Genomic DNA, 58256 nt, shown 5'->3' on the forward strand with positions numbered 1-58256 from the left:
CATTGTATGGTTGGAACACATTTTGTTTAGCCATTTATCCTTCAATAGACATTTAGGCTGCTTCCACCTTTGGCTATTGTGAATAATGCTGCTATAAGCACGAGTGTGCTAATATCTCTTCAAGACCTTGCTTCTAACTCTTGGGTGTATACCCAGAGGTGGGTCTTCTGGATTGTATGATAATAATGTGTTTAACTTTCTGAGGAACATGCATACCATTTTCCATAGTGGCTGGACCGTTTTCCACTCCCACCAACAGTGCACAAGGGTTCCATTTTCTCCACATCCTCACCAACACTTGTTAGTATTTGACTTTTTGATTCTAGCTCATCCTAAGGGGTGTAAGGTGGTTCTTCATCGTGGCTTTGACTTGCATTTTATTAAGAGTTAGTGATGCTGAGCATCTCTTCATGTGTTTATTGGCCATTTGTGTATCTTCTTTGGAGAAATGTCTAGTCAAGTCCTCTGTTCCTTTTCAAAACTGGGATGTTTGCTTTTTTGTTGTTTAAATAGAAGGTTTTAAAGCCAGGAATGAGACATGGTTGGATTTGTGCGAGGGACAGATCCTTTGGCTGAAACTAGAGTAGTGACAGTAAAGGTGTGAAGACAGAATTATTTCAGGAGCTAACAAGACCTGAGGCAAATTGGTGACAGCCAGAGGCATAGTAGGACTAATATTTGAGGGAGGACAGGGGGAATGTACCTCTCATTGTCTGGTGTCCAAGGTCCTCAGCCAGGACTACTGTTTCCTTTGGAATCTCCTCTTGGAATTCTGAAGCAGGCAGGAAAGCAGAGATGGCAAGAGAGAGAATTCCAGGGAGAATTCAACACCATTGCCAAACATTTGCTGTAACCAAGGAAAAAACTAAAAGCAGGCATAGGCTAGAAGATTAACACCATTTGTGTTCCAAGGGATGCAAAGCTGTGTATGTGCAGCCGTAAATTCATGCCTTTCCTCTGTGTGAATGAAATACCATGGAGACCAAGATGGCAGAGTTGGTTGACAGAGACCACTTGGCTTCTTACAAAGGACAGTGAGTTTTGCTTGGTTTATGTTTTCTAGCTTTTCTACTGGAACTTCTAGCATTTTTACCTGCTGCACATCAAACAGAAATGACCCTTATGTTTTATACTTGATACCTTAATTCATAGTTTTCAGTAAACTTCCTTCTTGACATAAAACATATCTACAAAGAAGTATGCAAATCATAAAGGTGCAGCTTGATAAATTGTCTCGAAGTGACATAATGTTACCAGTCCTAGGTCAAGAAACAGAACTTTGCAAGAATCCAGAAACCCCCTCATGCTCTTTCTAGTTGCCACCTGCCCCCTCAAGAGTAACAGCTAAGCTGATGTCTTTCACTATGCACTGGTTTGACCTGCTTTTTAACTTAATGAAGTCATGAAGCATGTAGTTTTTGGTGCCCAGCTTCTTTTGCTCCACATAATGTTTGTAAGATTCCTCCATATTATTGTTTTGTGATTGATTCCTTGTTTTTGTTGCTTTATGGTGTTCCATTGTGTGAATATATTGCATGTGGTATATCCATGCTACTGTTTCTTGGCACTTGGGTTGGTGAACTTTGTGGCTGAGACAAACAGTGCTGAAATAAACACTCTGACGCGTCTTTAGTGAATGCTTGTTCACATTTCTGTTTGGTATATATGTACAGTAGATTCTCTATTCGCAGTAATTATGTTCTATAAAGAATTAGTGAATACTGAATTAGTGAATACTGAATCATTGTGGGGTTAGATTCTTGCAAGCTTCTGGTCACGACATTTTTGTTGACCAAACAATATGCCACCTCCTTTTATGAATGTTCCTGTTTAAAAACACCTTATTTAATATACATTGTTGATTCATTGGCATCAAACTCACTGCCAAAGGCACTATAACTCATGCTTGAGTGAAGCTTATCGACAAGTTGTATTTTCTCTGGAAGACACGTTACAACCTTCTTGCGCCTAGAACACTAGACAGAACTTAGCGCTGTGCATGGGGCCACTTAAAATAGCGAGATCACCAATAAAAAGCACGAGAATGTGAAAATTTTGGCACTAAGTAGACTGTGAAAAAGACACTTGATTACAGTTATGAGAGCTAAAACAAGGCCAGAGCATGGCTGTGGTGGATCTCCATTGGGAAACTGTGTGTCAGTGACTCAATTTTTTGCTACCCTGTGAATGTCCATGAATCACCACAAAAGCCCCATGAGGATTGATTTGGGGGTTATAAATAAATTGTAGTGAGTAGGCGAGTTTGACAATATGGAACCCACAAATAGTGAGACTCAAGTGTATATACCTAGGAGTAGAATTGCTGAGTCATAGGGGAGGAATATATTGAACTTTAGGAGATAACCGCTGAACAGTCTTCGAAAGTTCCAAAGACTCATCAGAGTTTACCAATTTACTCTCCCACTAGTAGTGTCTGGGCATTCGAGTTACTCTACATCATCACCAACACTTGGTGTTGTCTTTCTGTTTCACTTTAGGCATTCTGATGGGTGTTTAGTGGTATCACATTTTGTATTTAATTTACATTTCCTGATGACTAATAATATTTAAATACCTTTTCACATGCTTATTGACCACTTGAGTATCCCCTTTTGTGAAATGCCTGCTCAAGTCTTTTGCCTATTTCTCTATTAGGTTGTCTGCCTTTTTCTTATTAATTTGTAAGAATATGTGTTTTTATACATCCAAATTTTATATCTGTGTTTCTCTCTCTTTTACATAAATTAAAAATTAGGATATCAGTTACTTGTTGGACATAGGATTGCAAATATCTTATCCTACTATGTAGCTTGTCTTTTCATTCTCTTAGTGATGTCTTTGATAGATAGAATTTCTTAATTTGAATGTAGTTTAAATAATAACTGTTTTTCCTTCAAGGTTAGTGCTTGTTAGTGTCCTGTTTTAGAAATCTTTGCCTACCCCAGAGTAATGAAGATATTCTTCTATATTTACTTCTAAAAGATTTATTATCTCTCACATTTAGATATAAAATTTACATGGAATTGACTTTTGTATGTGGCTTGAGGTAGGGATCAACATTTATTCTTTCCCCTTTGAATAGGGCCAAATGACCCAGGAACAGGCTCCAGACTCTGGAGCCTGACTGTCTGGGATAGATTTCTGGGGGCTGGGAAACGTTTCTTAGCATCTCTGTGCCACTGTTTCCTCATTTAAAAAAAATTGGAATTTAACCCTATCTACTTCATAGTGGTATTCTGAGGGTTAAATGAGTTATTACATGTACATTGTTGCAAATGGTGCCAAGCTCATGATAAGTACTCAATAAACCTTAGCAATTATTGTTATTGTTTCTGAGAGTTATGAACTTTTTTCCTCCTGATAATTTTCAGGTCAGGGAAAAAAGATTTCTTTTCATGGCACCTGGCCTTAGTGTGTTCAGGTTGCTATAATAGAATACCACAGACTAGGTGGCTTATAAACAACAGAAATCTATTTCTCACAGTTCTGGAGTTAGGGAAGTCCAGGATCAAAGTGAAAGTGCTGTCAGGTTTGGTGTCTGGTGAGGACCAGTTTCTTGGTGTCTTCTCACTGTGTTCTCATATGATGGAAGGGAGAGGGAGCTCTCTGGGGTCTCTGTATAAGGGCACTAATCCCATACATGAGGGCTCCACCCTCTTGAACTAATCACCTCCCAGAGACTTCATCTCCAAATACTATCACACTGGGGATTAGCTTTCAACATATGAATTTGGGGGGGGATACAGGCATTCAATCTGTAGCACTCCCCAACACGATGTTTAGAGTAATGATGGTGACAGTGAGAAAGGGATTCTTTCTGGAGACATTTCTACATCAATTTCAGCTGGCATTGGTGATAATTTGAATGGAGGAGTAGGGAAAGAGAAGGAAGGTGAGAGGGGCACTACCTGTAGTTTCTAACTGTGGGTACATTTGGGCCAGGACCAGGGTGAGGCAAGCAAGAAATCTAGGGTGCAAAATTTAAGGAAGGACTCATTCTCATGTCAGTGCAGGGCTCCTGGGGGGAGGGAACTTGTAGGGAAAGTTTAGGGATATTCCCCCTTTTAAACAGTTTTATTGAGATATAATTTATATACCATTAAATCCACCCGTTTAAATGTGCTACTCAATGACTTCTAGTAAATTTGCAGAGTTGTACAAACATCACCCCAATCCAGTTTTAGAACATTTCCATCACCCGCAAAAGATCCCTCATGCCGTCCCCACCCCATTCCCAGTTCCAGGCAATCACTGATCTAATTTCTGTCTCTATATATTTGCTTTCTCTGGACATTTTGTGTAAACTAATCATACAAAATGTGGCCTTTTGTGTCTGACTTCTTTCACTTAGCAAAATATTTTTGAGGTTCATCCATGCTGTAGCATGTATCAGTAGTTCGTTCCTTTTTATTGTTGAACGACATTCCATTGTATGCATGTACCACAGTTTTTTAATCCATTCACCAGTTGATGAGCATTTGAATTGTTTCATTCATTAGGAACAATGCTGTTATGAATATTCACATGCAAGTCTTTCCATGGACATATGCTTTCATTTCTCTTGGGTGGATGGAATTGTTGGGTCTTATGGTAAATTTCTGTTTAACATTTTAAGAAACTGCTAAATTGTTTCATAAAGTAGTTGCAGCATTTTATGTTCCCACTAGAAAGTGGTTTAGGTTTCTCCACTTCATCACTGATACTTGGTACTGCCTGTCTTTTCGATTGAGGTTGTTCTGGTGGGTGTCATGTGCTATCAGTCCTGTGAAACACGCAAGTGGAGATGTCCAAGAAGCAGATGGGCATAGGGGTTTGAGCTCTAGATGGAGATCTGGGCTGCAGAAATGCTTTTGGGAGCCTCAGCTGCAGATTCATTTAGTCAGTCAAAAAACAATTTCTTGAGCACCTACTATGTGCCAGTCACTGTGCTAAGCCCTAGGGATGAGGCTGTAAAAAACACAGACATGTAGGAGCCCTTGTGGAACTGAAAGTCTAGTGGAGGAGACAAACCATAAACAAATAAAAGTACAATATAATGTCACATGGTGATAAATGTTGTTCAAAAAAATAGAGCAGAGTAGGGGATGGGGGCGGAGGGGTTGCTATTGTAGATGAGGTGGCCAGGGGATGTCTTTCAGTATACAATAGCCAGATCACTCAGAGTCCAATCAGGGAAACAAACCAGTCTAGGTGTTTCAAAGAGAGGAAATTTAATATAGTGAATTGGTTAAGTGTGAGACAGAAGAGTTGAGAAGCCAAACTGATGGGATGATCAGGAATAAGCCACAGCACAAAGCTACTGGAGGGACATGACAGAAGGGTGGTGTGATGAAGAAAAGGTTCTTGTGTGGGAGCTGGGATCATGGGATCATGGAGTAGGTATAGCCACTGTCAGAATACACACCCCCACCCTAAGCAGAAAGAGAGAGAAGAAATACCCTGGCCTCTCCCTTCTTCCCCACCCTCCAGTCTCCCTCCAGTGCCTCTCATTGGGTGAGACTAACAGGAAGCCAGTGTGCCAGGGAACCTGGGAAATGTAGTTTTCTGGAGAAGGGTAGGGCATTGCTCTGACTTGCACAATAATAGCGCAGAAATATAAATGAAGTAAAGGAACAAATCACATGTGTATCTGTGGTAATAGTGCTCTGGGTAGAGCAGACAGCAAGTGCAAAGGTCCTGAGGTGGGAGTGTGCCAAATGGAACCAAAACCCTACATGTGAGTGTGATGGATGGTCCAGGCACAGTATACAGAATGACTGGGGCTAGGGACCTAGAACAAAGCCGTGGGAGACATTTAGGGAGAAGGCAGGAGACAGTGATAGTGCAGCCTTGAAGTCAAGGGACAAATGACTTTCAAGAAGGAGGGAATGATTCATGAAGACTTACCTGTGAGAGTGACTAAATGAGAGCTTGTGTGAGGCTGTGGGACCAGCAAATCGTAAGGTCACTGGTGCCGTTAGTGAGAGGAGTTTTGGAAGCATACAGGAGATGGGAGGTAAGGAAGCAGAGACAGCAAGTGCAGATGTGAGTGTAGACCACTCCTTGGAGGAGTTTGGCTGGGAGGAGGCAGGGCAGTTTCCTACATCACCAATGATGAGAGAGTGAGAGAGTATCATTGGGTTCCAGATTATCTAAACAGGGAGGGCTTGGAGCCCAGTGGCTTTGGGGTCTGAAATCAGACCCACCTAGGTCCAAATCCTGGGCTCCCATTTATGCGCTGGGTCACCTTGAGCTGGTCCCCTCTCCTCTCTGAGCCTAGTTCCCTCCCTTGTAAATAGGGAAGTTGCTGTACTGTTCATGGGAAGTTGCATCCAGTACTCAGCAAGTGTATTTACAAAGTGTTCAGCACTCATAAATGCAAGCTGTAGTACAAGTAGGCAAGGAGACATCTCATTTTTTAAAGCTCATTGTCAGTTGCAAATAATTACAATGTCAGCTACTATTTATGAAACACCATGTTCCAGACACCAGGCAAAGTGCTTTACAAGCATCATCTCTCCCCAGTCTGCCCCAGCTCACTCTGCTGCAACCACACTGGCCTCGTTCCTGTTCCTTGAACACTTATTCTCCTGCCCCAGGGCCTTTGCACTTGCTGTTCTTGGTGCCTGGAACTCTTCCTTCAGATATCCAAATGGCTCCCTCCCTCACCTTCTTCAGGTCTCTGATCAAATGTCACATTCCCCAACCACCTCGATTAAAGTTTTATTCCCCTACTTAGTCCATATGCCCCTTCCTCCCGATACCCTAGGTATTTTACTCCCCACCCCACCCCCATTTGTTGTCTGTCTTATCCCATAGAATGTTCATCTCCACATAGGCAGGCATTTTTTTAAAAATTTATTTATTTATTTATTTTTGGCTGCACTGGGTCTTTGTTGTGCGCAGGCTTTCTCTAGTTGTGGCGAGCAGGGGCTACTCTTCGTTGTGGTGCACCGACTTCTCATTGCGGTGGCCTCTCGTTGTGGAGCACGGGCTCTAGGCGCGTGGGCTTCAGTAGTTCCGGTGCAGGGGCTCAGCAGTTGTGGCTCGCTGGCTCCAGAGCACGGGCTCAGTAGCTGCCACGCTGGGGCTTAGTTGCTCCACGGCATGTGGGATCCTCGCGGACCAGGGCTCCAACCCGTGTCCCCTGCATTGGCAGGCAGATTCCCAACCACTGTGCCACCAGGGAAGTCCCAGGCAGGCATTTTTTTAATCTGTTGTTTACGGTGCTTGGGACATAGTAGATGTTCAATAAAGCTTTCACTTGATTCTCAGGACACAGGAGCCATTTACACGTATTAGGTCCATGGGTCCTTACAACCACCCACTTTGCAGATGAGGAAACTGAGGCAGAGAGAGGTCATTGCTGGAGGTCACATAGGGGCAGAACCTGCCTCTCCCAGCTGTTAAGCTGAAAAAAAAAAAAAAAAAAAAAGGATAGTTCAAGACCCCCACCATCCCTACCCCCATGTTCAGCGCTTCTCCCCGAGGCGAGCCCTCGGTGAGCTGCCACGGCCCAGGGAAAGGCCTGAGTCATCGCCGCCTCCATACGGCGGCGGCCGCGGCCGCGAACTGAGGGCGACTGCGGCGGCCGCGGCGGCAGGGCGAGGTGATGCGGGGACGCCACGAGGGGGCGTGAGTGCAGGGAAAACAGAGGAAATTAAAACCAGCCGGGCTCTCCTCCTGGCGGCCTCGCCGCCCCGCCTCCGGCTGGTGCGTGGGTGCAAAGCTGGGGGCACTGCACTCCCCCTTCCTTCGAAGGGGCGGGCCCCGGAGCTGGTCCCTGGGGTCTGGAGGAAGGTCCGAAGTATCAGTTCCCCGCCCCCACCCCAAGTCCAAGTTGTGAGTGGAGACCCAGCTGGGACTTGCCGGCAAAAGGCTAGCTCCCGTCTCGGCCATCCGGGGTTATGATGCCGCCCCTTGGAGTCATGGGGGTCCTCCTGCTGCAGATGCAGAAGTGACTCCACTCCGCATCCCCGTAGTCGCCTGTTGGTTTCGGACCCGCCACTCTGGGCTTCCCTCGTTCGGAAACAACCAAGTGGTCCCCAAAGTGGTCCTGGTACCAGGGAAGCCCCTTCCCCAAGGAAAAGGAAACCCTTGACCACCCGATTCAAGGGAGCGCACCGGAGGACCCCCGCCCCATACCTGCTCTCCCGGGTTTTAGGGAGCCGGGGTCGGTGTCCTAACAGTAGGTGGGTGGGGTCTTGCGACTCCAGCCCCCTGCCAGCTTTGGGTGCACGGGGTGGGGCGGCTGCCCATTTAAACTCAGGGCGAGCGCCCGGGGCTCTGAAAGGGGCTGTGAGCGGAGGGTGGCCCGGGAATACTTCGCTTCGGGGGGCGGGGCTGGGAATGCCGCGGCGTGGTGGGGGGGGGCCGCTGGGGAATGCCGCCGGAGGGGGCCCCTTGCGGGGTGGGGCGATCCCGGACCGAGGGGGTTGCAAGGCCGGGGGAGAGGGGTGGGGACAGCCGGGGCGCCGCCCGCCCCCCGCCGGGCTCCGGGCCGGAGCCGTGACGTCACACCGGCTGGAAGTGCCCGGCGCGGAGGCCGTGGGAGGCGCGGGAGGGGGTGGGGGGGGGGCCGAGGCGGCGCTTTATAAGCGGAGCCCGCCGGGCGCGCCGAGCCGCAGCCCGCGTCCCCGAGCCCCCCGGCCGGCCCCGGCCCCCCAGCTCGCGCTCGCGCCCCCTGGGCGGCTGGGTGGCAAGGGACCGAGCACCAGGCGGCGGGCCGGAGAAGGGACGCGCGGCGGGCGGCCGCGGGGCATGAGGCGGGGGCGCGATGTCGGTGCCGCTGCTCAAGATCGGGGCCGTGCTGAGCACCATGGCCATGGTCACCAACTGGATGTCGCAGACGCTGCCCTCGCTCGTGGGGCTCAACGGCACCGTGTCCCGCGCGGGCGCCTCCGAGAAAATCGTGAGTGGCCGCCGCGCAGGGGGCGCTCCCGGGGGGCGTGGTGCCCGCGCCGCCGCCGCAGCAGACCCCGGGGGCCCCCGCCCCCCAGCTTCCCGGCGCGCCCGGCCGGGGAGCGCCCTCCCGGGCCTGGGGGCTGGACGCGGAGGCGGAGGAGCCCTAGGACCCGCAGCCACCTCCGCGCCTTTTATTATTGTTATTATTATTATTTCTTATTATTAGTGTGCCGTGTCCGAGCGCCAGCAATGTACTAGGCTCGTTCTGGCTCCGGGGCGCAGGCGGAAGGGCTGCGGAATTCAGCCTGGTCCGGGCTGAGTGGGGCGGAGCTGGAGGGTAGATTCGGGCGGCTGGTTGGAACCCTGCCTCCGAATAGGGAAGTCTCGGGGTCTCCGAGGGTCTCCACCTTCAGCACCTCTCCCTGTTTGTGTCTCGGTGTCTCTGAGTAGCCCCTTGTCTGTCTGTCTGTCTCTCCCTCTCTTCTCTGCCTCTGTCTCTCCCCATCTCTGTCTCTATGTCTCTCTCTTTCTGTCTCTCTCTGTCTCACTCTATTCTTTTTCCTCTGGTTTGCTTCTCTATTTTCCTCTCTGTCTGTCTCTGTCGCGCTGTCTCCGACTTTGTATCTTTTTTTGTGTCTCTCCTTTTCTCTCCCCTGCACAACACCCCACCCCCTGCATCTCCCTCCTCATTACCTGCCTCACCACGTGCTGAATATTTATTCCCATAACTGACCCTCTGTAGGAGGCCCGGTCTCATACTGGGGTGGGAGCAGGGGCTGGGTCTCATGCTGCCCCCAGAAACTGCAGAATTGCCCCCTCCCCCGTCCCATCCTATCCTCTTCTATCACTTTCATCCTCCAGCTTCCCAAGCCACAGTTTGGCTGGGGGGTGAGGGGGGGCAGGATGTGTGTGTTGGGGGGCACTCCCTCGGGGTTAATAATGGTGGTCCTGGGGAGAGGGGAGGAGACATCCTCCACTGCAAACTTCCCTCAGCCTCCTCCAGATATGCCCCTTCCCTCCCATTCCTTACCCTCTTCAATCTGGTTTCGGTGCTCCTCCCAATACCTGGAACTGGGATTCATGGGGGCTCCCTCTCTTGCTTGATGTTCTGCCAACTTCATCAGCCCCCCTGTTTAGCCTCCAACTGCCACCACACTGAAAGATAAGAGGTCTTTGCTCCCAAGGGTTGTGGGCAAGTGGAGAGGGGGGTGCCCTGTGCTCAGGCTTTGTCCAGCTCCTGGAGGGAATTGTCACTGGGCTTGGCCCAGGTGAGGGCTTGCAGTTTAAATCCTCAGAATTGAAGCCAATGTGTGAAACAGTGTTTATCTGTGTGTCTGTCACATCAAGCAATATTTGAATATGTCCTGGTGTATCTATCTATGCATGGTGTGTGTATGGGTGTGTGTGTGAGTGGAGGGTGTGAGAAAGTTTATGTGCTTTGCTATCATGAGGGCACAAGTGTGTCTGCCTGTGTATGACGGTGCATCCCAGAACGAGTGTGGGTGTGTCCCTGAGTACTCGCTGTGTCTGGGTGTGGATGTGTTTGCAGTTGTATGTCCCTAACTATGGGTTTGCATGTATGTAATTGCATGTGTGCATATAAGTTTATATACATGAGTCTGAGACAGACTTCTTGCTATTGCCTTCTGAGGGGGGAGAGAGATGGTGTCTCATTGAAATCAGAAGCCAGATTTCCCTCCCCTACCATCTAAAAAGTTTGAGTCAGTGTAAATGTGTTCATGTATTATGTATAGCATATGGGTAAATGAGAGCATGTATGTCTGGGGAACGTGTACGTAGTGTATAAGAGCATGTCTCTGAGTTATGATTTTGTGTGTGTATATGTGTCTTTGCAAATATGTACAAGTACATGTTTTGTGCATATAAATGTGGACATGTATGTCTTTAGAAGTGTGTGCGTATATGTTCAAGTGTGTATCTATGGTCTATGAATGGTGTGTGTGCCTAGTTTGTATGCATGTGGGTGGATTCCTGTGTGTCTCATGATTTTTCTGTAAGTGTGAGTGTGTGTGTGTACCCAAACTGACCTGGTCTTCACTCTAGCCCATCTGTAGCTAACAGGACCTTGATTCAATGCTTCCATGAAATCACCTGCTGAAAGCTAATAGTTCTCCCATTCCTGATCCCCACCCCATCCCTCAGTCTCACTAAGCCTTGCCAGAAGAGCTCTATGGAGTGAGATGCCAAGGAACTCAGGGTAGGACCTCGGAGGGGACTGTGACATGAGGGTGCTCGGGAAAGTGCCTTGGGAGTCTGATAGACGTAGGCTGAAATCCAGACTTTCCCTTAACTTGCTCCACAACTTGCACTCTGGCCCAGTGACATCACCGTTCTGAGCTGCGGTTTCCCATCTATGAAATGGGAATGACAATTCCTACCTCACAGAACTGTTGTGGGTAAGAGGTCTACCATCCAGCCCTTCATCCATCCATCCTTCCATCTATCTCTCCATCCATCCATCTTTCCACTCATCCTTTCATCCACCCATCCATCCGTCCACTCACCTATCCATCCATTTACCCATCCATCCATCCAACCATCCACCCACCCATCTATCTCTTCATCCTTCCATCCATCTCTCCATCCAGCTCTCCACCGATCTATCTTTCCATCCACCCATTATCCATCATCTGTCTCTCCATCGATTCTTCCATGCATCCATCCTTCCATCCATCCATCTCTCTATCCATCCACCCATTTTGTTTATTCAACAAAATAATTGAGTACCTCCTCTATGTCAAGTGTGTATATGCTTGAAAATCCCAGCTCAGTGCCTGACATAGTAAATGCTCAGTTAGTGACAGGACTCTGAGTCAGATGAATCTGGGGTTGAATTCCGGTCCTGCAATCTACTAGTGGTATGACCTTGGGGAAATTATTTAATCTCTCTAAACTCCAATATCCTCATTAGTCAAGGGGAGTTCAGAGTCCCCATTAAGCCATAGGATCCATGAGAACATCTGTGTTTTACTCACTATTGAACCCTAAGCCCTGATGCAGAGTAGGCCTACAATAAATATTTGTCAAGTGGCTGAATCAACAATCACATCTTCATAAGGATTCCATCTTCAAATGGAAAGATGGCTGGGTGCATAGTAGGTGTTCAGTAAGGAGAGTTTGCTCTGTTTGACATTGTAGCCAAGCATATAATAGGCATGGAATAAATATTTGCCAAGTGTCTAAATCAATAATCCACCTTCCTAAGGATTGGGGAGAACAAATGGAAGTGAGGAGGCACAGAGTAGATGCTCAGTAAGGAGGAATTGTACGAAGCTATAGAGCACAAACGTGGGTAAGCTGAGGGGTTCCGGAACCCAGGTAGTGAGAATTCCCAGTCATGAGGCAGCCAGTTGGATGCTGGTCTTGACTTAAAAAACGACCTCTGTGAGGTAAGGGTGAGCCCAGACCCTCAGGCCATTCTTGTCTCTGGTTTCCCCTCCCTGATCTTTTCCAGAGAAACAGTTTAGCATTCTAAGAGATTCTGAGAGATGGTGTTACAGATCATCTCTGAAAGTGGGGGGGGGGGGGGAGAAGCTGCCACTGCTACTACCTTTGGCCATCTCCCAGCCATAAACCATCCCTGTGGGATGGGAGTCTTCAGCGGAATGGCTTCTCACCTGGGGGTCATAAATTCAGAACCAGACTAAGAGCTGTCAGCCCCGTTGCCAGCAGCTGCCGTCATTACGGGGCCTGAAGTGAGTTACCTGCATCCTATATGTTATGCCCTTGTCCATCCCCTCCTCCTTGAGGGATGGAGGGAAGGAAGGGGAGATGGAAGAGGGATATTCTGTTTGGGGAGGACCGTTTTCCTCATGGGAGGAACAGGGAGGGTCTGAGCAGCTATCAGCAAGAGGCTCTTTGAGGACTTCCCAGTAAGAACCAAAGTTCAGAATCTATGTGTTTTCTTGACAGTTTTCTGTGCGGCGGGGGGGGGGGGGGAAGGACCCCAATACTCAGTATCAGTCAAGAGAGGCAAGGTAACACTGCCATAACAAGTGGACACATATCTCGGTGGTTTAATACTGCACAGGTTTATTTTGTGCTTGAACTATGTATCCATGTTGGCTGGAGAGCTCTGTCCATGATCGTCATGGACCTGGAATGATGGAGGCTCTATGGTGACATGATCATTGAAGCAGGGAAAGGAAGGTACAGCATAGCCCCCACTGGCTCCTAAAGCTCTTCCCTAGAAGTGACACGTTACTTCTGCTCACATTTCATTGGCCAACACAAGTCACATGGCATGCTTAACCTCAAAGAGGGTGAAAAGTGTGGTCCTACTATGACCTGGACAGAGAGGAGTGGCCAAATATTTATGAACAACCCTAAATACACTACTGATCCCTCTTCCTCTTATTCTACAATAAGAGATTTCTTGGAGGGTATCTCCATTCATTCATTCACTCATTCATTTATTCAACAAATATTTATTGAGCACCTACTATGTGCCAGGCACTATTCTAAGTGCCAGGGATATGACAGTGAACAAAACAGACAGAAATCCTTGTCCTTGTGGAACTGACATTCTAGGGCAGGGTAGGGGAGAAATAAATAAGTATACAGATAAATTTATAATACATGGTGATACATGTGCTATGAAGAAGCATAGAGCAATATAAGGGGAGTGGAGAGTGCTGGTGGGGGGACTATTTTAGATTGAGTAGGCGACATTTGAGCAGAGATCTGAAGGAAGTAAGCAGAGGGAACCGCAAGTGCAAAGGCCCTGAGGTGGGAATATGCCTGAAATTTTGGAGAGTCAGTGAGGAAACCAGTGTGGCTGAAGCAGAGTGAGTGAGGGGGGAAAGTGAGAAGAGGTGAGGGCAGGGAGGTGGTGGGAGCCACATCATGTGCGGGGGAGAGGGACTTGCAGGGATTTTAGATTTAACTTGCAACTTCTCATGCATTCCCTCTCCTCCTTTCACGCTTTCCTTTTCAACATGCACTTTTAACCTACTAACATTCACGGTGTAGTTGACATTTATTTTGTTGTCTGATTCTCCCCCACTGTAATGTCAGCTCCATGAGGGCAGAGATTTTTTTCAAAATCCATTTTTGTTGACAGAGTCCCAGTGCCTGGCACTGGGTCTAGCACATAGTTGGTGTTCAATAAATACTTGTTAAATGAATAAATGGGATGCCAGGGAGGGTGCTGAGCAAAGGAGGGATGGGACTTAACTCAGGTGTTCACAGTTTTTCTCTGGCCCCTGTGGGGAGGACAGACTGTAGGAGGTGAGGGTGGGAGCTGGGAGACTGGGGAGGCGGCCATAGCACTGGTCCAGGTGAGTGATGATGGGGGCTGGACCAGGGTAGGGACCAAGGAGGTAGAGAGAAAAGTAGGCATATTGTGGATTTGACCCACACCTGCCTATTCACCTGCTCCTAACTGTGGACTTATGGCTTTTGCTCAAACACCTCAATATGTCAGGAAATATTTATTGAGCACCTACTTTGTACTGGGAAGGGTCCTAGACTATAGAATATAGAGATGAATAATGCCCCGACTTCAATCAGATCGCTGTCTCATCAACAGTACTTGTGACACGACATGGTATGTGTAGAGACAGAGAGATTTCTGGAGTGCTGTCGGGGCACAGAAGAGGGGCACTGAAATCAGCCAGGTTGCAATGGAGGTTTCTTGGAGGTGGTGATGTCCAACTGAGTCTTAAAGTGGAGAAGGAACTGGCCAGGTAAAAACAGAGCAAGGGCATTCCAGACAGAAAGAATAGCATGGACAAAGGCTCAGAAGTGAGGAACATTCCTGTTGAGGACAGGATGCAAGCTGTTCGGAGTTGCTGAAGACAATGTGCCAGGTTGGGAAGAGTGTGGAGGTGGCCTGAGTGGCCAGAGGGGTCCATGTCACAAAGGGATTTGGACTGAGGTGTCTGTACTTCATTCTGAGTGTCAAAGGATGGGAGACTTGGAGGGGTTTGGAGCAGGAAAGGAATATGAGGCTGTCAGTTGCATTTTTCAAAAGACCTGATTGTTAGAAAATCCTTCTAGATTGTGAGTATGAAATTTATCTCATTTTAACATTTTCCTGTCTCACTTGCACCAAATCTAAACTCCTTACCCTGGCCCAACTTGGTAAGCCTCAGTTTCTTCATCCATAAAATGGGGATAATAGTAGATTGTACCATATAGCATTGTGTTCAGCCATGTGCCTGGCATGTGGAAGGTGCCTATAAGGTTCGCTATTATTATTATCACAAGACCCCTGCCTGAGTCTCAGATCTTGGATCACTCTTCCATCCCTTGCTGCTTTTCTTGTCCCTGCCTCTGGAACTTTTCACTTGTTCCCATCCTCTGGGACCACCCTTCCTCCAGTCCTTCCTCCAGCCAGCTCCTTCTCACCAGTCCTGTTCCAGCTCAGACGTCACCTCCTCAGAGAGAGCTCCCCTGACCACCCCAGCTACAGTGTCCCCACTTTATTATTTGAACCTGTTCTATTATCTTCTCAGTACTCATAATGATCTGAAATCATCTTGGTAATTGTTTGTTTACCACCCATAGAATGGAACTGCCATCTGAGTGAAAACTTTGTCCCTCTTGTTTATTACTGGGATTTTCTCATTTGGGGCCATAGCTATTTCCTGAATGGTCTCAGTTCTGCCCCATGAGACCACTGCCCCTTTGTCCTCCCGGTGAAACTTCTGAGCCTTGATGAGTATTTCTGCGACCACTTAGTCTTCTCCCATGGCTCAGAAGTGTCTGTTTCTTATAGCTTTTTTTCTCGTGTCTTTGTTTCTCAACCCTTCTCTGTTTGAATGGATGTCCAGCAAATGTGCACATTGCCACTTTGTCACATAAGGGTATGGAGTGATCTTGCCACCAGAGAGCAGAGTCATCCCTGACTAGCAGTCACTGAGCTCTTCTGTGTGCCAAGTCCTGTGTTGGGGGCTGGGGATACAGCAGTGAACAAGAGAGACTTGATCTCTTCCCTCACGAAGCTTCATAGGGAGACACAGTGAACTTGGAATTGTGCAAATGGCTATATAATTAAAGATTAGTGGGGACTGTGAGGGCAGGAAGTTGGGAAGAGTTGATCAAGGAGGGCTTCCCTGAGGAGGTGATGTTTGCCCTGAGACATGAAGGATGAGTAAGAGTTGGGCAAAGACAGAGCTGGTAACATGGAGGGAGAGAGGCCAAGAGAACAGGGTGTGTGAAGGTGTTGGGATGGGATGGCAGGTGGTGTGTTTGAGGATCTGGCGAGATAGGCAGATACCTGACTACCACTCTAGACTCCTAGCTTGATGCAACATATAGAAATGGCTTGAGATGCTGCCTTTGCCCATACAGTTGGCACCAACCATAGACAGCTACCAAGGAAGGGTGGTCTGGGCTTTGGGGCTTTGGGGCTGCCTGAGTGTAGTTAAAACTGGCTTCCTCCTCTTCCAGAGGGAAGCTCTGGTTTCTGCCTCTTGGTGTCTTCATGCCCCCAGCATCCTTCTCACCTCCTGCCCTTGGGCGGCTGGTGCCTCTTTGTGAAGCTCCAGAGAGGAGCAACTGCAAAACTGGGTGAGGAAAACGCAGGCTTCTGGGGGAGGCTCAGGCACTTTGAGAGAGTTTGGTGTGGGGTTGGGTGTGTTTGTGTGTGGGAGTGAAGAAGTTGCCACTGGGAGTTCTGAGGGACCAAGCTGGTTCTCAGTCCTTGTCTCCCTCTGTCTCAGCCTTGATGCTTCTCTATTTTTAAACTTTGTTATTTTGAGTCTGTCTCTGTGTGTGTGTGTCTCTCTCTCTCACATATCTCTGTCTCATTAGCTGTCTTTATTCCTCTCTGTCTTCACTATATATCTACAACATATGATAGACTTTCAATAAACGTTTGTTGAGTGAATATTGATTGTTATCTCTGTCTGCCTGTGTCTCATGTCTGCGTCTCTTTGTCTCTATCCTGCTCTCTGTTTTCTCTCCATCTCTGTCTTGTCTCTGTCTCTGTCTCTAAGTCTGTTTCATCCTTTCTGTGTGTCTCTATCTCTATGTGTCTCTTTTATCTCTGGTTCTGCCATCTCTGCCCCTTTGTGTCTCTGTCACTATATCTCTTCCATCTCTGTCTCTCAGTCTATGTCTGTCTGTCAGGAATCTGTTTCTCTCTCTCTAGGATTCTGTTTCCATATCACCATAGTTACCGTATCACAGTCTAGGACCCTGACAGGGAGTGGGGGAGAGACTCAAATTCTCAGACCTAAGAGGGCTCCTGAGACAGGACAGGGCCAGAACGTATGTTGGGTGTTGGGCAGGATTCAGTGAGTGGGACAGGATGAGCCAGACCAGCATCAGCCCTTGAAGGCCCTGGGGGGGGACAAGGGAGGAGACGTTTGTACCCCTGGAGATGCTGGGAATGGGGGCTAAGCTTTTATTTCAGCCCGGGGTAAAGGGTGGGTGGGTGCCCAAGCTCTAGGTGACCCTGTGCCCTCCACCCCCCATTCCCACTCCCCTCTGCTGCCCAGGAGGGCATCCCTCTAGGACCCAGCCACCAGGTCCCAGCGCTGGCTCCAAGATGGAACAGCTGTCTGGGCTGCAGCTGCAGAAGCTCATTTTGAACAAGGGAGATGATTGCAGGAGTGAGTGGGGGAGGGTGAGAGAAGGGGAGGGTTGCAAGGGCCAAAGAGGAATCAGGCTTGATTGTTGCTGCTGCTGCAGCGGGTAGTTTGCCCAGGAGATGGGGAGACTGGGTGAGGCAGGAAAAGGCAGAGGGAGGTCTGTCGGCCCACGCGTGGTCCATCTGTCCCCACTTCTGGTCCTCCCTGGTGTGAAGTTTCTCTGGCTGGCTCTCCCTCTGCCTGTATTTCAGAGCCTGCATCTCTGACGCTGCCTGTGTCACTCAGACTCTGTGTTTCTTGTTGTGACACCTCCTGCCCTGTATTTCAGTTTCCCCATCTCTCCCTGCCTGTATCTCCCTGTCTCTCTGCCTGCCACTCCGCCTGGATCTCTGTGTATCTCTGAGCCTCCTCGCCTGCCCCTCGGTGTTGCCTTCATTATCAGAAGCACGGCTAAGTCTCCAGCAGCCCTTCGGACTGCTCTTTTTTTGGTTGTCATTTCTGCAATACTCAGGGGTTGGGGACAAATAGAGATGGCAAATTCCCAGGAAATGACGGGATCGTGTCCTTCCATAAAGGGATATTTACAAAGATATCTCAATTAGGACTAATTAACTAAGCGAGTCACTTCCCCTGCCCTCTCCCCAACCCTGAGGTCCCGCAGCCTCCTGGGAGAAAACCAGCCAATGAGTGGATGGCAGTCTGGTGCTCAGATGGTGTCTCAATGTTTAATTTATAACAGCCTTCTCCTTGCTGCCCTATCAATCCATCCAGAAGGGCAAGGTGGCCTCAGGCGCGTAGACTCAGGCAGAGGCTGGAGACCTGCTGGTCCCCCAGAGCATGCAAAGGCATGTGTGCATATGTTGGAGCCTGCCCTGCATTTCAGGGCGTGTCGTGGCATGTTTGAACATGTTGGGGTATGTCTTCATGGCAAACATGTCCCTTCGTGTAAGGAGAGTCCGATGGCCACCAGGCATATCTGAGCACACGGGACATGTTGGAGCAGGTCAGAGCGTGTCTCTCATGTGGGGAATGCCTGAGCATGAGAGCACCCCAACAGAGGATGTGGCACATGGCAGGGCACAGGGCACAGAATGGCTCCTATGCCATGCTATGAAGGTCTGCACTTGCAGATTAAGCATTTATCCTCAAGTGCAAGGCAAACTATGCCTTGCAGGACCCCCCCTGGCAGGGATAACAGAGCCATAACAATATCTACAACTTCCAGGAGGAACTGGTCACCCCCACCCGCTGCCACCCCTGCAGCTATGCACTTTGAGTTTCCCCATCCCCTTCAGCACTGGTGGGTCAGGAGAGTTGAGTTCCAGCTCTTTTTTTTTTTGCTGCACCACTTGTGATGTGGGATCTTAGTTCCCTGACCAGGGATCGAACCCGTGTCCCTTGCAGTGGAAGCGTGGAGTTCTAACCACTGGACCACCAGGGAGTCCCCGAGTTCTAACTCTCGATGCACTATTTGCTCCTCTGTCCTCTGTAGTTTCCCTCCCCCAGTGCATGGCATCCGGGTCTCCATTTCCCCCATTGCTACAGGCCTACCAGGTCCCTTGGGATTACTTCTCACCTCTGCCTGCCCCTTCCCACCCCACACAGTCTGTTGATGCAACCCTCAGTGTAGCTCCCATCAGAGTGATGCAGCCTAAGATATAATGACAAATCTGGAGATACAGCCCTTAGTGTGATGCCAGGGCAGTGTCGGGGCCATAAACATATCTTGAAATCTGACTTCAGTTCTGCAGACAGGCACTGGCTGGGACATTTGGTGCAGTGAGAAGGAAGAGAAATTTGCTCATTCTGGTGAATACATTCTCTTGCTATTCCAGGAAACAAGGATTCCCCAGACCTGCTGGCCGAAGCTGGCTCCATTAGCCCTTGTTAAGTGCCATGTGACCTCAGCAGGACACCAGGCTTATTAGTAAAGCATAAATTCTTCAGGAATATTTCAGGACTGACTGCAATGCTAATGAGTTAGTCGGGGAGACCTAAAAGAGCAACTGACAGAATGTATACAGATGTCAGTTCCTACTGAGAAGAGTGTAGGAATGTTCAAGGCTACAGGATGGACACGAATGGACCTGGAGGATTATACAAGGAAGGGTGCGAGGGTTCTTGAATGGACACAGATGTGTAACATGTTTGTGGCTTCTGGATAGACATACACGTATGTACATGGCTGCCCAGAATAGCACACAGAGGGTCGTGGGTATTTAGAGGGGGGCATTCCCCTGTGTGTTGGGCACACTGTGGCAGAGCTGTTTGTGGGTTTAGGCAATGTGCATTTACATATGTGGCTACTCTTTATATATATATAAAGAGTCCTTATGCAGACTGACTCGTGGGCTCACAAATTGTGCACAGAGTATATGGGAATAGAATGCTAGTGAACACGTCTAAATGAAGGGAATGTACATGGCTATGGAAAACAGTGCAAGAGGCATGTATACTTGCACTTGCTCGCTGACGCACACCGGCATTCTCTTGAATTTACACAAATGTGCACCTATGCACATAGCTAGTCACTGATGTATCCAGATGTTCCATATGTGTCCGGAACGTAGATGCTCACAGGTGCCTGTGGATAAACATGGATGCCCACAGTCACAGAGCCCCTGTGTACCCCAGGACCCACATGCCACCATTTTGGGATGCAAATGACCAACTCCCTCGCAAATTCCCCAGATTCCTGGCAAAGTGAGATCTCAAAGCAACAAGAGTGACCTTGGAACTGCCCCCAGACCCTTGGAGGACCACGGAAGGGATGTCTCAAGTCACATGAGTGCCTGGGTGACCCGGCAACGCCATCCAGGAACACAGAGCCCTGAGCCAGCCTCTCTCAGGCTGTCTTAGCTGCGATTCTCACCTGTTTGACACCCCCCTTGCATCAGGGCCAATTATGGCAGCCAATGCTCAGAAGTGGCTTAGAGTAGCGCCCAGCACAAGGAAGAGCCTAGTGCGTGTTAAGGAGCATTATTACCATTGAGTAGAAATGTTATTACCATTGTGAATATTCTCCTGAAATGCAGAGAGATCGTGGTCCTCTGCATTTCAGTCCTGGCATCCACCGCAGTGCCCCTCCAGCGTTTCAGCTTCATCTGTTTCTCTCCTGCTCTCGTTTGAGGGAGTCAGTCAGTCCATTAAAGCCGTGGTTTCAACTCCCACTGTGCACTCTTCCCTGACATCTCTCTTCATTCTCATTTGCCTCCAAGCATCACAGTTCCAGTCTGTCTGCTTGGGGGTGGGTGGGTGTTAGAGAGTCTGTTTGGAATATAGAGCCCCCTAAAATGGGCTGGTGAAATAGGAGCTTTAGATAAAGAATGGAGGGAGTCTCAGAAAACCCAATAGCTGGGGCTTTAGGGACTTGGAAGGCCGTCATTCACGTACTCATTTAGCAATTCAGTTAGCAAATATTTATTACCCACCTACTAGGAACCAGGTGGACGAGATAGACAGGGTGCTTGCTCTCGTGGAGCTGACATTTTAGTGGGAAGAGACCAGTTACACACAACGAGAAATTATCACCCAGTAAGAGCTCTGTGCAGACTTAAACCAGGGTGAGGGATGTGGTGGAGGTGGGGCTACTCTGGATTCAGGAGAAAATCCCCACTTTCCTGTCCTCCCCTCCACTCTGGGGGCCCTTCATTTCTGCACCCCTCACTCCAGCCTGCCCATGGCTCTGGTTTCTGCAGCCCCCAATCCCCCATGCAACTTCAGCTCCAGGGCCCCACTGGCTTCATACCTTTTAATTGCTTTGACCTCCATGTTCCAATTCCATTTCTCTGGACTGGAGAATTTGTCTTTTTCAACTTGTATCAGGAATCCACTTGTTGTCCAATTTGCCAGACACCTTGGGCACTTGGGAACATGTGGTTATGGAGGTCTCCCACTCAGCAGGGATTTACGGGCAGGAGCTTTCTCTTGGAAGGGTCACTGGGAGGGGAAGCAATGCTAGACATCGTCACTCATTCATTCATTTTCTCCAGAAACTCTGGCTGAGTGCCTAGAGTCTCAGGAACTGTTGTAGGTGCTGAGACACAGCTGTGAATATGAGGGCCTACCTCAGTCTTGTGATGTGTATATTATATGGAGACACAACAAACGTAAGCAAATACATAAACAAGTTCATTTTGGATTGATAAGCGCTGTAATAAAAATAACAAGAAGTAAAGTAATGTGACTGGGGAACCTCATTTTGTCAGGACACTGGGGTAGCCCCTCTGGGAAGGTGGCTTTTTTCCCAACTTTATCGAGATATAATTGACATATAACATTGTGTAACTTTAAGGTGTACAACAAGATGTTCTGATACATGTATGTATCACAAAATAATTATCACCGTAGGGTTAGTTAACACCTCCATCACCTCACATAATTACCATTTTTGTGTGTGAGGTGAGAACATTTAAGATTTCTCTCTTAGCAACTTTCAAGTATATAATACAGTGTTGGTAACTAGAGTCACCATGCTATACATAATATCCCCAGAACTTATCCATCTTATAGTTAGAAGTTTGAAGAGGTGACATGGGAACACAGATGAGAAGGAGTCAGTGGTGGAAAGAACTGGGAGAGGAGCATTCTGGGAGAGGGAAGAGCATTCTGGGAGAGGGAAGAGCATTCTGGGAGAGGGAAGAGCATTCTGGGAGAGAGAAGAGGATTCTGGGAGGAGAGCATTCTGGGAGAGGGAAATGACTGGGAGAAGGGCATTCTGGGAGAGGGAAATGACTGGGAGAAGAGCATTCTGGGAGAGGGAAGAGCATTCTGGGAGGGGGAACCACAGTGCAAATGCTCTGACATGGGAAGGAGCTTCTTGCCTTCTGGAAAGAGGACCAGGTGGATCTAGAGGAGGAGAAGATAAGGTCTTATAGCTTGGCAGGGGACACTGCATGCAGGGCCTCACAGGCCAAAGTGAGTTGTTGGGTTTTATTCTAAATACAGTGAGAAGCCACTTGACAAGTTGCAGTGGAGAGGGGAGCCATGCTCTGATTCACATTGTGTAAAGATCCCTCTAACTTCTGTGATGGGGAATGGATTCCAGGGAGTGAGCATGGAAGCAGGGAGATCAAGGAGGAGGTGACTGCAATGGTCCAAGCAAAAGCCAGTGGTGGCTGGGCCGGGATCGAAGCATCCGGAATGGTGAACTGTGGGCAGATTTGGCACATGTCTTAAAGTAGAGCCATCAGGACTTGCTGATGGATCAGATGTTAGGGGTAAGAGAAAGTAAGGAACAGAGAAATGGGGTGATGTTTAGAGAGAACCAGAGACCTAGGAAGCATTTCTAAAAGACCCCGGGGGGACCAGAGCAGACCAGATACCAGCTGGGTCACTCTGCCTCTTAATAACCAGGAAGATATAATGGCCTGAATCCCCTTCTAAGATCCATGGAAGGCCATTTATTCCCCAAGATTCCCCCACCCCCTGGAGGGCCTATATTCTCTTGGTCATCCCTGCCTCTGACTTCCTGCCTCTATGCAATTATTATTCTTCACTTGGTGTCTTGTGTCTTTTGGTCTCTGCTCTGACCTTTACCTGGACTGAGAGCTCAGTCCTTGAGGTCATGGAGAACCTCAAATGCCAGGGCAGGTCACTCAAACTTAATCCTGATAGCACTGGGGCCATTTATCCAATCATTAATTTATTCAACAAGTACTTTTGAGGACCTACTGTGTGCCCTTCCTGGGAGATAAGATGATGAGCCAAACAGTGCATGGAGCCTCCTTCGAAACAGGGAGACAGGTAATGATCAATTATTCACAAAGAAATATAAGTGGCAACTGTGATAACAGCTTGAGGAAAAGATTCTTGGTGTTATAGGAGATTCTAATAAGGGGATTTGATCTAATCTGGAAGGTCAGAGGAAGTAAGAGCTGAGATCTGAAGCAGAGAACAAAGGGTATTCCAGGCAGAGAGAATTGCTTATGCAAAGGCTCTGGGGTGAGGGAAAGTGTAGGCAGTATGACAGACCAAAGAAGGCTTTGGAGGGGAAAGAAGGTGTAGGATGAAAGCAGAGAGGTAAATAAAGGGCAGACCTGCAGGGCCTTGTGACTTTGTTAAGGAGTTTTATCTGTGTCCTAAGAATAAAAGGAGTCCAGCAATGAGGTTTTGGTTGGGAGAATGATATCATCAGATGTGCCTTATAAAATTTCCCTACCCTCCTACACTGTTGCTGGGAATGTAAGTTGGTGCAGCCACTATGGAAAACAGTATGGAGGTTCCTCAAAAAACTAAAGATAGAGTTTCCATATGATCCAGCAATCACACTCCTAAGACATATATCCAGACAAAACTATAGTTCAAAAAGATAATGCACCCTTATGTTCATAGCAGCACTGTTTACAATAGCCAAGACATGGAAACAACCTAAATGTCCATCAACAGATGAATGGATAAAGAAGATGCGGTATATGCATACAATAGAATACTACTCAGCCATAAAAAAGGATGAAATAATGCCACTTGCAGCAACATGGATGGACCTAGAGATTATCATACTAAGTGGAGTAAGTCAGACAGAGAAGGACAAATATCATATGGTCTCACTTACATGTGGAATCTAAAATATGACACAAATGAACTTATCTATGAAACAGAAACAGATTCACAGATATAGAGAACAGACTTGTGGTTGCCAAGGAGGTGGGGGTTGGGGAGGGATGGATTGGGAGTTGGGGATTAGCAGATGCAAACTTATATATAGAATGGATAAACAACAGTGTCCTACTGTATAGCACAGGGAACAATATTCAATATCCTGTAATAAACCATAATGGAAAGAAATATGAGAAAAAAAAGTTCCCTGAGGCTCCCATGTGTGCAGTGGACTGGTAAGAGGAAGGCTAGATCAAGGTAGACCAGATAGACTTTCTGGATTGTGAGGGTGGCTTGGACCATTGAGTGGTGATAGAGAGTGGAGAACCCTGCATGAGTTGTAAAAATATCTAGGAGTTAAAGTCAACCAGACTTAGTGAGGGAGTGGAAATGGGGGTGGGGATAATGCCTGGACATCTGAACCACTGGCCTGGGGGGATGGAGAAGGTGACATAGGGAGTATTGGATGAGAACTGGGCTCAAGAGAGAAGATCTTGCATTTCATTTTGAGAATGTCGAAATTGAGGTGCTTTTGAGATGTCCAAAGGTGTTGGGCAGAGGGGATCAAGGAGTCAGATGTATATATGGATTTGGAGTTCTAAGGACGTTAATGCATACAAGTGATGATATAAGATTTGGTAAGAGGAAGCATCCTTAGAGAAAGATTGACGTAAAGAGAGAGCCTAAGGCTGAGTCTAGAGCAGTGGTTCTCAACCCAGAGATGATTTTGCACCCAGGGAGATATTTGGCAATGTCTGGAGACATTTTGTTGTCACAGCTGAGAGGGGATACTACCGGTGTCTGGTGGGTAGAAGCCAGAAATGCTGCTGAACATTCTACAATGCACAGAATTGTTATCTGGCCAAAATGTCAATCATGCTTAGGTCGAGTTACCCTGATCTAGAGTAACATTTAATGGCCAGGTAGAGGAAGATGAGTCTGCAAAACAGATGCACTGGGGTAGGAAGGAACCATGCAAACATATGTGATGGCAGCCAAGAGAAGGAAATAAATCAAGAAAGAGAGAAAAGTCAACAGAGTTGAACCCTGCTGAGAGGTCAAGAGAGATGGTGGGCTGAAAAGCATCCATTGGATTTAGAAACGTAGAAGCCATGGGTGGACTTTGCAAGAACTATGTTGGTCGTATGATGGGGTCAGAAACTAGATAGGAGCAGTGGAGGTGCGAGTTCAGGAAGTGAAGAAATGGAGGCAGTTAGTGTAGGCAACTAAGAAGAGGAGGAGAGGAACAGTAGACAGATGGAAGGGGGAGTCAAGTAAGGCATTTTGTTTTTTCATAGGAGAGACTTGAGTTTATTTAAAAACCAATGAGAGGGCTTCCCTTGTGGTGCAGTGGTTAAGAATCCCCCTGCCAATGCAGGGGACACAGGTTCAAGCCCTGGTCCGGGAAGATCCCACATGCCGTGGAGCAACTGGGCCCGTGCACCACAACTACTAAGCCTGCACTCTAGAGCTCGCGAGCCACAACTACTGAGCCCACGTGCCATAATTACTGAAGCCTGAGCACCTAGAGCCCATGCTCAGCAAGAAAAGAAGCCACCGCTGTGAGAAGCCTGTGCACCGCAACGAAGAGTAGGCCCTGCCCGCCGCAACTAGAGAAAGCCCGCGTGCAGCAATGAAGACCCAATGCAGCCATAAATAAATAAAATAAAATAAAATAAAATACTTGAAAAAGAAAGTTCTGCTTGAGAGGGAGAGATTAAATATGTAAGATAAAGACAAGTAATATGATAGATAGATAAGTATAGACAAGAGACAGATAAATGCAATACATTGTATAAGAAGGCAGAAGAGGACCAAAGCAAGAAAAGCTGCATGATCCTTAAACGATGAAGGGCAACTCCTCCACTGTAACGGGAGGGAGGGGCTGGGATGGGGCAAACGTTTGTAAATTATGTCAGGGGAGAAGAGGGGGTTCCATTTTATGGCTGTTATTTTCCCTGGGAGGTCAGGGAACGTTGAAGGGGAACGGAGAATGTTTTGAGCCTTCCAATGTAGCTGGAATTGCCCGTGCCGGTGTGCAGGCCTTCCCCATGGTACACACCCATGAAGAAAGCCCTCTTCCACGTCCCCTACTGAACTCCTGTCCTGAGGTTTGGCACCTGAGCCTAGAGAGAGATCAGATGGGGAGTGGGGTGTCCAACTCCAATATTTATGAGGTAAGACTCATGATGGGTTCTCGTAAACTCCCCAACTCTTGAAGATTAATGCTGTTTGTAATAACTTATCAAGAAAGCCTTGTAATAATCCTTGAAAGACCCGTAAAATCCACTCTAGTGAATTTTAGATAATGGCATTGGAAAAAGCAAATCCCCCTACCCTTGTTAATCCTGGAACACACCAATCATTTGCAGTGGACTTTCATTCAAGAGGCGTGAGCACTTGTGGCAGAAGTGATCCATGAGTGGGCAGATGCCCAGGAAGAGGAAACTTCAGCTGTTGATTTCCCACCTATTGTTGAAAGCTGAGCCAGGGCAAGGTGGGCTCAGATACTAAGATAGACCTGGGGGAAGCTGGGTTCTGAGATAGATCAGGCTCAGCTCAGGTCCTGAGACTGGAGATTAATGCAAGTCCTGGGGCAGAGCAGAGACACACCCCTGAGGTCTTAAGATACTCCGTGGTTGACCCTGAGACACACCAGGGTCAAGCCCAAGTCCTGGACGGACAAAGACTGAACTTGGGTTCAGGGATAGACCAAAGATAAACCTGGTCCTAGGAGACCTAGGAGCCCAGGAATGAATCCAAGTCCTGGGTGAGTCAGGGCTACAGTATGAGTTTGAGAGACACAAGGCCGAACCCTGGTCCCGGGATAGACAAGAGTTGAACCTGAGTCCTGAGATGGTCCAGTGCTGAACCCATATCCTTAGAGAGACCAGAGCAGAGCTTATGAAGATACAGACAGAAAATGGGCTTCTCTTGGGAAAGCTGGGGAGAGCAGGCTTGCCCTTGGGGGATCTCCCAACCTGTTGATCCATTTTGCTCTAACTGTCGAGTACCTCTTTGGTTAATGTCCATTGTAAATGACACGGCATGTCCCAGGACTAATGAGGGGAAGTGAATTTTATTTGCCGACGCCAGGTCATCCTAGGACCCAGGTCGGAGCCAGCTCAGGCCCATAGGCCCAGAAACACACTCGGCAGAGCTGACAGCTTGGGAATGCCCAGGGTAGCCAAGCCTCCCTTCCCTCCATGTTTTTTGTTTGTTTGTTTTCGTTTTTGGGTTTTTTTGTTTTTGTTTTTCGGGGTTTTTTGGCCGTGCCACACATCTTGCAGGATCTTAGTTCCCTGACCAGGGATCAAACCTGGGCCCTGGTAGTGAAACCACTGGAGTCGTAACCACTGAACAGCCGAGGAATTCCCCTCCTTCCGTATTGACTGTGACCACTCTGATGGAGACTAGAGTGATGCTTACGCTTCACACAGGCTCACCACACACAGGGGTGCATGCATTCACACTGCAACAGATACACACACACAGCACACACACCCATGCATGTGCCTCAGACACACAGCAACATGCTCTGCACAAACACGCACATTGATACAGCTGCCATATACAAATCCTCACACACACACACACACACACACACAAGCACAGACCGCATCACAAATACACTGCCAGCCAGCCAAGGCAGTGCATTCAGACCTAGCCTCCCACACCATAGTCATAACACTTTCATATTTACAACAGTGGCACGACTCTAGGGGGCGTGGTGTTCTCTGAGAACAGTGCCCCCAGGAGTTGTGCATGCAGTGCCTCACCATTCACATTCACATTTTCTTACCCACCTGCAGAGTCTTACACAGACTTACCCAGTCCCTGTTTTATACACTGATATGTGCAGTTTCATACAGTTGCTGATGCTTTCACACTTAAGCCTGTACATGGCTACACACTCACGTGTGTTCTTGGCCACACGGACACAGACGTGCCACTCGTCCATCTCACACACTCTCAGGCTCTGTGCTAGTCAGCGTAGGCGAGGCTGTGCCGCATAACACACAGTCCCCAAGTCTCAGTGGATTAGCATGACCAAATGAGCGACTGCTCATGCTGCATGAGGGCTGGCAGGGGTCTCTGCCTTGCGTGGCCAGCTGCTGGAGGCTTCTCATCAGCACACACTTCCGCAATTCCTGAGGCAAGAACGTGGCAAATCACGCGCTGGCTGTTAGAGCTCTTAGCTGGAGGTCACTTCCACTCACATGGCATTGGCTAAAGGAAGTCCCAGGGCCACTTTGGGGAAGTACAGTCCTATCATGTGCCCAAGAGAGAACTGGAAATTTTGTGAACAGTTCTATCAGCTGCCACAGTCTCTTACACATTCAAAGAGTTAGACATTCACAGACGCAGGCCCATACATGCACATTTTATTTTTTCCCATATGGACTAGTCTTTGGCACCTGTTCTCCTCCATGGGTCGAGGCAGGAGGCCACACATGACCTCCCCATAGTTTGCCTCCAGAGCTCCTTTGTTTCATGGTACATCTGAGGGGTCTCCTGCTCCCTCCTGAGCTGCGGGGTCTCAGGGTAACAAGTTTCCAAGCCCGTGCTATAGTCAGAGCTGAGAAAACAGCATACATACCTTCTCTTCCCCCCGGGGAAGAATAATAATAGGCATTGGGGGATCTCCGTATTGGCCGAGAACCTTCCCCATCTTGCCAACTGCAGCTTGGAAGAGGAACCCCGAGGGGAGAAGGCGATTCCAGAGAGACCCCACTCCTCTCCATCCACGCGTCCTCCCATCGCCGCCAGGACCCTCTCCTTCCCCTCTCACGGCCCGCCCCACTCCTCCTCTGACTACTTAAATATTCCAAGGCTGGAAACTCATGAATATTTATAAGGGCCTGGCAGTGAGGGAGATTAAAAAAAAAAAAAATTTGGAATCTATGAACCAGGATCCGTCTATAAATAACAGGCCCGTGGCTGGCGGGGCTCTTCCCTCACCCACTACATTCCTTCGACTTCAGCTCCAGCCCCATCCAAGCCTCCCAGAGCTACCCCTCCTCACCATCCCCCGCCACACACAGCTTGGCTGTGGATACATGAATCCCCATCGTCCTGTGCACTGTCACAAACACACACACACACACACACATTCCCACACAGCTGAGCACACAGATACACATTCACACCTGCCTGGGATCTAGCCCACTGCCTCCTTTCCACACACAGACACGCACTTGCAAAATCGGCCTGAACACGTCCAGGCAGCCTCCTCCTGTGTCCACGTTCAGACAGATACAGGCATTTAGGCTCAGACCCGCACATACAACACAGAGTCGCACACAATCACACACACCCAAAGAGATGCCTGTGGACCACTCCCTGACCCCCAAGCCAAGTGTGGCGTTTCCCCTCAGTGGGCCTCGGTGTCCTTATCTGTGTAGGGGGACACTCAGAGTCCCTGCCCCATAGGGAGTTGTGAGAAATTTAAAAAAATTTTTAAAATTAAATTAATTAATTTATTTTTGGCTGCATTGGGTCTTCGTTGCTGCACGCGAGCTTTCTCTAGTTGTGTCTAGCGGGGGCTACCCATCGTTGAGGTGCGCGGGCTTCTCATTGCAGTGGCTTCTCTTGTTGCAGAGCACGGGCTCTAGGCACTGGGCTTCAGTAGTTGCAGTGCATGGGCTCAGTAGTTGTGGCACGCGGGCTCAGTAGTTGTGGCACACGGGCTTAGTTGCTCTGTGGCATGTGGGATCTTCCCAGACCAGAGATCAAACCCGTGTCCCCTGCATTGGCAGGCAGATTCTTAACCACTGCACCACCAGGGAAGTCCCGGGAGTTGTGAGAATTTTTTAAAGTAAAAAATGGATACCTGTTGTGTGCGAGGTACTATTCTAGGTACTGGTGAAACAGCAGTGAACAAAAACAGTTGAAGATCCCTGCCTGACATTCTGGAGGGGAAGAAAGATAACAAAAAATTAATGCATAAATGATGTAGTGTGTTGGAAACTGATAAAGAAAAGAAGGTGACGGGTGGTGCTGAGACATTCGTAGTTCTGACTGGAGCAGGAGGGGTGTCAAGGAGGCCTCTTGAAACAACGACATTAAATAAAGGAGTTGGAAGGACATTCCAGGCAGGGGGAATAACGGGTGCAAAACCTCATATAGAAGCGTGCTCGGGGTGTTGTAGGAACAGCGAGGAGGCCTGTGTGGCTGGAGCAGTGAGTGGGGGGGAGCATGGAGGAGGCGAGGGCAGGGAGGTGACAGGGACAGGTTGTGCAGAGCCTTGTGGGCTGCAAGAGGACTTTGGCTTTTACAAGTGAGGTGGGAGTCATAGAGGCTTCTGAGCAGAGGAAGAATATGATCTGACTTGTGCTCACAGGCGCCCTCTGGCTGCTGCAGGGGGAACATACTGTGGGCGGCGAGGGTGGGATCCAGGGTACCAGGGCAGAGACGACTGCACCAGGAAGATACCCGTCCAGAGCGGGAAAAGTGCATAGATCCCGATTGTAAAGAGGTAAGAGAAGGAGACAGTTAAAGCTGTCTCCAAATGAATGCATTTAAAGGATTCATTCTTTATTTCCAGAAATGTTTACTGAGCACCTACTGGGTGCCAGGCACCGTTCTGGCTTGAGGACACAGCAATGAGCAAAGCAGTAAACATCCCTTGGATGCTGCCATTGGAATGCTGACAGCATCATGGGGCAGACAGAGGAAGCAAGATAATTTTAATGTAGGGTCAAGGGACAGTACATTTTATGCAATAAAACGCAGCAGAGCGGCAAGCCTTGGGGAGTGATAGGGGCTGCACATTGTAGGTTGGGTGGGCTGGGCAGAATTGGGGATACATTTTGACGTGAGAGCTGTTCTCAGGATTGGATGATAGATGGCGTATGTAGGTGGAAATGACACAACCTGGTGCCTGGGTGTGAAGATGAGCTTTGAAGGGACACCCACATAAATACCCTCTTCTGTTGAATGTTCATTGTTTCCCCCCATCTTAGGTTGGGTTCCTGAGAAGCAGAACCCAAGACAGGGATTTGGAGTACATGACTAATTGTGAGCGGAGGGTAAGGGAAGTGGGACCAGGGAAGGGGACTCGGGTACATTCCAGGCTTGGCCTGATCCACAGGGATGGGGGGAGCTCTGGAACGTAAATTGTACTGCAGAGGGGTGGGCTTTTGGACCCCTGCATCAATCGATCATTGGCTGCTCCTGGGGGTGGGGGATGCCTCCGAAGCACCTCCAGTGTGTGGTAGCTCCCCAGGGCCAAGGGCAGGTCTCCAGAGAAGGTCACCAATGCTAGCTGTGAGCCTCCACTCTCAGCAGCTGTGGGGTGGGTGTGCCCCATTATAAGAAGATCTAGGCAGAGCCCCAAGAGCATTGCCTACACCCCCAGGCTCCAACAAAGAGGGTCATGGGAGCACCAGGCATTTATGCCAATCAGAGCGCAGATGTCTGACACCAGAACCTGTTCTCAGCTCTCTCAGGATGAAAATCAGGCCAACTTGGCACTGGGGCTCCCCTCACACAGCTGAGATCCTTTCCGGATTCATTAACTGCTGGAGACTCAGCTCTCCGCTGCTCAGACTTGCCTGGGAATTGCAGAAGGGAGCTGTGAGGAAGAGATGCAGCCCTGAAACAGATCCGAATAGCTCATTTCATTCTCCCATGGTCCTGTAGGAAGGCACTGCCGTCATGCCCATTTTGCAGATGTGGAGACGGATGCACAGAGAAGTTAAATCACTTGCCAAAGTCACACAGCTAGAAACCAGAGGAGCCAGGATTTGAACTCAAGTCGTTAGGATCTGGGGTCTATGTGCTTCTGAGCTACATTCAACTGCCTTAGACCCCACACCCCCTTCAAAACTCAAAGCCCCTGTATCCACCCTGAGAGGAGTGGGAAGAGGGGAGGAAACCCTGAGAGAATAGAACAGAGAATATGTGAAGGGTGGGGGAGAAAGAGGTCACCTGGAGGACTTGGAGTGGGCAGGAGGCACTCATTCATTCATTCATTTGTTCATTGTTCATTCATCATATAAGAACCTTGTAAGAGGGAAGGGGTAGGGACTTTGGAGACACACACAGAGGGGATTCTGACCTGTCTGCAGGGATGGGGGAGGCTTTTCAGAAGTGGTAATGTTTACTCTGAACCCTGAAGGATGCAGAGAGTTTGGACAGCCCTGGGGTAGTTGGCAGGAGGATGACAGAGTAGAAACACCAGCATCTCCACAGCACCACAGAGCTGGGTTTGTAATTCTAGCTCTACTATTTAATATACAGAGCAAGCAGCACCACCTCAGGGTTTAAAAAATATTGTACAAATACTTATTGAACACTTAAACTATGTGCCAAGTGCTGTTCTAGGCATTGGGAACATGGTAGTGACCAAGACATAAGGTCCTTGTATTTGTACACTTCTCATACACTACCCCAGCCAACAAATGTATATAGTATGATTTCTTCCATGACAAGTGCCAGGCAGGGAGATGGGGACTGAGAAGATCTTCTTTAAGGAGGTAATCAGGGAAGGCTTCTTGAGGAGGTGACTTTTAAACTTAGGTGACTCTTTTTTTTTCTTTTCTTTCTTTCTTTCTTCTTCTTCTTCTTCTTCTTTTTTTTGGCCATGCTGCATGGATTTCGGGATCCTAGTTCCCCGACCAGGGATCGAACCCGGGTCCCTGCAGTGAAAACGCCAAGTCCTAACCACTGGACCACCAGGGAATTCTCATAAACTTAGGTGACTCTTAACTATGGATAAGAAGTATCCAGCATTATCACTGTTCCTTCAAAGACTTATTGTGAGGCATGCAATGGGACAGTTGACTGAAACAGATGCTCCCTAAGTGTGTAGCTTGGTGGTTAAGACAACTTTAGAGAGAGGCAGGCTGGGCCCTGAGTCCTGTGGACTGGTCATTTACATGGTGTCCCTCAGATTCATTCCTTGCCGTCCCCTTGTTTTTGGTATCAGAGGGGGGTTGACCCCTGAAAACTACATTTCCCAGGTTCCCTTGCTCACTGGCTTCCTGTTAGATTTGGCCAATGGGAAACCGTGGTGGGAGTTGGAGGCGGGAGGAAGAGAGAAGTCAGGGTATTTCTCCCCCTGTTTCTTTGCTGCAGGCAGTGGCCTTGTTGTCCCCTCCTTGGGTCCAGCTCCACTAACCCCCTTTGCCCTGCCACCCTGCAGCAGCTTCTTTTTTTTTCTTTTTTGGTCACGACGCGTGGCATGTGGGATCTTAGTTCCCCGACGAGGGATGGAACCCGTGCCCCCTTCAGTGGAAGCACAGAGTCTTAACCAGTGGACCGCCAGGGAATTTCCCAACCCTGCAGCTTCTTACAGTTGCTATTCTTTTGATCACTTCACCTTCCCCACCTACCCCATCCAGCCCTTCTGGCTCCTCGGCACCACACTCCCCATATTAAATTCCCTCCATGGAACCATCTAGCATGGCTTCTGTCCCTCAACAGACTGATGGCATGGTAGGCTATTCCCCTTGCCTTTCCTCCCTGACCTTCAGCTGAGGACACCCCCTACATCCCACAACTGTTGGGAGGTGAATGGAGGTGATCCTATCAGGAGCTGACCTTCCACAGTTGTTACTACGTATGGTTTGAAGCTCTATGTGCTCAGGCACTCATTTACCTCCACCACAATCCTAAGAGGTGGGTGCTGCTATTAGCCCTGTTGTTTTGTTTGTTTGTTTTGTCTTCGTTGCTGTGCATGGGCTTTCTCTAGTTGTGGCGAGTGGGGGCTACTCTTCACTGTGGTGCGAGGGCTTCTCATTTTGGTGGCTTCTCTTGTCGCAGAGCACGGGCTCTAGGTGTGCGGGCTTCAGTAGTTGTGGCATGCAGGCTCAGTAGTTGTGACGTGCGGGCTCTAGAGCGCAGGCTCAGTAGTTGTGGCGCACGGGCTTAGTTGCTCCGCGGCATGTGGGATCTTCCCGGACCAGGGATCGAACCCGTGTCCCCTGCATGGGCAGGCGGATTCTTAACCACTGTGCCACCAGGGAAGTCCCAGCCCTGTTTTATATATGGGAAACCGAGGCACAGTGAGGTTCAAGTCACTTGCCCAAGGTCACATGGCTGGGAGGTGGCACTAGGAAGTCCTTCACGCACGCACATGCCTGCATAGTGCCTGGCACACGGACGGCAGTCGGCAAGGCTGGTGATAATGATAATCATTACATGTGGAGCTGGTCTCTGGTGAGTGCCAAGACTGGAGGTGATGCTGAAACTCCACCTTGGACCAATGCAGGAGCCGGCAGTCGCAATGCATGCTGGTTGAAGGCCCTTCTGGGACCCACGACCTGGTAGAACAGTCCTCGGGCTCCTGCTGGCTCCTGTCCCAGCCCTGGAGGACAGGGGCAAAGGGCCTCTCTACAGCAGCTTTGGCTGGGAGCAGCTGCTCTGTGCTTAGCCAGGATCGATTTCCCTTCAAGTGGGCCGTTCACACTAACAAAGGGCTCCGGTGACCCAGGTGGCCATCACCGCCTCCTGCCCTCTGAGCGGAGGATGTGCCTCGCGGCTGGAGCTGTTTTCTTTGAGATCCATTTTTTTGAAGTCTCTGGAAAACTTCAAAGGATGGGCCGAGTCAGCCCCCCAGTGTGCTCACCTGAATCTTGCTGGTGGATTTCCCTGCCTCTCTGTCTTGCTCTAACCAGCCCACCCCTCAATGATCTTCCTGACCAGATCTTTTCTCTGCTCACACATGGTTATGGGCTGAACGATGTCCCCCCGCCCCACCCCACAAATTCATATGTTGAAGTCTGCACCCTCAGGACCTCAGAATATGACTGTACAGTTAAGTCCCCCTCTATACAAATGAGTTCTGTTCTGAGATCATGTTCGTAAGTCCAACAAAGTTAGCCTAGGTACCCAACTAACACAATCGGCTATTGTGCACTGTACTGTAATAGGTGTATAGTACTTTTCACACAAATAACACATAAAAAACAAACAAACACGAAAAATAAAGAAAACATTTTTAATCGTACAGTACACTACCTTGAAAAGTACAGTACAGTACCAGCTACATCACCACTGCTTTTACGCTTGCTTCCCGATATCCTGGGCTTGACATCCTGCGGGGGATGCCCAGAGGAGCCACCAGTGTCAGGAGAGGAACATTGCCACCGTGAAACCATTGCTTGGCAGGAAGGGAACCAGGGGATTCAATACCCCAGACTCTTTCCTCTGCCCGCCCCCCACCCCAGTCTCCTGTGGTCACACTCACTGGCCAGACGTCGCTGGAAGCTGGAGGGCGGGGGCTTCTGGGAGGTGGAGGCTGCAGGGGTCACCCTCCCCGGAGCACAAAGCGGATGAAGAAGTTGGGAGGGAGGACCTGGAGGGGCAAACAAAACATCCAGCTCATCTCCAGGCCTCCCGATTTGAGCTTCAAATCGTGCACCACCTTCTCCCTACTGGAGTAGAATCTTTGCGAGAACAGGGGTCTTTGCCTATCCTGTTTGCTGCTGTCTCCAGTACCTGGCACAGAGTAGGTGCTCAATCAGTGTTTGTGGGATGCCTTTGCGCATGCTGTTCCCTTTGCCTGGAACGCTTGTAACCAGGCCCCGTAGCCATCCTCTGCTCTTACTTGTGCTCGCTCCATCACGGCTTTGTTGCGCTGTTTTACAATCACCTCTTTGTCTTTCAAATATCTCAGCTCCCTTAACCCTCAAAAACCAACATTGTCATCACTCTTCTCCGCTTTGAGGAAATTGAGGCGCAGAGAGAGTAACTCGCCCAAGGTAACCCAGAGCCAGGATTTAAATGCAGACTGTCTGAGCCCCAGATACTGGGCTGCCGTTTTGGATTCCCTGTCAGCACCTATTTGCCTTTTTTTTTTTTTTTTGGCTGCGCTGCACAGCTTGCGGGATCTTAGTTCCCCGACCAGGGATTGAACCCTGGTCCTGGCAGTGAAAGCACCGAGTTCTAATCACTGGGCCGCCAGGGAATTCCCTCTATTTGCTTATTTTCGTACCATAATCAATTTTATTGCACTCACGTGTATATTACATTGCCGATGTTAAGCTATTCGAATACACTAACAACCTCAGTGACATCAGTACTATTCTTAGCTCCATATTACTTAGTGGGGAAACGGAGGCCCAGGGTGGCTAAGTCACTCGCCCAAGGTTACATAGTCACACAGCAGAGCTGAGATCGGAACCCAGGCGACCTGGCTCCAGATTCGGTGCCCTAAATGACCATGCTCTGTTGCCTCACCTTGGCTGGGGGAATTGAATGCCTGTCTTTGAAATCCTGAATGTGAGTCCAAGGTGTAGCCAAAGGATAAAAGGTTTGGACCCCAAATTAACTTGCCACCCCCAGCGGTGCACACGGAGCCCACGGAAGTCAGTTTTCAGGCAGTGCTGATGCCTGGCTGTCCCTGTGAGTTATTAGCCAGCAGATCGGGCCCCTGTCACCTCCTGGCCACACTATCCAGCCTTCAAGGCCTCCCTCCCTCCATCCCCCGCCTGGGAGCCTCACAGCAAACACCTCCATTTTGTGCAGGGGCGTCCCTGGCTCCTGGCGTGAGATTCCTGAGCCAGTCACAGAAGGTCAGCTTCCCCCGTGACGACCTTGACGACCAGCCAATGTGCCCATCCCCTACCGCAGGCACTGATGGCTGCAAATTTATGCCCAAGCCAGAAATTGAATTCCTATAGGTCGAGAGAATTGTCAGAAAGCTCACCCAGGCTCATTTTTACTTCTGACAAACTTCAGGAGAGAGATTAAACCTGGGCCAGTGTCTTCCAGCAGCAGGGACTGTGGTGGCAGGCAAATGACCTTGACGTGGGTATCTTCCTTACATTCCCTGGCTTCACCTTGGCCTCCCAGAGCTGAGAAATAAAAAGCAGCCAGACCCACAGGCCTGTTTGGTTAAAGGGAATTCCCATTTCTGACCAGCTAAAGTTAAAAAGGGGCAAGCTCTGTGTACCTAAAGGCAAGTCTCTTGGTCCCTGTGGCAAATATTGAGCCATTCAGAGGGATGGGAAATAAAGCTTCTAATTCATCTCCATCACGTGACAGCCAGGCCACTTCCTGCACCAGGTCCTGAGGCCGATTCGGTCTCGGCAACTTTGCAAGGTTCTAATTAATCTTCCCTGTGCTATGACAGAGAGGACACAAAAATGTGGGTAATGGGATGGGACTTCCCTGGTCGTCCAGTGGTTAAGACTCTGCATTTCCACTGAAGGGGTTGCAGGTTCGACCCCAGGTCAGGGAACTAAGATCCCACATGCCGCACAGCGAGGCCAAAAGATTTTTTTTTAAATGTGGATAATTCCGTAGCCCCTCACCCCCACTCTGCCGCCTGCCCGAAGGCCAGGAAGGAAGAAACAGAAATCAAATGATAGCTTTGGGAAGGAAGAATCCCCGTCTTGCTAGAAAAAAATCTCTCTCACTTGCCTTGAAAAATGAGACGTCTGATACAAATGTAGCTGCTTCCCTTTGGTACAAAAGCCCCTAAATATTAAAGAAATGAATCCTTGATGTCTACAAAGAAAGGATCAAAAACGAAACTTTCTGAAAGGAGAAGAGCTTTTATTTCGCTGTGAACTTTTCTAGATCTAGACTCTGGCAGGGATGCCTGCAGAACACGGAGTGCGGGAGGATAAAGAAATAAATGACTGCCATTCTTGTATTCATTCATTCATTCATTCAGGAAATGTCTGTGAAGCAGTTACTGCATGCCAGGCATTGGGCTGTGAGCCAGGGAAACCTCAGGGAGAAATTAGGACCTGCTTCCCGCCCTTCAAAGCTGGTGGGGCATTCTACAAAGTCTCTGACCAGTAGTCCTCAAAACTGCCAAGGTCATGAAGAGCAAGGAAAGATGAAGAAACTATTACAGACCAGAGGAGATTAAGGAGATGTGACAACTAAATGCAATGTGGAATCCTAGATGGGATTCTGAACCAGAAAAGACATGAGTGGAAAAACTGGAGGAATCCCAATAAAGTCTGGAGTTTAGTAAGAGTGATGAACCAATGCTGGTTTCTTAGTTGTGACAAATGTGCCATGGATATGTAAGATGTTAACAACAAAGGAAATCGGGTGAGGGGGCGTATGGAAGCTCTCTGTCCTATCTTTACAATTTTCCTGTAAATCTAAAATCCTTCTGGGACTTCCCTGGCGGTCCAGTGGTTAAGACTCCATGCTTCCACTGCAGGGGAATGCGGGTTCAATTGCTGGTTGGGGAACTAAGATCCCGCGTGCCCTGCAGCGCAGCCAAAAAATAAAATTAAAAAGGATCCATTAAAAAAAATAATAATTAAAAAGATAAAATATAAAATACTTCCAATATAAAAAGTTTATTTAAAAAAAAGTCAGCAGGGGACATGGAACAGTTCTAGAACAGTGCTGGTTCCGTGAATTGATATAAGAGCTCCCACTGACTGGGCAGTCACAATATACCAGGCACCGTGACTGACTCTTGACATGTACCAATTCATCATTTTCACAAGAACCTTGTGAAGCCTGGCCGTTATTATCCCAACTTTTAGATGAGGAAACAGAGAGGTTAAGAAAGGCACAGAGGGGTTAAGCTACTTGCCCAAGGTCACACAGGAAGGAGTAGATCAGAATTTGGACTGAAGCAGCCTGTGTGATAAGGTCTACAGCTGGCACAGTATTTACTGAGCAGTTAGTTACTATACCCTTCAGAGGCTGACTAGAGAAACAACTCTTCTAGGGCTTTCGGGGATTTTAGTTCAGGGAATTGGTTACAAAGATGATGGAAGAGACGAAAAACTAAACAGAGATGGAAACGAAAACCAGAGATTAGCAACAGCCCAGAGCATTTATTCCCCTAGGACGGGTGGTGGTGGGGCGTTGGATAGAAGAGGTGGTATAAACAGAGCCCAGGTGTGGGACTATCAGTGGGGGCTGAAGCCATGGAACCAATGCTGGAGCACAGGAGGCAGGGAAAGCAGGGAAATACCGCTGCTTCTCCCCTTGTCCTGCCCTCATATCCTCCATGTATGCCTCCCATTGGCTGAACCTTTCTGAAAGCAAAGGAGTGTGAGAGATGTAGTTCTCAACCATATGGAGCAGAGCAGGGGAAGGAAAGGATGAAAATTCAACCATCAGGCAGCTTACACTTAAGTGTGTGTGTGCATGGGGCGGGGGGACTAGGCAGGAAGGGGAAGGGATGGTTTTGGTTCCCATTTTACAAGTGAAAGAGGCAAAGTGATCTGCTTAGAAACTCACAAAGAGTAAGTGGCAGATCCAGGATTTGGACACGTATTATGGGTTCAACCTCGTAGGGTTCTTCTGAGGATTGGTGAGAAATGAGCTGCAAAGCCCTTAGAATAGAGCCTGGCTTACAAGATACGCTCCATAAATGTTAATTGTTATTGATGAGGAGGAGGATAATAATAATTACTATTACAACTACTGTCATTTTTATGATGCTAAAGGACCTTCCTTTGCATAGAACTGCTGTATCCCACTGTCACAGGACTCTGGGTGTGTATGGGTGTGTGTGTGAGGGGGTGGGGATGGGGACCATTTAAGGGAGGGGTCCATCCTGGAACCAGAACACCCCACTCTGCTGAGACCTGAGCAGATTTTCCCCGTGTGAAGGAGGAGAGGGAGAGTGTCCTAAGCAAAGAACACAACACGGACAAAGATCCAGAGGCAGAAAGGGGAACTGAAACAGCTGTATGTGGGTGAAGACAAGTAAACAGTGAGGCTGAGAATTCAGCCATACCCAAGTGGGCAGGACTGGTGGGTGCATCCAGGTGGCATTTGGGCTTTATACTGAGGGCACTGGGGGCCATGAAGGGTCCAATGTGGGGGGTGACACTTTGTAAATTTATTTATTTTTGGCTGCTTTGGTTCTTCGTTACTGTGCACTGTTTTCTCTAGTTGCGGCAAGCGGGGGCTACTCTTCGTTGCGGAGCACGGGCTCTAGGCGCGCGGGCTTCAGTAGTTGCAGCACACGGGCTCAGTAGTTGTGGCGCACAGGCTTAGTTGCTCCGTGGCATGTGGACCAGGGCTCGAAGCCGTGTCCCCTGCATTGGCAGGCGGATTCTTAACCACTGAGCCATCAGGGAAGCCCGGGGGTGACACTTTGAAAGCTGGCTCTGGCTTCTCTGGGGAGAATGGATCAGTGGATGCAAGGCTTGAAGCCAAGCTTCCATGGAGAGAGAGAGAGTCTTCTCCCATGAGCATAGCGGCTAAGAGTGAGGACTTGAGAGTCTCACAGCCTGGGGTCCAAATTTCAGCTCAGACACTTGCTCTGTGAGTTTGGGCAACTAACTTTCCTCTCTCTGCCTCAGTTTTTCCATCCGTAAAATGGAGCTAATGTTAGTACGTACCTCATTGGGGGAGGGGAGCCTACAAGGATTTAAAATTTGTAAAGCAGCTTAGAAGAGCATCTTAGTTCGTTCAGGCTGCTATAACAAAAATACTGTAGACGGGGTGGCTTAAACAACAAAATTTATTTCTCACAGTTCTGGAGGCTGGGAAGTCCAAGATCAAGGTCCTGGTAGATTCAGTGCCCGGTGAGAACCAGATTCCTTGTTCATAGATGGTGTCTTTTCGCTGTATTCTCACACGGCAGAAGAGTTCAGGGAGCTCCCTGGGGTGTCTTATAAGGGCACTAATCCGACTCCCAAAGACCCCACCCCAAAATACCATCACATTGGGGATTAGTTTTCAACATATGAATTCTGGGGAGACAGAAACAGTCTATAGCAAAGAGCACTCTATAAGTGTTAAATAAAATAAAAAACCAGTAGGAGAGAAGCAAGAAAAACTACAGTCCTGCAGTCTGTGGGACAGAAACCGCATTTAGATAGACAAGATGAAAAGGCAGAGGGCTATATACCAGATGAAGGAACAAGAAAAAACCCCAGAAAAACAACTAAATGAAGTGGAGATAGGCAACCTTCCAGAAAAAGAATTCAGAATAATGATAGTGAAGATGATCCAGGACCTCGGAATAAGAATGGAGGCAAAGATTGAGAAGATGCAAGAAATGATTAACAAAGACCTAGAAGAATTAAAGAACAAACAAACAGAGATGACCAATACAATAACTGAAATGAAAACTACACTAGAAGGAATCAATAGCAGAATGACTGAGGCAGCAGAACGGATAAGTGACCTGGAAGACAGAATGGTGGAATTCACTGCTGCGGAACAGACTAAAGAAAAAAGAATGAAAAGAAATGAAGACAGCCTAAGAGACCTATGGGACAACATTAAACGCAACAACATTCGCATTATAGGGGTCCCAGAAGGAGAAGAGAGAGAGAAAGGACCAGAGAAAATAGTTGAAGAGATTATAGTCGAAAACTTCCCTAACATGGGAAAGGAAATAGCCACCCAAGTCCAGGAAGCGCAGAGAGTCCCATACAGGAGAAACCCAAGGAGAAACACACCGAGACACATAGTAATCAAAGTGGCAAAAATTAAAGACAAAGAAAAATTACTGAAAGCAGCAAGGGAAAAACGACAAATAACATACAAGGGAACTCCCATAAGGTTAACAGCTGATTTCTCAGCAGAAACTCTACAAGCCAGAAGGGAGTGGCATGATATACTTAAAGTGATGGAAGGGAAGAACCTACAACCAAGATTACTCTACCCAGCAAGGATCTCATTTAGATTTGATGGAGAAATCAAAAGCTTTACAGACAAAAACCAGTAGGAGAGGCTTCTCATGGCTTTTAATCCCATCTCTCTGCTGAGAGCACCCAAATATGTATCTCTACCCAAACCCTCTCTCCTCCTCGCCCCAGCTACCTACTTGATATTTCCACTTGGAGGTGGTCACAAGCAGCATAAATGGAACATGCCTTCAGGCTGGACTCTTGATTTTCATCCCCACCCCACTCCACATGGGCTCCTCCTCCAGCCTTTTTCAGCTCAGTAAATGGTACCCCCCATCCATGCACTCCATTGCTTGGGCCCCAAAAGTTGGACTCATCCTCAACTCCCCTCTTTCCCTTCCACCCCACATCTAGTCCCTCAAATCCTGTGGGCTCTGCCTTTATATTTATTTAGCTGTGCCTCGAGGCATGTGGGATCTTAGTTCCCCAACCAAGGATCAAACCTGTGCCCCCTGCAGTGGCAGCACGGAGTCTTAATCACTGGACCGCCAGGGAAGTCCCGGGCTCTGCCTTTAAAACATAGGAATCTACCCATTTGCTGTCCCCATTCCATCTACCCTGGTGCAAGCCCTCATCATGGCTCACCTGGATGACTGTGGGGGTGAACAGCACGTTCAAAGGCCCTGGGGTGATAAAGAGCTCAGGAGTCATTGGGAATCTGAATGTAGGCTGGTGAGATTCAGGAGACTCGAGTGAGGGTTTGTTTCTTCCCTGAGGGGTCTCCTCAAATGGGGTGTTATTGAGTGCTGGGGACGGGGAGGAACTTGTCCTTTCTCAAAGCAAACTGGGGCCCTCGTGTTATAGCCTGGATGCAGACCTCTGTTCATAAACCCTACCCTTAGGGCTGTCTGCGGGCATCCACGGTGTTTCCGACAGTCTGGGCCACACTGCAAGGGAATGGACTGCGTTTGTAAATTCTTGCACGAGGCAAGCCTTCTCCAGGGAGAAGGACCCCAGGGAGGGCAGTCAGTCAAACTCAGAGACCTGTGTCTCTTCCCACCTTTCCCAAGGAAGTCTATTTCATTCATTTTGGTCCACGTTGGCACTGTAATGGCAGAACCTAAGACATCCTGGAATGTACGTCTGGACCGGGGCCCAAGGGGCAATGGGGGTCTTCTGCCATGGCTTGGCTGGCTTCGGAGGGTGAGAGGTGATGTGTGCCAGCCTGAATAGCCTCTCAGGGCAAGATGGGTTATCTGCATTGGAAGGGAACGAATGAATAAATGAATTGGGAATTCCCTGGCGGTCCAGTGGTTGGGACTCAGTGCTTTCACTGCCAAGGACTTGGGTTCAATCCCTGGTCGGGGAGCTAGGATCCTGCAAGCCGCAGGGCGCGGCCAAAGAAAAAAAAAAAAAAAGAATGCATGAATGAATGAACTCACAGTCACCCCCCTCATCCCATCTCAGCCCCTCCCCCGGCCACAGACTCTCACAGGCCAAGCCCCAGCTGCTCAGACTGAGGGAGGTTCTGGTTCTCCATCTCGGCACCGGTGAGCTAATATCTTCTTTAAAGCCTGTCAAGCTTATCACTCAGCGGGGATTTGCCCCATACTGCTAGGTTTGACAGGGGCAGCCTGCTATTATCTCAAGCCCTCCAAAGGGACTCAGGCCCCATCACGGCTGAGACGTGGCAGATAGGTATGTCCCTGATCATTCATCACGGCCTTTCTGCCGTCCCTGCAGTCAGAGGGAAGCCGCCGCCGCCTCTGTGCCTGCCTCAGATGATCTGCAACTTGATCTCAGCAAGTCCCTCCCTGGGAGAGACGGAAACCGATTTGGTGGTGGAGGGGAAAATGCATGGTGAATCCGTGATGGGCTGTTTGCCCATCAGAATCTAATCATTCAACAAACATTCATCATGCCTGGGGGATTCAGCAATGAGCAAAGCAGACAGAACTCCCCTTCCCCATGCTCTTTCTCGTCCGGGGGGCGGAGGCAGGCTTTGAGCCAGTGGTCACACCCAAGAGGTCCCAATGGCCATTGTGATCAGGGCTTGAAGGAGAACAGGGGAGGTGCAGCATGGTGGTGTAGACTGTGGAGCCATGTGGCCTGTGTTCAAATCCCAGCTCCGCCACTTATAGACTGTGAAGCTCTGGGCAAGAGATTTAAGCCCTCTTTCCCCTAGTTTTCTTCACCTCTCAAAGGTAGATAATGACAGTGCCTGCCTCCTAGTGCCATGGTGAGAATTCCATCAGTTAAAGCATGCAAAGTGCTTAGAACAAGGCTTGACATACAGTAAGAGATACAAGTATTCAGGGGAAAAAAGCACAGGATGCCTTGAGAAGTGGGTAACATGGGGAAGGGACAGTGGAGGCTGCTTTTGGAAGAGACATTTATGCTTGAGCCCTAGAAATGGGGAAGAGTTAGCCCAGCCATGAGATGGGGCAAGAGTCTTGATGGCAGAGGGGCCAGCCAGTGCAAAGACCTGAAGGTGGGAAAAAGCATGGTGTGTTCCAGGAAGAGGAGGGTGCCTGGAGGATGGGCCACAGAGAACACGGCTGTGTGAGCCTTGGGGTTTTGTTGTTGTTGTTGTTTGTTTTGTTTTGTTTTGGCTGGACCGCATGGCATGTGGGATCCTCGTTCCCCTACGGGACTGAACCCGCGCCCCCTGCAGTGGAAGTGTGGAGTCTTAACCACTGGGCAGCCAGGGAAGTCCCGTGAGCTTTGCTGATTGCCTGTTACACTGAAACAGGACTCCCCTCCACCAAATTACATCAGGGAGCTGTAACTAGGACCAGAAACCGAACTGGCCGAGTCACGTGGCGAGCAGGGCAGAGCAGTGTCTGTCTGTCTTTGGTAGGACTCGACACCCTGTCTCTCTTTCTCTCTCTCGCCGCCATCTGGCTGTGACTTCTCATCATCTTGCATTCGCAGCCCCAGATCCAATGGACTTTCACCCATTCTTCCAGATCATCTCAGTTCAGTGCCCGCATCAAATTCAAACCATTTTGACTTCGGGAAGTTACCAAATTGGCTTTAGAGCATCATGAGGATTATAATAATAACAATAGCAAACGCTTCTGTAGCACTTACTACACGCTGATGACTGTTCTAATTGCTCACAAGTATAGTCTTTTTTTTTTTTTTTTTTTTGGGCCACACCATGCGGCATGCAGGATCTTAATTCCCCACCCAGGGATTGAACCCGTGCCCCGTGCATTGGGAACGTGGAATCTTAACCACTTGACCACCAGGGAAGTCCCCTCTCACATGTATAGTATTGACTCATTCAAGCTTCCCAGCAACGCTGTGAGGTAGGTACAAATTATCGTGTCCAATTTACAGATGAGGACACGGAGGCACGGGGAGGTTAAACAACTCACACGGCAAGTGAGTGGCCAAGCCAGGACATCAACCCAGGCAGCCGACCCTCAGACCCTCCTCTTAACCACCTGGCTCTACTCTACCAGCTGAGTAGGAAGAAGGAACATCCAGAAGAAACGAGCCATTTCCATTGTAAGGATGTTGTCTGGAAAGATGCTGGTGACATCACACGGACTCCTTTTTGGGAGGACCGTGGGAGAGATCCTTGCCTGTTCTTGGTACTAAAAATAGTTAAGTTTTCTCCGAGCATCTGGTGTGTTTTTGTTTCAGGACACTGGGAGCCGCATAAATGACCAGCTTTCCCTTTTTGAGTTGGCTGCTAAGGAGCTTGAAGCCAAATTTATGGCCCAACCATATGCTGGTTGTTCAAGTTTTTAAGGGATGGGTTTTTCTTAGCCTCACTTCTGGCTCTATGTCCCCACTTTTTCTCTCTCTTCCTTGCAAAAAAAAAAAAAAAAAAAAAAAAAAAACCACAAAACTTTACACGGACTGAAAAACAACTTCACAAGAACAATATGTGTTTATTGTAGAAAACTTAGAAGGTAAATTTGAAGATGGGGATAAAAATCCCTGCTTGTCCCCAATTTTAATGGCTGCATAGTATTCCCTCTTGTAGAGTTTTAAAATCAATGCCCCTACTGGCAAATGACTGGAGGGGAAAAAATTCCAGTTGTCCAATTTTAGACAGCACTTTAATGAGCATTCTTGTAGCAGTTGAGTGCTTGTCACATGATTTCCCTGGGCTAAATTCTTAGACTCAGATTGGCTGGGTTAAATACAAATGCAGAAACCTTAAGGCTTTGGCTCTGGATTGGCAGACCGCCCTCCAGAAATATCTAATTCCTGTTCTCCTATTTAATTGGAGCTATCGTGTGGTATTTTACATATCCTTGTAAACCACTTGCAGTCCTCTCTGGAACAAGGCAGCCAACAAATAAATATATGAGCCCCAAGCCACTTCTGCTTCCTGATTAAATTATCCAGCCTCAAACGCAATAATATCCTTGACTTATTAAGAGGCAGCTGCTTGCTCTTTTCCTGTTTGCTAATCCCCAATAGCCAGTGCTCAATGGTTGGCTGCCCCTGGGATCCTGTAGCAATCCCTCGGCCCCCCGAAGAACCAAGAATTGTTTTTTGAACCAAGACGTAGGTGACGGAGCTGTAGGCTGAGCTGATGATCCCGGACGCGAGAGCTAGAAAAACTTTTCCTGCGTGTCTTGTACTCAGTCAATCCTGGACCTGTTACAGAGACTGCTGCTTAATCGGGGCAGCAGCCTGGGTGAAAGCATTTGAAAAATCCCAGCCAGAAAAGGCAATATGAGGAAGAGCTACTTGAATGCATTGCTTACCTGCTTAGAGCCCATTAGCAAGAATATTGAACTTGAAACCAGCAGCTCAGCCAAGAGAGCGGCTGGCTTCCCCATTGCATTTGCCACATGTGAGGTGAGACAGGCCACCAGATCAGAAGTGTCTGTACCGGGAGAGCTCCGCGGCTCTCACACCTGCTGTCATAAACATTTCCCTTAGTTATAGGCGTTCTCTATCCCTAGGACTGTGACCTCTGAGAACTCGTGACTTTGGTTTGAAGCTAAACCCAGTCTGAGAGAGCTGGCCTTTGGACTGTCAAACACGGAGCCTTCCAGGACATTCCAATGGGTTCCCAAGGACATGAATTGACTGTGTATTTGAACTTGAACCCGATGGGCGAAACTCAGGCTCTTGGCCGTGCTGAGATTTGGCAGCCAAACCCCGAGCATTTAATTACGCTGCTGCAGAGAACACTCCAGCGAGGTGCGTCCAACGCAGACAATTATTTTAGGAAAGCCGTGGAGGCCTTCTCTCTGCGCCACTTAAATCTTGCTTCTCTTTTACAATTCAGTATTTCGTGTGTTGAGAGAAAATGGCTTGTTTGCTTCAAAGGACACGCTACAGAATGTAGGAAGGGGATGTTAATTATGTTGAACCGGGCTGCTTTGTCTCTGCACAAATGAGAACCTTCAGGGGGTTCTATCCAAATTGCTTGGGGAACAGAGCCAGGGGAGCACAGATGGAGATGTTTGGACTCAAGTTCATGGTTTTGTTTTTTTTGTTTTTGTTTTTTAAGAACTGTATTTGTCATGAAAAAAGGTGAAGCTAGTTCTGCATTCTCCTAGAACCAAAGGGGAAGGCACTCCTGAATTACTTTTTTTTTTTTTTTTTTAATTTTTATCTTATACTGGAGTATAGTTGATTTACAATGTAGTGTTAGTTTCAGGTGTACAGCAAAGTGATTCAGTTATACATATACATATATCTATTCTTTTTCAGATTCTTTTCCCATACAGGTTATTACAGAATATTGAATAGAGTTCCCTGTGCTATACAGTCAGATCTTATTGATTATCTATTTTATATAGAGTAGTATGCGTATGTTAATCCCAACCTCCTAATTTATCCCTCCCCCTCTGGGTCACCCTTTTTGTCTTAGGCCATCCTTCTTGGTTTTGGTCAGGCTTCTTCAGGAGCAGAGCTGGATGAGAGGAGTTGAGTGCAAATACTTAGCTGGGAGGCGATCCCAGGAGTAACCAGTGGCGAAAGGGAGATGGGAAGTGAAGGAAACCCAGGCAGGGCAATCTAAGGGTGCCACTGTGGGCACCTGGAGCACAGATCCCCATGGGATCCTCTGGGAAACTGCAGGCAGCAGGCACCCCAGAGTTCTCCCACTGGAGAGGCGAGAGGGCTGGTATTTATCACGAACTCCGTGGGGACTTCCGGGTGGGAGGTGCTTCTGCCTGCCCAGTGCAAAGGCGGGGTGGGCTCCGACCACACGAGGAAGCCCTTGGCATTGGGGATCTTGGGCGCTCTGCAGTAAGGATGGAGTGTGGGCTCCACCTGGACCATGCCTGCGTGCAAGGGAGCCTGGGAAGGTGAGTGACTTCATTCTTCCGCCGGGGAAACATGGACTCGTAAAGAGGGGGTTCCCTCAACCTCCGAAGTGTGTACATAAGGCTCAAAGAATGACTAATTACAATAGTTTCAGATGGCATCTATGAATGGTTTATTTATTTTTTTCTTATAAATTAGCAGAGGAGTCAAGCTCATCTGTACAGTGATATCACTTGTTCACATTCCAAAAAGCTTAAAAAAAAAAAAAAGACTTTATTGAGTGGGAGAGAAAAAGGTGAGCTAACAGCTGGAGTCTCTGGGATTGCTCATAACTCACAGCCTGGCTTATCTCTGCTACAGCTCATGGGAACAGCCTCTGTGGGGTGATAAGTAGTGGCTGTGCAAATGATCCATGATGGTGAAGCTTTGTTTCTCTGTAAAACACTTGGGGTTTTATCAGACTTTCTTCCCTGTCTTAGGAATGCATTCTGGATAGGACCGGCATCTTCTACTTCCCATCTCCTCGGTTTCCACCCATCATCGCTTGCCTGGACTCTTGCAGTCACCTCTGCCCTGGTTTCCCACCCTTGCCACCCCACACCCACAGTCTGTTCCCCCCACAGCCGCCAGGGGGCGCTTGTGAACACCTGGGTCAGGTCCTGTCCATCCTATGCACAGAACCCTCTTTGGCTCCTACCTCACTCAGAGTAAAAATCAATGTCCTCCCCATGGTCCACAAGGCCCTGCACATGCTGTCCTGTCCCATCCCTGTCCTCATCTCCCCCACCCCACACACAATCTCCCCCTCGGTGACTCTGTTCTAGCCGCACTAGCCTCCTCCATGTTTCCCAAACATACCAGGCATGGTCCTGCCTCAGGGCCTTTGCACTTGCTGTTCTCTCTGCCTGGAACATCTTTCCCCAGATATCCTCGTGGCTCCTCCCTCACCTCCTTCAGGTCTTTACTCAAATGACACCTTCTCATTAAGCCCTTCCCAGGGCCCCTAAAACTGCAATCTCTAACCACCCCCCAACCCTAGCATCCTCCATCATTTCTTCCCTGCTTTACTTCTCTCTATGGCACTCATCACCCTTTAAATACTTGGTGTTAACTTATTTGTTTATTTCTGTTGCTCTCCACTTTAATGTAACTCCTAGAGGAGCTTTTGTGTTTGTGTTTTGTTTACTATGTTTTCAATATCCAGAACAGAGCCTGACACACAGTAGGAGCTTAACAAATATTTGTTGAACAAATGAGACCACCATGCCCTGATTAAAAACAAAAAGACTGGGACTTGTGACTGATTCCAGTACGTTCTGGGGAAGCTCAAGGGGGCCTGATCTGGGGGCCCAACACGTTCCATCCAGTGGGGATTCAATGCTTTTTGAACAATGTTTCTCCAATCCCTCCAGATATTGGTCAGAATTTGTGTGCCAAAAGTGTCCCTTCCTCTCTCCCCTTCTCCTGGCTCACTCATCCCTTAAGTTCAGCTTACTTGTCCCTTCCCTGGGGCACCTCCTCTGAGACCCTCAGCCTGGGAGGGTCTGTTACTCTCTGTACTTTCTTTGTAGCATTCACTGCAGCATATAGTTCTAGAAGTAATGGCGGGATTCCATAATTCATGTCTGTCTCTTCCACATCCATGGGCAGCAATCGATATGCTTTCTTCGTCTCTCTCTTCCTAGTCCCTATCCCGGACCCATGCCTGGCATAGAATAGGCACTCACTAGATATTTTCTAATACTTTTGGAAAATTATGGCTCTGATGAACATGAGCCATAGGACACACACATCCCTTAAAAACTTGAACAACCAGCGTCAGTTCCCTGATGAACATGAGCATTTCAAAGGTTCTGATAAGTCCTGCATTAAAGAAACTCGTTTCAGGAATTCCCTGGTGGTCCAGTGGTTGGGGCTCTGTTCTTTCACTGCTGAGGGCCCGGGTTTGATCCCTGATCGGGGAACTAAGAGCCCTCAAGCCGTGCAGCGTGGCCAAAAAACAAAAAGAAAGAAACTCGTTTCACTCAGCAATGCACAAACATATTTGACCTCAGAGTACCCTCTTCCCAGCATGCCTGGTAAGATTGCCAGGGTTCCAAGGAGCATGGTTTGGGAAGCACGACCATAATTGATCCCTGAATTATCTGAGCAGCATCAACTGACTTGAAGTTTAGTTTAGGAGGAGTCTAAAAGTGACGCCTTCTAGTCAAGGGCTTGGAGGTCTCTGCAAGGAGTCTGTCACCCTTTGGCCATCACCCTGCCTCTTCTCAGGAACAGGGGTTGGGGGAAGGGGGAATGACAATAGTAGAGTTGTGCTTAGTGGCCCCCAAGATATATCCAGAGCCCATCTGTCACTGTGGGTTGAGAAGCAGAGAGGAAGGTTCAGGTTTGAGGGTCGGTAGGAGTCTGGGTCTATGTTCTAATGGTGGTTATGGAGGCATTGTTGCATGCGTTTGAGAGAATGAATTCCCCTCTTTGGAAGGGCTCAAATCCCACAATTCCTTGCCATGTTCCTTCACCTCTCATACCTCAGTCTTATCATCTGTAAAATGGGTCTCCCGGAGGAGGGATTGAGATCACACACATCTGGCACTTAGCACATGGTCTGGCACATTCCAAGGGTCCAGCAAAAGACGTCTGTCATCTCTCCGGGGCCCCCTTTCTCTCCCAGGAGTGATGGGGTGATTCCCCCATTGGATTCCCACTCTCTGACCCCGACCTCCCCGCAGACCCTCTTCCAAAGCCCAGAGGAAGGCTGGCAGCTGTACACCTCGGCCCAGGCTCCCGACGGAAAATGCATCTGCACAGCCGTGATCCCCGCGCAGAGCACCTGCTCCCGCGATGGCCGGAGCCGGGAGCTGCGGCAGCGGATGGAGAAGGTAAGGACCTTCCAGGTTCCCTTGTGAAAATCTCCCAATTCCCACCCTGCCCTCTGCCCCCATCCAGGTCAGCCGGGGCCAGATCTAGCCATGCAGATTATTCAGAACTGGTGGATGACCTGGCTCCCCTCCAGGTGGATATTTCGGTCAGTATCTGTTTAGTGCTTTCTTTGGAGGAGAAGCTGAGCGCTGTATGGAGACAGGGAAAGAGAACCCGAGTGGCAGCATCTGAGTCTTCGGTGCGTGAGCTCTGGCCCCACCACGCACTCAGCCAGAGTCACCTGCTAAGAAGGGTCTCACCCTCCATCCCAAGAGACTTACGTAAAGATGCCTTCCCCTTCTGATTGTGGTTGATATAAACTGGTCCCCATTCAATACATTCCCAAGGATATTTCGGTGCCCTTTAGAGGCCGACTGCTGTCCCTTGCCACTAGCCAGCTGAACTGCCCATTAGTCACCTCTGATGTCAGTGTTGAAAGGGACTAGCAACTTCCCACCACCATCCTGTAGAGGAGGAAGCTGAGGACAGAAGAGACCCTTGTTGGCACTGGAGTCTTCCACCCATTAACTCTGTAGGATCCTGCCCTGCCCGTGACACCGGAACTGCTTTCCCCAGCAGTGCAGAATGGCCATGTGGTGTCCCCTGATTGTTGACCATGACCATAAAAATGTTTTGTGGCGTCCAGGATGGGTATCAGGCTCTTGGCTTTCTGAGAACTTCCAAGTGTCACGTGAACGATGGTTCAGGAAAGTCTGTGTATTTCAACAAGCATCCAGCGTTGCCTCTGAGTTCACCTTGGCCAGGAGGAACTCAACTTAGCCAAGTGGAGGTGGGAGCTAGGGGGCCCTCATTCTGGATTAGGGCAAGGGGAAGTTCAGTTCCCTCATTTAGCCTAAAAGTATTTATTGAGCATCTAGCATTTATTGAGCATTCAGCTGTGGACAAGCCAGACACTGGGTCTGCCTCTGAGGATCCCACCTAAAGGAGACAGATGAATAAGAACGTTCCAGGTAGTAGTCATAGCTGGAAAGTATTGTAAGGGGGAGAGGGTGAGTGGCTGCTTAAGGCAGGGTGATCAGGGAAGGCCACTCTGAGGAGGTGATGCTGGAGTTGAGATGTGAAGGATGAGGAGGAGACAGCGGCGAAGACAAAGGGAACAGCGCTCCAGGTAGAGAGATCAGCAAGTACAAAGGCCCTGAGGAGGGAAGAAGCTTCAAATCTATGTGAGCGAAGTCGGGCTGGTGGTCGCGGTGGATGAACACGGCGAGTAGGCAGGCAAAGGGGCAAGACCAGCTCGCAGGGTCTGCAGGGGAAGGTGATCCAATCTTCCTTTTGAAAAACTCCCTCTTGGGACTTCCCTGGTGGTCCAGCAGTTAAGACTCCACGCTTCCACTGCAGGGGGCCCGGGTTCAATTCCTGGTCGGGGAACTAAGATCCCACACGCCTCGCAGTGTGGCCAAAAAAAAAAAGAAAAAAGAAAAAGCTCTGTCTGACTGCTCTGTGGAGACTTGACTGCTGGGGACGAGAGTGGAGGCAGGGAGAGCAGGGAGGAGGGGAGAGGTGGGAGGTGGTGGTGGCCAGACTAGTAGCCAATGGATGGATTGGGCATGCCATTGGGAGCTCAGGTTGCTGGTAAGGTTGGGAGGAGAAGGTTGGTGGGGTGTTTGTCTGGCCTCTGGCCCCTCCAGGTCTTGTGTGTGGCATCCCGGGGACGGGGACAGGAGAGTGGCTCTCCCTAACCCTCCCAGTTCCTAGGTTCAGAACGTCTCCCAGTCCATGGAGGTCCTTGAGTTGCGGACGTACCGTGACCTCCAGTACGTGCGAAGCATGGAGACCCTCATGCGGAGCCTGGATGCGAGGCTCCGGGCGGCCGACGGGTCCCTCTCGGCCAAGAGCTTCCAGGTGGGTCCTTCTGGGTTCAGGTCAGAGGTCAAGAGAAGAATTGGGATCGGTGCCCATTAGCTCCCAGAGTGGGGGTCACATCTGGGAAGGACCGAGTGTTGGCTGGCCCAGATCTAGGGACCACTGTGGGCTGGGTCAGGTGTGCATCAGAGATAAGGGGTGAAGTTGTGGGTTGAAGGTCGGGCTCAGGTCTGGGTCACTGGTCAGGGGTTGGGATCAGCAATGGTTCCACCTTGGGAGCAGGAGCTGAAGGGCAGGATGACGGAGCTGTTGCCCTTGAGCTCGGTCCTGGAGCAGTACAAGGCGGACATGAGGACCATTGTGCGCCTGCGGGAGGAGGTGAGGAATCTCTCCGGCAGCCTCGCAGCCATCCAGGAGGAGATGGGCGCCTACGGATACGAGGACCTGCAGCAGCGGGTGATGGCACTGGAGGCCCGGCTCCACGCCTGTGCCCAGAAGCTGGGTACGCCTTGCTGCTTGATCTTGACCCCTGGCCTCCACACCCAACCCCCAAACCCTCTGTGGGCCCAGGACATGGTTTTGACCTCTAACTTTGACCCTTGACCTCCCTACCCAAGGCCAAAAATAGACCCAGAAGCTGGAAATGCTCCTGACCCTACACTTTCAGTCCCTCACCCCCAACCTAACTCCACCTTGGGACCAGATTTCTGGATCCTTCCTCAGCCCTGTTCCCAGCTCTTCAGTTTGCTCACACTGCCTCATCCTTGCCCTGCCTCCCTTGCGCTCTTCCCATCCTCCGCTCTCATCCCCCCCTGTTCCTGCCTCCCAGGCTGTGGGAAGCTGACGGGGGTCAGTAACCCCATCACCGTTCGGGCCATGGGGTCCCGCTTCGGCTCCTGGATGACTGACACGATGGCCCCCAGTGCGGATAGCCGGGTGAGTGACTGTGCCCACGCCAGGGGTCAGAACCTATACTGGGGAGGAGACATAGCCTGTGGCTGGCCCTAGGTGCCAAGCGATTCCACATCGATGATTATCTTGTAGGGCGGAGTGTCCTAGGGTCTCCAGGGCCCTTGGACCTCCCCCTGACTGTCTAGCGACCACCAAGTGACCAAGAACTTTCCAGCCCTGTGAATCCGTAAGTCAGCTGACCTCCAATGACTGTATAGAGACTAATGGTTACTAGTACTAATCACCAGCTCCCAGTGACCACTGACCGCAAAGTAACCACCAGTGACCAGTGCCTTCCCAAGGACTAGGACCTACCAGCACCACTCAGTGACCTTTAAACTTCCAGTGGCCACCATGGTCACAATTGCCTATCACCTCTGATCCACAGGAACCATCTATGAACTGCCTAGTGACTGTCCTAGTGATGGATGTTGGTCCCTGGGCAGCCACTGAGTGTCACAGATTAGAGGCAGCAAATAGCCACTGCCCCACTGTGATCATTGGTCTCCCAGACATCCTGGTGGTTCAACCAAGGGGTTAAGAGCTTGGGTTTGGGGGGAATTCCCTGGTGGTCCAGCGGTTAGGATTGGTGCTTCCACTGCTGGGCCATGGGTTCAGTCCCTGGTCGGGGAACTAAGATCCCGCAAGCCACGAGGCACCAAAAAAAAAAAAAAAAGAAATCAGACTTGGAGTTATATCCCGCTTCCACCAATTCTTAGCTGGGAAACTTGGGCAGGTTCCTTAATGTCTCTGAGCCTCAATTTTCCTTATCTTCAAAACGGTTATGATAACATCAGCGTTACAGTTTTTAGGATGCTTTGCCCAATAACCAGCGCGAGTAAGGGCACTCACAAATGCTAATACCATGGTGACAGCGAAAGATGTTGACGGAGAGGATGCTGCCTTCATGCCGGTCACCTCGTGGTTACAGGAATTACCCACGGGCAATGGATGCACGTGACCTCTTACCGCCCAAGGGCAGCCTAATGACCAGTAGCCATCCCATATCCAATGACCAGTGCACTCCCAGGCCCAGCGAGTCACCAGGGACTGCGGTTTCCCCGATTCTTGGGGATCAAGCACTGTCCTCTGAGTGTCTGAGACCAATAGCACTCCCTTACCAAATGATCCCAGTCACTGGGAGGTCATGAAAGGTCACTGGACATCCCATGACTGAGTAATGACCACTTAGTGACTGTTGATCCCTAATGACCATATGATTCCTGAGTGGCCGCTGGGACCTTTGGGTCATCGGTGGTGGTCCACCAGTGACCAGCGGCTCTCTTGTAGGTCTGGTACATGGATGGCTATTACAAGGGCCGGCGGGTCCTGGAGTTCCGCACTCTGGGAGACTTCATCAAAGGCCAGAACTTTATCCAGCACCTGCTGCCCCAGCCGTGGGCAGGCACGGGCCACGTGGTGTACAACGGCTCCCTGTTCTACAACAAGTACCAGAGCAACGTGGTGGTCAAGTACCACTTCCGCTCGCGTTCTGTGCTGGTGCAAAGGAGTCTCCCTGGGGCCGGCTACAATAACACCTTCCCCTACTCCTGGGGTGGCTTCTCGGACATGGACTTCATGGTGGACGAGAGCGGGCTCTGGGCCGTGTACACCACCAACCAGAATGCAGGCAACATCGTGGTCAGCCGGCTGGACCCGCACACCCTCGAGGTCGTGCGGTCCTGGGACACCGGCTACCCCAAGCGCAGCGCCGGCGAGGCCTTCATGATCTGTGGCGTGCTCTACGTGACCAACTCCCACCTGGCCGGGGCCAAGGTCTACTTCGCCTACTTCACCAACACGTCCAGCTATGAGTACACAGACGTGCCCTTCCACAACCAGTACTCCCACATCTCCATGCTGGATTACAACCCCCGCGAACGGGCCCTCTACACCTGGAACAATGGCCACCAGGTGCTCTACAATGTCACCCTCTTCCACGTCATCAGCACCGCTGGGGGCCCCTAGGGGCCGCCATCGCTCACGCAGCCACGCGAGGGCCACGGGAGCCCTTTCTCCTCCGCCTGTGTCCCTCCAAGTTTATCTTTCTGTCTCTGTCCTGCCCTCTCTCTCTCTCTCTCCCTCTCCCCTCCTGTACTGTTTTTTCTCTCTCCACCTTTGCGCCCAGCTTTCATTCTCCGCTTCTGTATTTCTGTCAGTGCGTTTTCTCAGTATTGTCTCTTCTTTACTGATCTCTGATTTTGATACTTCGCTCTTTCTTTTTATTGAGGCCTCTCTATCTTTTGATCGATCTGACTCTCCAGCTCTCTATCTCTGCCTGTCTCTCTTCCCTCCCTCCCTTCCCTCTTCGCGTCCCACCCTCTCCTCCTCCTCCTCCTCCTCCTCCTCCTCGCTCCACGTCCCCGCCTCCCGAGCCGAGGAGTTGAGTGCACGGATGCTTCTTTTTTTATTTACACTTTTTCTTTCCGGGTTGCTGGAATAAACGGGACCTTTGACATTTGATGCTTCAGCTGCTGTGTGTGTCTGGAAGGGGCAGAAGAGGCAAGGGGGAGGGTGAGCCTGGAGGCCCATCCCAGCTGGGTCCCCTTGTCCCAGGCCACAAGCTTTGTGAACAGGGGCAGGTAAGCCCAGCCCGGGGGGTGGGTGGGCGAGGGCCATGGCAGGGCGAGCCCTTTGGGAAGACAGGCGAGGATACCCAATCCAAAGTTGTTTCAATTGATCCAAACAACATGATCCAAATAACCAAGAACTCTATCACAACGATGAAGACTGGCCTCAAATGAATATTCTTTGTCACTGTTTTTTTTTTTTTTTTTCACTCACTGATCACACAGGTGAATCATTGACCCACCTGGCAACTTTTAAAATGGGTTTTTTTAACAATCTGGCTGCTTTTAAGAATATGGGTATGAGAGGGTAGCACACAGAATTTTTCCTTTTTCTTCTCTTTTTGCTTTGTAACATCAAAATCATTTTGTATGAGTTGCACCTGTTCTGAGTTAGCTGATAAAAAAAGATAGCAAGTCTGAAAGCGCATGGGGGCCTTCTGCTGGACACACCCAGGCCCCGTGCCTGGGCTTGGGCAGGGATAGTCCCTGACGTGGGGACCGACATGGGGACCGGAGCTCCTGGAGGGGAAGGACGGGCAAAGCTAGCAAGTATCAGAGATAGGAAGGGAAGGGGTGTGTGAGCGCGTGGGGAAAAGACTGAAGTAAGCACAGGCCAAGTCCTCAGGAACCTCGGCAGTGTGACTACGGTGGGGTGGGAGGGGGTCACAGAAGGGGAAAAACAAAATGAAGGCTTTATTTTAACCAGATCTTTGGTAGCCTGGGTGACACACTGCAAGGAGACGGGGGAGACAGTCGCCTCTGAAGCTGTGGCCGGGAACAAAGGTAGTGCTGACCACTCCCCACCCCCGCGTTGGCCCCAACACACGGGCCCCCCCCCCGAAATCTCCAGCAGAAACATTGCGCAAACAGCCCCACCGGCCCAGACAACCACCCCGCCCGCCCCCGCTGAGGCCACGGAGGCCAAACTTGCTCCTCTGGGAGGAACCCTCCCTCCCTGTCTCCCCGTCTCTAATTAATGGCCTGATTAAATCATCTCCGCTCCGTGCTGGCATCTCCCGGAACTCGGGACGCTGGGGCCGCATTGCCGATGAAACCAATGAATAATAAATGCGACTGCCTAATGCACTCATTTAAAACCAATTTTTAAAGAAATCTTCAAGAAATGCAATTAATTTCCATTTAAATTAACAAGTTCGACATTGAAGAGAATCGATTCCTGGATAAGCACCTTGAGAGGCACTTCGCTCTGTACCTGCTTTTAAAAGACAAACACACACACACACACACACACACACACACAAAAACAACAAACAAACACACAAACAAAAAACAGGCACAGGGCGGGGGCACCTAGAACATCTGCACCCCAACCCTCCAATCTGTATTGGGCATCAGACAGATGCCCACAGGCGCCCCTTCTCTCTTTCTCACACACACACACACACACACACACACACACAGGCAGGCCCAGCCCTCCTTATACTTTTGGGTTGGTGGCTTTTGTTCCAACCAAGGTTGGGAAGGAGTAATAACCCCCTGCCCCTGGACCCAGGCGAGGGTTGCGTGTCATCTGCGTGTGTCCTAGGCTGCCTACTGCTTACCCTGACTTCCCCTTTTGTGGATGTGTATCTGGCTACATTGGGGAAGCTTTGTAGCCCATCCCGTGGCAGTACCCATGTTACCCCGAGTTGAAGCAACTGGCTCTAGCCCTGCTCTGTGGCCACAGAAGCCTGAGCTGGTGAAAACGGCAAAAGAGTGGACACCAGCCCCCTGGGTAGAGTTTGGGCCGGGAGGTGCCAGACCAGTGACAAAGACTATACTCTCACCACGCTGAAGGCCTGGGATTTAGGGCCTCACTTCTGGGCAGGAGGGGTGTGGAGCAGGTGACAGAAGCCACAGCTCCTGAATCATGCATGCTGAGTGGGCTCTGGGGGCATGTTTACCAAAGAGCAACGTTCCTCTGTGTTGGGTTTTGGCCGCTGCACAGCTAGACAAAGGAAGAGGGAGGTCCATGGAGGCAGGTGGTCACGTCCAGATGGGGGGACCCCCGGGTCACACAGGACAGACACACACCTAAGGCCAACTAGTCACGTGGGCACATGCAGGCTTGGGCGCACACACACACACACACGGATGCCCAAAGTGACAGGGAGTGACACAGAGAAAATTTCCCTGGGACTTCCCTGGCGGTCCATTGGTTAGGACTCTGTGCTTCCACT

General features: G+C 49.4%; 1 protein-coding gene across 3 annotated transcripts; it reads left to right on the forward strand.

The window, feature by feature from the left end:
* Positions 1 to 8748: 8748 nt before the first annotated feature.
* On the forward strand, positions 8749 to 55964 carry OLFM2 (olfactomedin 2). Of its 3 annotated transcripts, XM_068534896.1 has the most exons (8): positions 8749 to 8860; positions 25200 to 25227; positions 43880 to 43907; positions 50556 to 50691; positions 52448 to 52594; positions 52838 to 53057; positions 53385 to 53491; positions 54797 to 55964. In XM_068534896.1, exons 1-8 carry the CDS (start codon positions 8756 to 8758, stop codon positions 55472 to 55474), a joined length of 1449 nt encoding a protein of 482 aa, XP_068390997.1. In that variant the 5' UTR covers positions 8749 to 8755; the 3' UTR covers positions 55475 to 55964. The 3 variants fall into 3 exon arrangements, with proteins under 3 accessions (XP_068390997.1, XP_068390998.1, XP_068390996.1); XM_068534897.1 differs by lacking the exons at positions 25200 to 25227; positions 43880 to 43907 and adding an exon at positions 46356 to 46390; XM_068534895.1 differs by lacking the exons at positions 25200 to 25227; positions 43880 to 43907 and having other exon boundaries at positions 8749 to 8890; positions 50542 to 50691.
* Positions 55965 to 58256: the final 2292 nt, after the last annotated feature.

This window comes from Eschrichtius robustus, chromosome 2 (assembly GCF_028021215.1).
Source record: "Eschrichtius robustus isolate mEscRob2 chromosome 2, mEscRob2.pri, whole genome shotgun sequence".
Lineage (NCBI taxonomy): Eukaryota > Metazoa > Chordata > Mammalia > Artiodactyla > Eschrichtiidae > Eschrichtius > Eschrichtius robustus.

What these genes read in the sequence shown, in the direction of transcription:
- OLFM2 (XM_068534896.1), top strand. Translation starts at nt 8,756, where the DNA reads ATGTCGGTGCCGCTGCTCAAGATCGGGGCCGTGCTGAGCACCATGGCC. An exon ending in TCGTGGGGCTCAACGGCACC is followed by an intron (nt 8,861 to 25,199) that starts GTGTCCCGCGCG and finishes TGATGGGGTCAG; the next exon opens with AAACTAGATAGGAGCAGTGG. An exon ending in CGCCTGTGCCCAGAAGCTGG is followed by an intron (nt 53,058 to 53,384) that starts GTACGCCTTGCT and finishes CCTGCCTCCCAG; the next exon opens with GCTGTGGGAAGCTGACGGGG.